The sequence below is a fragment of the Cryptomeria japonica genome, chromosome 6 (genome assembly GCF_030272615.1).
Source record: "Cryptomeria japonica chromosome 6, Sugi_1.0, whole genome shotgun sequence".
Lineage (NCBI taxonomy): Eukaryota > Viridiplantae > Streptophyta > Pinopsida > Cupressales > Cupressaceae > Cryptomeria > Cryptomeria japonica.
Genome location: NC_081410.1, coordinates 147,464,603 through 147,536,691, shown reverse-complemented (window position 1 = coordinate 147,536,691; position 72,089 = coordinate 147,464,603). Strand labels below are relative to the sequence as shown.

The 72,089-nt window shown below is 37.3% G+C and overlaps 1 protein-coding gene across 2 annotated transcripts; it reads left to right on the top strand.

Annotated features, from left to right (window-relative positions):
* Nucleotides 1-36,602: 36,602 nt before the first annotated feature.
* LOC131064989 (vacuolar-sorting receptor 1) lies at nucleotides 36,603-47,444 on the top strand. Of its 2 annotated transcripts, none has more exons than XM_057999341.2 (11): nucleotides 36,603-36,977; nucleotides 37,299-37,616; nucleotides 44,518-45,210; nucleotides 45,350-45,438; nucleotides 45,583-45,652; nucleotides 45,739-45,822; nucleotides 46,029-46,105; nucleotides 46,219-46,300; nucleotides 46,478-46,587; nucleotides 46,714-46,818; nucleotides 46,970-47,444. In XM_057999341.2, the coding sequence occupies exons 2-10, from the start codon at nucleotides 37,301-37,303 to the stop codon at nucleotides 46,810-46,812; spliced, it is 1,620 nt and encodes a 539-aa protein (XP_057855324.1). In that variant the 5' UTR covers nucleotides 36,603-36,977; nucleotides 37,299-37,300; the 3' UTR covers nucleotides 46,813-46,818; nucleotides 46,970-47,444. The 2 variants fall into 2 exon arrangements, with proteins under 2 accessions (XP_057855324.1, XP_057855325.1); XM_057999342.2 differs by having other exon boundaries at nucleotides 36,603-36,981.
* Nucleotides 47,445-72,089: the final 24,645 nt, after the last annotated feature.

The following is a 72,089-nucleotide window of genomic DNA, read 5'->3' as shown; positions in this document are numbered from 1 at the left end:
CATGCAAACTTTTGGAGCACATAAAGGGTGCAAGAAAATATCCTTTATTGCAACTTGAGAGAGGGAAATAAAAGACTTGAAAAGGTTCCATCCAAGAATGAGAAGATAAAACAACTATAAGATGCAATCAATAAGTTGCACCCAAGAAGGACGATTTAAGCATGTATTTGAAAATAAAGATAATCAAATATTGACTCCTTAGTTTTCTTGGAGAAAATAAAGTAGACAATTGAAGGTTGATTCCAAGGATGAGCATTAAGGGAGACTTTTATTCGATTCATGCTTGGAACATGCATAAATGAGAAAACAAATGACATATTGCATTCTTTCTTTATACTACATGTCAACAAGAGTAATGCATATAATATATAAATCAAACTGTGAGGATAATATAGCAATACTAGGACCATTCAATGTATGAATACATCTTTTAAACGTTCATGTAGATAAAAAATTCTATAATGACAATAATATGGCCAAGAGATCAGAGGTCATTTGGCTATCTCAAGGAAAAATTATGACTTGAGAATAAAACATTAAGCTAAGTGCATGTTGAGAAAAGATATTTGTGAAAACATAGATTTCTATTAAATGGGTAAACATTATTAGAGGGTAGATACCTGGTGTGAGGTAGCCTATTGAGTATTCTTCTCCCGCATTTGTTAGATCACCATCTTCATTTGAGCTTCCTCTTCTTTCTGATCAAGCTCCTCCTTTTTAATTTGTTTGAATTGTGTTTCTTTCCTTATTTTTTATTTGATTCTATGGTGAGAAGAATAAAGATATGGAATGTCCCCGTTCTACCTATTCCCCCCCTTAAATCTCTACTTCTTCCTTCTAATTTTGGGCAATAGTGAGGCTCCCCTTAGCATGAATAATAACGTAAGTTTTTAAGACAATAGAAAGTTAATGGTGGTGGCAACTCCTTTAATTTTTTAAATAACTACTACTCCCTACTTAATGGTTTTCACTACTTGCATCAATATTTAATAAGATTTGAACACCAAAATGTTCTTTTCTAAGTTTCGCCTACCTTCACCATTACTCTTGTTTATGTATGAGATAAATGAACTTGAATTCAAATGGTCTATTAATTAATAATAAAACTTTACTTAAACATGTTTATTTGCACAAAGGAAACGCAAATTTTGTCAATCATAAAAAAATTCAAAATACTTTGACTATTGCTTTTCTAATTGCCATTCATAAAAGATAATATACATTTTTTCTGCAATAAAATACTCCAAGGTTTTTATTTTAAATTAGTCAATTTTAAAAAGTAAAACAGTAAATCAATTTTCCCTATGTGGTGTGTGCATTATTCCATATCTATCGACCACTTTTAAACTACTAAGTTACCCCTGGCTCAACAATGTTCTCACCTTCTCAATCAAAATAACTTGTCTCACATACTCATTCAAACACCAAATTTCATTAGTACGTTATTACAAAGAAATAATATTAATAATTGAGGTTTCAAAATTCGATAATTTTGTAGTGTCGTAAACTGTACACCTTTAATTGGGTGGTACAATTCGACGCTTAGGTTAGCACCCGTCTTAGTGTGTTGCATTTTGAATTTTAAATTCCCTTTAAGCATTTAATTAATTAGTTAAATTAAATCTAAAGTCCTCTTTTATCACTCCACACATCATAAAATTGGGCCCTTAACCCTAAGTGTGCCCCTTTCTATGTTATCCTTTTTAATCAACCAAATCATCAAAACCTTGATTAACTCCTATTTCAACCTTTAAAGCTCGATTTCACATATTTAAACACCTCAAATTGTTGCATTGATCTGGAATGGACTTTGTACTCGCGATATCATGCATCTCTAAAAATTTGAAAAAAATTTGACTGTACCAGAGCGTGGCATTTTGGTCCCCTCTTTTTTTCCCCGAATTTTGGGACCATGTTTTAGTGGTATTATAATGTTTAGATCCAATTTCGTATGAAAATATATCAATTCTAGCTCAGCGTTTGATCAAAAACAAAGTTAGGGTTTCGTATATATAGCCTTTCCTCGTTGAAGGATCCAACAACTCTAGCAATTGAAAGAGCCTCTTGTGAAGTGAAAGTGCAGGTTATGTGAAGTATTGAATGAACAAATCAAGCATCTATCAAGTCTTTTTCATCAATTGAAGCTTTGAAGATATTAAAGAATAACAAGAGATCACTGATTGTTGATTGGCTTGTACCTATCCCTTATGGTTTGGTATGGTTTCATGTTATTTTCATATTTTTATATGAGTTTCACAATATTTGTTTTTAGATTTAAATTATTGCTTTAGATCCATTATTACATTTTTTATTTAAAGCATTCTCATTTATATTTAGGGTTTGTACCCAACATAGGGTAGAACTCTAAATTTTGAATTCTAGCTCGTTACAATCTTGTAGACACATGAGATTCTAGGACACACACACATTTCAACATTTCATTTTCTATTTATGGAGGTGGAAATCACCAAACCAAGGGGTTTGACCAAGGCAAACCCCTATATAGCCACCCAAACACCACTTTTCATGTTGTAGGTACAAGTATAGAGATCTAACAAAGTTGTGATCTTTGGGAAAGCTAAAGACTGCAAGTGCAGGTCTAAATCCAGAAGGAGGTCCCTGATCCCTAGGACCAGAGTGCCCAATGCTCTAGTGATTTTGTGGTAGTTCAGTATCTTAGGACTTCAGGTTACAGATTCCAGAAGATTGACTCAGTATAGTTTTAGAGACCAGAGCACCTAGCGCCCTTGTCCAACTCAATTCAACTCAATTTTTGGTGACAGGTGCACATCTGAATTTCATTCCCTATTCTGAAGCTTGTGTCTTAGTCTCAATTCTACATTTTTTGTTATTTTAGTTTATGTTATCAATATTGTTCATCTCCTTATAATAGTTTGTCATTTGATTGCATTTAGCTCATCTCCTCTTCACAAAAACAAAGGAATAAAAACCCTAAAGATATTCCTTGACTCTCTATCACATAAAGAATTCAAAGTGAATCATCTCCTTAGGAGCAGTTGTATTCTAATGTGTGAATGAGAGTGGGATTAGTTCCTCATTCACTTGATTCCATTTTAGTCCTACACAATTTGGTGAACCTGATGCGAATCCAACTGCATGTTTCTTTTGTTGGCAAGAGACACTGCATAGGGCGTTAGATTTTTTCATTTATGGCAACTCTAGTCAGAGATCCTATCTGCAGTGTGTGATTTGATCCTATCGGAAGTCATAATGAAGATTTGGTTAAGTCTAGTGAGTTAGAACGGTGCATCCGACAAAATACAATATTTTGGTTGGCATTTCATTTCGGTTGAATATTTTGTGTTGCAGAGTCAGAGGAAGATAGTTAGATGTCCAGAGTACATTATTTCAAAATCTTAACCTCCGATGATGATTTTTGTGTGAGTTAGAAGATCCGATGTACAAGTTTTTGGGTTGAATAGTGTGGTATGGTCATTTTGATTAGTTGATTGTTGTGCGGAATTGATGGAGTAATTTCAGTGGTTGTTTTTGTGATTGAGAATTTTTAAACAATATATTGGAAGTGTATGGACAATTATTTTTGGTCTACATATGCATTGGAGTTCAGATTGAGCCGACTATGTATGCACGTTTCATTATATGTTATGTGTTCTTGAAGCCGACATGTAGAAGACCTAATTTCATGTTGTGGATATATAAGATAGATGAATATGATCATTTTGGATATCGGTGGATGTGTGGAAAGTGTTTGTGGTCAATTGTGTGCACTTTCACGTGCGCAAGTGAAGAATTTATTCTTTGGAATATTGCATATCAGCATGACAAAGTAGTATAACAGAGCAGTGTGAGATTAAGTGTTTTGTGCTTAACCAGAACTATAATTTGGCATTTGTAGATGCTATTTTTCAGTTTAGAGATTCCAATTATCTTTTGTAAAATATATTGTAAGACAGCGAGTCTTCGTAGGGTTATAGCCCTTGATATTTTGAGCAGTGAGCTCTAGGCAGTGTGCCTGAATGTATGTGCATTTCCAATGAAATATTTTTATACTTCTACAAGGTATACTTATATTGTGGGTCTCATTCCCACCATGGTTTTTCCCTTAACTAGGTTTTCCATTTACAAAATCTTGGTGTTATGGTGTTGTTGTTGATTACTTTATGTTTTTGCATCTTTGTTTTGTTCATTTGCATTAAGTGGTTGAAAGAACAAGTTAATAAAGTTAAAAATTGCAGAACACTGATTCACCTGCCTCCCCCCCCCCCCCCCCCCTCTTAGTGTTCCTTGATTCCAACAACTGGTATAAGAGCCTAGTTCCTCGAAAGAAGCCTAACAACTTGAGAAGGATCCGGGAAGGTGATTAAATGGATTCTGGTAGTCTTCAACATCAGCTTATTATGGCACTTGAGGACCTTGATCAATCCCAAGCTGAGGTCCGACAGATGAAAGCAAATCTTAAGGATGTCAAGAACTTCATCCAGTCATTGAAAGTGTTGGAAAATGGTCAATGCTCCCCTTGGGATTAGTGACAAGGGACTAATCACCTCCTATGTGATCCATATCTCTATAGTTTGTATTGGGCATTGATAAATCAGTCTTTTGACGCAACGACAAACTAGGCCAACAAATGGTATTAGAGCGTTGGGCCATGGGTTCGAATCCACTTGGGTAATGCCGAGGGGGAGATTGTTGGAAAATGGTTAGCACTCCCCTCAGGATCAGTGAAAGGGGATTGATTGCCTCCCATGTGATCCATATCTCTATAGTTTGTATCGAGCGTTGATAAAGCGGTCTTTTGATGTAATGACAAACTGGGCCAACAAAAAGATTAGTTGAACAAGTCAAGAAAGAAGAGAAAGGAACTTTTTGATAAGCTAAAGGAGAAAGAAAGCCAAATCATTGATGACCAAGCCTTGAAAGAGAAGATAAAATAATGTGAGAAACTTGCTAGAGATATTGCAGTTCCGAAGAATGAGATAGAATCTATTGTGATGAAATTGACAAAGGGTATTGAGGAAATAAAGAAGAATGAGGAGAATCTTGCTTAGTTATTGAGAGATAAATATGATCTGAATGCTACAAACTTGATTGCGAGAATGGCCAACTGAATCTTGACCTACAAGAATCAAGACAACACGAGGAAGATCTTGGAAAGCAGATTCTTCTTCTTAGATATGAACTTGAAGCTGCAAACGAGTACACGAGGAAATTCGGGATTAGTTCATCCAAACTTAATGAGATGCTTGAAAGTCAAAAGAGTGAGGATGACAAGTGAGGACTTGGATTTGAGAAAGGTAAAAGCTCTGGATTTGGTCAAAGCAATCCTAAGTCTCAACATCAGAAGAACACAAGCTAAAAGGTCTCCAATAAGGCAACCTAATGCTCATGAGTTCAATGGTAACTATTTAATTTACAATAAATTTGGTCATATGGCTAGTCAATGCAGAAATAGAATGATTCAGAATGGTACATCTTTCTCCAGTCAATGTTTTAAATGCAACAAGTATGGACATAAGTCAAATGAATGTAGAAGTATGATGAATAACTTTCAAAATAGAAGGAAAACTAGATGTTATGCATGTGTTAGGTTGGACATGTTGCTAATAAGTACAAATCAAGAGGAAATCAAGGGAATTTCAGGCCTAGACAAGGAAGTGTTGTATGCTACAATTGCAACAAATCTGGTCACATTGCAAGATTCGGCAAAAACAAAAATATGAATAGAATGGTCCGACAGACAAAAATAAGAATGTGCAGGCAAATGTAAAAGGGAAAGCAAAAGTGGAGGAGATCTAAGATCAATTGAAGAAGACATGGGTTAAGAAGAGTGATTCAGATGGAAGGATTGGATCTGCACCCGAATCCGGTACTGTAAATTCCTTCGGGAGTTGATTTAAGGCCTCCAGCCTAGGGGGAGTTTTCATGAAAATCTTATGCACCCCTAAAGCAGATAATACTTGAATCTAACGGGCTAGAAGATGTTGTGACGGGGTATTACAGATGATGTGAGATGATCTCCGGAAGAATCTAAACAATAATGAAGATCCGTAGATGATTCCTTGTGATCTATTTATAAAAGTTGAGCATCTGAAAGGTTTAGGGCTAAACACATTTAATGCACCCTAAATGTTAGATAAGCAAACAATAAAAAGCCATTTTTCCTTTCATTTTTCACTTTGCATTCCAAAGAAGAAGAGGAGAGCGCTCTATGAGAAGATTATCCAAGAAGATCAAAGCGTGAAAGAGATTTCTCGAGTGAAAACCTAATCCGACGGTCAAGGTATTTTTTCGTGAAACCTTTCTTGAGTTTGAAGTTTGAAATTTTTGAAATGGATGCCTCTGGAACTACAACCCCACTAGTCATAGATATCACTGAGAGAGCTCAGCCATATTTTTAAAAAACACCCATTTATTTCCATGGAAGATGATTTGAAGAGTGCATTTTTATCGGTTTGACATGGTGTTTTACACATTGAGGATATTAGGGTTTACACTCACTACAACCTCGAGGAGTTGGGAAGCTCTCATCTGTTGAATCTTTACAATGATTAGTTGATTGATAGGAATTTCGAGCTAAAACTGGAATTCCATGTATTGGAGGATAAGGGTTTTGTGCAGCTTGTCAAATTTTCGATGTTCGTTGAAAACGAGTGGGTCTGATATGTGCTTAGCATAATGCATGATGAGTTCATGTGGTTAAACAAGCCTTTCAAGATCACCAAGAATGATATTTGGGCCATAACAAGTTTGTGTTCAATCGATGAGATGCCCTCATTGAAGTTGGTGAAGAACCAAATTGTCATAGACACAACCGGTTTGAAGTTCAACAAAATAGCCATGACAATTAATGACATTTTGGAGTATGATGTTAGATTTGCTTCAATGGTGAATGGATATAAGATATACTACTCCAGTTGAGATAACTCTATATTTGAAACAATAATATATGTTGCTTATAAGATGGTTCAGGAGAATAAGATGTATGATCTATGTGAGTTGCTATGAAGTGAGTTAATGAAGAAACTAGCTAAAATCAGGCAAGACAAGAAACATCCATTCAAGTATAGAACTCTAATCATGTTTCTATTCTTTTATTTCACGAATGAAGTTCCAGGAGTTGGACAAGTCCAATGGGCTTATGACAGACTTGTGGGAGTACAAGTTAGAGAACTATTATACAATGTTGGTGATACTAAGGTCTGGAAAGCTATTTTATGGGGTTATTTCAAGAACTCTCAGAGTAAAATGCATGAAAGGGAGAGAATCCCCAAGACCGTTGTTGAGAAGTATCAGGACACAATTTGCTTCATGGTGGATAATGACCAATGTCTGATGGAAGCAGTTGAGCCCAAAACTGTATGGATCATGCCCATGGGGTATGAGGTAGATGAGAACATATTGGAGCTACATGCTCAACATTTATTAAGCAAGTTGATAGATCCTTCTAAAGAGATATTTGGAACTTATTCCGAGACTTGAGCTTGAAACTGCATAGTTAGTTCAAGAACCTGGAAATCCAGAGGAAAGTGAGGAAGGAAGTGAAAGCATATGCAAAGAGCATGGGGATTACTAAGGAGGTTTTGTGGGAAGAAAGAAAGAGAAACATTCTATCTACAAAGGAGCTTGTCAAGGAGAAGAAGGCCAAAGCGGAAGTCTTTGCTCCCAAGCCAAAGAAAACAAGGAGCTCTACACCTTCCTCCAGTTTTCAAAAGGTAGCCAACACAATAAAATCTCCATCTAAGCCATCTGCCAAGGGTGAGAAGAGGAAGAAAGTAAGATTTGTGATGGTAAAGGATGACGAGGAGACCGAGTCAGATGAAGAAGTGAAGGAAATCAAGCAAAAGGGCACCAAGGCATCCAAAGTCACTAAGGACAAGCCCTCTGGTGATGAGAAGCCCAACAAGAATACAAAAACTAAATTTGAGCAATCTAGTATGTCAGTGAGAGATGTGGAGAAAGCAGTCAACGTAGATGGTAATCTCAAACCACTCTTTGAATTATACGATGAGCGCGATGATGATTTTTAGAGGACTCTAGAAGAAGCCACTATCAAGTATTTGAATAAATTCAATAGGGCTCTTGTAGAAATAATGTCAGAAATTCTTAAAAATTATATGTGTAGACGTATAAAAATGACCATATTCCTAAATGAATATTTTATGTTCATTTCTCTATTTAATTGAATCCAATTTAATTAAATTACCCGTATTCCTCTATTTAATTAAGTAAATTACTTAATTAAATTCACTATACCTCTTTTACCATTTAATAGAATAAATTCATTTTATTCAATTAAAGCCCCTATCCACTTTTTAATTAAATTCAAATTTAATTAAAATAGTTATCCTAAATTAAATAAATCTAATTTATTTAATTGCAACCAAATTGAATTAAATTCAATTAAAACCCATTATCCCTTCATCCACTTACAAAATCCTACACCTCCCACTTGCATCCTAACCCTCTTCCTAATTTCTTCTAGAATCCATCTAATCCTAATTAATTAACTCAAACCCATCCATTATCCCTTTTCCCTAAATTTGAGGAGGTCACTTCTCAAATTTGGAGTAAAGTCTTCTAAAGGCATTAAAGCCTTTATCCATTCAACAAGCTAACTTGTTGAATACCCCCAAATTTGGAAGGACTCTTACAAATTTGTCCCCAAAGTCTTCATAACCATTAATGGTTAACTCAACCCTCTAGCATGGTTAAAGAATTTTCCTAAATTCAACCTCCATGTAACCCAAGGGTCACATCAAACATTTTTTGCTTTGACCATGGTTATCCTTAATCATTTGCACAAGAATTTATCATTTGGATAAAAGCTTTATCCAATGGGTAATCTTAACTTAACCTTAACCCTTAACCCCTAGGGTAACCATGAGGTCTTCTCAAGCATTTAATGCTTCTTACATCTCCTCTCAACCAACCTTATGTTGACAATTGTCACCATTTCATTGGTGCCAATTGCAAACATGGATTCCCAACTTTCAAACTCAACCCTTGATTAACTCTTTCAATCCAGACCATCCATTGCCTTGTTTTTGCTATAAATAGAGCTCTCATTCCTCCATTTTAAAGAATCCAAGTCTTTAGCATCACTTATACTAAAATCCATTCAAGCTTTCATATATCATTTATGCTCATCGTTTACCCTCTCTTTTAAATAAGAATTAATCTAAATATGCATGTTTAGAGTATGTTCCTCATCATTTAGCTTAATCATAGACTAATATAGCATGCTAGGATTGTCTTGTTTACTAATCTTGTCATCTTATAACTAGTTTATTGCATTTATAGAATCATGCAAAGTTTGGGATGCATTTGATCTTAAAATCAACAAAAGCATCCCTCATTCTTGCATTTATCATCCCTAAACCATTTTGCTTAGTGATCTGAGAGCAAAAACATTGGTTTGAGGGACCTTGTGAGATAGAGAACCATGGAACCATCCTTGGGAAGCTGAGCCATACTTCATGACTCCATAGCTTGCACCAAGAAGTCTTGTGGATGTGTGAGCAAGGCTCCCTAGAGCTCTGTTTTTCACATTTTGAGTTCTATCGACCCGCTTTTCCCGCATACATTTCTAGTGCCCACCGTGGGGCATTACCCCATATATCAAATCGATTTTTGAATTTAACCATTTTCACAGGTCCGCGGGAAATAAGAATCAGCGCGTGGGAAACATTCCCTAGCGCATCTGGTTAATAGTCTAGCGCATCCTGCTTACTGTTCAGTGCGTTGGGTCCATCTTGTAGCGCGTGACATCTTTAACTTAGCGCATCATAATACTAATATTTTCCTGTAGGTCTTAGTGCAGGAGAAAAACGGAGCAGCGCCTCCAGAACATAGAGTAGCGCCTCCAGAACATAGAGTAGCGCATCCTGAAAATAGTATAGCACATCACTGTTGTTTTGTAGCGCATACAGTTTGTTCTATAGCGCATCGTAGACAGACAAAGATAAGAAAAATAAAATCTTTAACCGAGGATAAAATTAGACTTGTTGAAGTCCACCAGTTATCTAATGTTTTTCACTTGTTATTTTGCAGGATTCTGATGATTTTATTGTAGATAGGAGCTTAGTCTTAAGATTATTAAGATAGTTAGAGTTTTTACTAACTTAGTTAAGTTAGTTTAAAATTTAAACTTCTTTTTCTTAAAATTGAACTCACTTTATTTTTGGGCTATAAAAAGAACCACAATCAAAAAATTTCTTGCTTTCATAGGAGAAAAACTTTATTTTGGGCTCTAAAAAGAACAATACAAACTTTTTTTTTTTGCGAAAGTAGTTTTAAAAAGAACCTCACCATCCTTTGGTGTATAAAAGGATTCATTTTAAATTTTTGCAAAGGAAAGAACTACATTTAAATTTTTTTGTTACAATCAAAGAGGGACGTTATTCCCCTTGTTGCCGATTTTCTTTTGTTGACCAAATCAAAGTTTTTCTTTGTTGACTCGGTTCTTTTCCTAGATTAGATAATTACCGATTTGGGGAAATAAAATAAACACCATGCTTTTGTGGAGCAACACCTCCAAGTGGAAGTTAGCAAATCATTGTCTTTAAGGCTAAAAAGAACCTTATTTGCCTTGTCTCGAAAGTGGAAGGTATATGCTCTCCCCTTAACTGGGTGATCAAAAAGCCAAACCACTCTTAAACTTTCTGTACTTCAAGTATTATACAACCTTTAGCAAGCTTGCTTTCCTGAGGGGTTGAAATCAACTCTTAAAGCCATTTATGGCCGGTGTGAAGGGAACGACCTAAGTGGGAAATGACTTTGATGCCAAGTGTTCCAACCCACTATAATCAAAAGTGGAAAGTGATGAAAGTCCTTTTCAACAATTGCGCGCAACGATAGCCTTCCCCTAGTATCCTTGAGATACGTAAAACCTTTGTTCTAAAGGTTGGGAAGCCTCCCGAGGGAGTTTATCACTGACGGCCGAACAGGAAGCCTAATTACAAACCATATAAATAGAAACCTTGAGCCAAGTCAGTAACCAGACATTTGTAATATCATAGTGCAAGGGTGGGGAGAATCCGCTCCCAAGATCGCTCACCATATATCTCCCAAGATAACTACTCAATTGTGAAGCAATTCACTTTGAGTTAATTTCTGGCAAATGGCAAAAAAATGGGTGCCCTCTAGGGGGTGACACGGTTGTTTGAGCTGACGGAGTATCGAGACTAGTGGGCTATGATGTTACTTATGACCTTTGAACAAAGAGTCTTCTTGAAGTGTATTATTTGTATCCAAACCTGTTAAAACATTGGGGATTTAAACACATCCTCGCAGAACATACACTTTTTGTTAGATTAAGCAAAATGGTTGTCTCTTTGGTGCTATGCTTGCATTTAATACTTCAAAAAATCATCCATCAAAACTAAAAAACTCATAACAAAAATCCAAAAATTGTCAAAAACCAACCAAAGGAAAATATCAGGACAGTCTAGTGCATGAGAGCAACTTCTTAGCGCATGTGGTACATTTGTTAGCGCATCAAGGTATCCAGTTAGCGCTTTCGGTTAAAACAGTAACATTTTACGTAAAATTTCAAAACAACATTAAACAGTCAGCACGTCCGAAAAACAACCTAGCGCATTAGAGCATCAGCTTAGCGCGTAGGAGTCAAACAATAGCGCATAAAGTTTAAAAGTTAGCGCATAATAGACCCATATTAGCGCATAACTTTTCGAGCCAGACAGAAAATAAATTTTAGCAGTCCAAACATTTAGCGCGTAGTTGGGGGCAGCTTAATGCGTGTGGCCTTTTATTTAGCGCGTGAAGAAATTTTAGTAGCGCATCTTGTCTCTGTTTTAGGGTGTGACCAAACCCAGAAAAACAGGGGGCAAAACAGTGAAGAATTGTGAAAACTCAAAAAACATTTTTGAAAACCTCTTTTCATCAACATCGTTTTTCATCAAAACAGAGTAGCGAAAATAGAGCTTTAAAAACTATTTCTTAAGCAAAATTTGTGTCAAACAAAAGTTGTAAAAAAATCTAAAACTAGTTGCGTGATAAAACATATCTATCCTATCAAAATCAGGAAACATCGTCACAAGTGACAAAAGGGTCCTTTATCATCTCACAGATTTTATCTCAAAAACAGCTGTTTAAAACCTCAGGTTGTCAAATCAAGTTTCCATATCGGGAGACTTTATCCATATCATTTGACACGCTTTGTCGTGAAGGGGCATCTAAACCTTCACTTTGATAAAATAAAATTTGAGTTTTCAAAGCAAGATCAACTGAATCCAAAACCATTCAAAGGAAACCATTGATCACTTATGCATGACTAATCCCCATATTCTGAAAAGAAATAATATTTATCGTAACACCACGTTGAAGAAACAACAACCAAGTTTTTTCAAATTTATCAAGAGAAACAAATTTTTATACATCAATCGTCAACTCTTCAAATCTCATCGAACATTCCTTCATCATGTCAAACTTTATATCCAAAACAAATCCAACGAATTTGATAAAGAGCCTTTAAAGACTAGGGCATATTATCAAAAATCTGCATTTAATCAAATCATAAACCGTGGAGAAAAGATCAATCTGACATTCTTTCCTGACAAGTGCATCACTTACAATACACCTCGACTTGAACCACCAACTCCCGAGCAACATATCGAAGAGGATTTTGTCCCCTTCGTCACAGAAAGTTTCTACTAAAATGCCTGTTACTCGCTCTCAAAACAAACAAAGCGAGGCACAAGCAGAATCCAGTATGAACCGAAGGTTATCAAATCCTTTTGAAGGTCCACACCTAGAGGATACTGAAATTTTTGAAGAACTTCTTCAGGAATACCAAGAAAGTGCTTCATTCCAAAAACTTGTAGAAAGGCTCATGGAAAATGACAAGGAAAAATACTTGCTCATGCTCACAAGCAAAGGAGTCAAACTCCCTGAAGACTTTGATGCAAATATGTTTAGAACGAGGCCTCAACATTACAAATATCAAGAATGACAATGAGAAGGGGAAGCACGCGACCCTGAACAAGTATCCCCCAACAAAACATACCGGAACAACATACACCAAGATAAAACATCCCCGAGCAAAACATACCGTTCCATACATCGCTTCAACCCAGGATCAATGCAAGGGAAGAGCTCTTCCCTCGACAAAACAATACGTGTTTGGTTGCCCTTACTCAACAAATGCAAATGTTACAAAGACAAATGCAAGACATGCAACAAGGGACGACGGTGCGGTACTCATTAAACGAAATCTGTCCTTATCCCTTTGATAGAAGATTGTACATGATCCCTTTTCCTCCAAACTCAGACATACCTAAATTTGACAAGTATGATGAAAAAAGTGATCCCCATGATCATGTCAGAGAATTCTATATAATGAGTCTTGAATTTTCTTATGATGACACCTATCTGATGAGGTTATTCCCAAGAAGCTTGGGAGGACAAACAATGGAATGGTTATCCAAAATTACACCTCCTGTCAGATCATTTGATGAATTGGTCAACAAATTCATAACACAATATTCCTATAACATTCAACATGTTATAACCATGCTAGACGTCTGCAACAATAAAAAGAAAAATAATGAAACATTTATGATATTCCTTCAACGTTGGCGATGTATGGTTTCACGATATCCTCGAGACATTCCTGAAAAGGAGAAAATGGAAATTTTCATAGACAACTTGAATGGTGAGATGAGTTACAGGCTCAAAATCCAATGCATACCATCTTTTGCTAAATTGATTGAAAATGACATTCAAGTAGAAGAGGCACGTGTCAAAAAGGGAACGCTCAAATTCTTCAAAGAAGGAACAAATTCATCAAACTACAATAACCAAAACAACAACAACTTAGACAAGTCTCGATTCTGGACTCGAAACAAAAACGAAGGCAGCAATGAATCGCATGATCCAAAATCTAAGCAACCAGTGTTCACATTATCCAAAAATCCTCAAGCTACAAAAATTCCTAAAGGTGCTAACACAACGCAAACAACACCAACGATACTCAAAACAAAACCACAAATTAAGGACCTAATAACAATTCGCACGATGACACCAACAATTTCCAAAAACATGTATTCACACCACTGGGACAATCACTAGAGTCATCATTCAGAGAGCTCCTGGCAAACAAGATTATCTCTTTGCCTGCAATCAGCAACTATGAACCCCAAATCAAACCACCTTGGCGGAATGACTCACACTTTTGTGATTTTCATCACAACAAAGGTCATCGGACGAACGATTGCATGAGATTGAAAAACATTGTTTAGGACATGATTGATCGAGGTGATTTAACGGTGGATGGTCTCAAAACAAATGGTGACCACAGAGCCTTTAAAAATCCTCTTCCAAACTACAACAAAGATGGAGCTTCAACCTCAAACGATACACGTGGATCTCATATCAACCACATCTACAATAACACCATCAATCACATATTAGCTGAAGAGCATCATGTGAATGTCATCACAATCCGAGACCAGCATGATCATGAATCTGTTAATGTAACAACCAGAGCTCAGAAATATATCTTGAAGGGACATACATCGTCTGCAACCACTACACCAAAAATCCAATATGATTTAGTCAACAAACTATGCAAAACTCCTGCTCAAATATCTATACTAGAATTGTTGAAATTGTCGCCAAATCACAAAGACATATTGGAACAAGCGCTATTGGAAACTAATGTACCTCAAGATCTGGATACGAACAAATTCCAAGCCATGGTCGCTCATATGACAGGGCCTCATAATCCCACCTTCTCAGAGCATGATAATACTTCCTTAAGTCATCCGCATAACACTCCCCTCCATATTGAAGTCATCGTTTATAAACACCGAGTAAAAAGAGTATTGATAGATGGAGGAGCTAGACTTAATATATGTACTTTAAAACTTCTCCGTGCATTAGGCTTCTCAGAGGAGTCTATTGATCCACGTAAAAAGATTACCATAAAGGCATATGATGATGAGGAAAGGTCATCTAAAGGAACCGTGATGTTACCCATACAAGTTGGACCAGTGCAAAAGGAAACTATGTGTCAGGTCTTAGAAATAGACCTCACCTACAATATTTTATTAGGTCGACCTTGGATACATGAAATGCAAGCAGTGCCTTCTATATATCACTAGTGTGTCAAATTTCCCTATAACAGACAAGAGGTCTCTATATCTGCTAATCACAATCCATTTCAACATTGTAATGCAATGGGGGCAGCCCAGAACAGTTTGGTTCCCCATAATAGGGAAAAACATAAATCCCCAACATCAGATCTACAGAAGGCAACGCCCGAATCGTTACCTAGAGATTTCAAGCAGAAAATGCAAATCAGAGAACAAGGTATGGGCGAATACTCTTTGGAACCCATGTGTTTGGCCAGCTTACCAACATCACCCAGATCTCATGGATTACCCACAACATCAACTCATCAGGTAACTCAGTCTGTCACCAAATTTGATGGTACCTTCATCCAACTAGGCACTCTAGCACTTGAATCAGAAGAGAAGGACATTCTTAGCTGGTTATACAAAGATGAGGAAGAAGATAACAGAGCAGCTACTTTGGACATAGTTCTACCAACACGCTTATATGGAAAGGGCTACTTAATCATGCAAAAAATGGGATATGATGGTAAAGGACCTATTGGAAAACGCAAAGGAGTCACTGAACCCATAGACCTTCCTTCATAGCTCAGTAGAGACAAAACATGATTGGGTTGTAAGCTCACTTTCCTATTGAGAAAGATACCACGCATAACTCCAAAACCTCAATGGAAAGTAAAGAAGAAGTACAAAGAAGAATCCTGACAAGAAGCACTATTTGAGTTAGCAGAAACAATCCGCAAGGCACGTGAACATCAAGAACAAAAGCAACATTAGGGAAAGCTCCTCATTCATAAGAAGGCCATATCTGCGATAGTAGCTCATATTCAAACACCAATATCTCAAAACCAAACAGAATCATCTCCTAAAAGAGGCACAGTCTATGAACAAATACAAAAAGTAGAAGCAGGATCCGACACAAAATTAGCAAAAACTATCAAATTGGTATCCATCATCAAAGATCTATTTTCACCATATAACATACCTATTTACAGCACGGATAAAATTTGGGATGATAACTCAGAGACTGATTCCAATGAATATGAATGGGGTAGCTGCTCAAACGCTATTGGAGATATCACTGACAATACTGGCTCCATATCCCTTTCTCAAGAAGAGCATAACGCAGAAGATAGACTACCTGAATTTGGACCACAGAATATCTATGATGCCAAGGAAAGCGAACATAAAAATTATGAACAAGTCTATATGGAAGATGATACCATTGAAGACCTCGACGAAATCCTTGACGTCTTTGAAACCAAGTCCAATCACGATGAAACCTCTGTCTTGATGCTTACAGTAGCAAAACTTGATCCACCAAACGATTCCTTACCGCTTGTCTTTCCCGACCTTATTGACTGGGACGAACCCGAAATACATGATATACCAATTTTCCCAAACGATGAATCTATTATCCACTACCTATGTACCGTTAACCCGGAAACAGACTCTACTAGTGAACGAAGTAACAATGTCTGCAAACCAGGGAGTGCCAAGTCTCTCAGTCGCAAAGATGAACCAAATAAAAGATCTGATGTTGAAAAACAATCAATGGCAGCTCTAGATCACAAAAAAGTAAAAATAAAGGACGCATCTAAGGTTGAAAACCTTTTTAAGGCACCTAAAGATGGGAGACTTGAGACTCTTCTAGAACATTTTCATGAGCAATCACCCATATTGATTGAGCCCACTCAATCAATCAACATTGGTACCACAAAAGCAGCCAAAAACATACACCTGGCAGAATCTTTGACAGGGGAGGAAAGATCAACATTTCTCATCTTTTTTTAAAGAAAAGCAAATTAACTTTGCTTGGTCATATGCAGATATGCCCGGAATTGATCCACACTTGATCATGCATCACTTATCCATCTCTCCAAGAGTTAAGCCAGTCAAGCAAAAACCACGAAAGATGAATCCACGTGTGGCACTCATGGTCAAGGCTGAACTAAAGAAACTATTAGATGTAGGATTCATTCGACCCATCGACTATGCAGAATGGATTTCCAACATAGTACCAGTATCAAAACCAAACGGCAGTATCAAGATCTGCACTAATTTCAGAGATGTCAACAAAGTCTGTCCAAAGGATGACTTTCCTTTACCTAGTATCGACATAATTGTAGACCTCATAGCGGGCCATGCAATGCTCTCACTAATGGACGGTTTTTCAGGCTATAATCAAATAAAAATAGCTCCAGAGGATCAAGATAAAATAATGTTTAACTGTCCTTAGGGAACATACTGTTGGAATGTTATGCCTTTTGGCTTAAAGAATGCAGGGGCTACTTATCAACGAGCAATGACAACAATCTTCCATGACATGATGCATACCTTCATGGAAGACTATGTGGATGATTTACTAGCTAAATCCTTCATCAGAGCAGAACACCTCAGCGTCCTGACAAAGATCTTTGATCGATTAGAGAAATTCCAAATCAGGCTCAACCCTAAGAAGTGTGTCTTTGAGGTTACATCAGGGAAGTTACTGGGCTACATCGTCTCAGCTAAAGGTATTGAAGTGGATCCAGCAAAGGTACAAGCCATTATGGAGATGCCACCACCAAAGAATATCAGTCAGCTCAGATCTCTACAAGGATGACTCCAATCAATCAGGCGATTCATTGCTCAACTAGATGATAAAAGCCTACCATTCAATCATTTGCTCCATAAGAATGTACTTTTCAGATGGGAAGCCAAATGTGCAGAATCTTTTTATCAAATCAAATAGTATCTGATGAACCCACCAGTTCTAGTACCACCGGTAGCAGGAAAGCCCCTTATTCTATACATTTCAACAACAGATATATCACTGGGGGCACTGTTGGCACAAGAAGATCAATAAGGAAAGGAACAAGCCATGTACTACATCAGCAGGACATTGAATGGCTATGAACTCAACTATACATTCATTGAGAAGGCTTGTCTAACAGTAGTCTTCGCATCTCAAAAGTTTCAACATTATATGCTAGCACACATAATTAAGCTAGTGGCAAAAATTGATCCTCTCATATATCTACTTAGTAAGGCAGCTCTTACCGGCCGGTTGGCTAAATGGGTCATGATTCTCAGTGAATTTGACATCCACTACACAGAACGAAGAGCTATCAAAGGGCAAGCAATTGCAGATCAACTAGCTGAAGCACCGCTACCATGAAAACAAACTATGGAGATTGAATTTCCGGACAGGGACGTTCTTGCTATTTCTACCACACAAAGGACCCTATACTTTGACGGATTCTACACCCAACATGGTTCAGGTGCTGGCATTCTCTTCATCACTCCTGAAGGACACACTATACCAAGATCATATCGGCTTATGTTCCCATGCACAAATAATGTGGTTGAATATGAGGCATTGGTTATAGGCATCAAAATGGTTGTAGAATAGAAAATCACAGAGTTAATGGTCTATGGAGATTCACAACTAGTCATCAATCAAATCAACAACTATCAGACAAAGGATGACAAGCTACTACCCTACAAGAGAATGGTGGATGACTTCAAACAATATTTTGTACACAGCACCTTCGAGCAAATACCAAGGTTGAACAACAAAGCAACCAATGCCATGGCTACTATCGCTTCATTACTACAAATTCCAAAGTAGCAGAGTTGTTACGAGTTTCTGGTAGAGCAACTGTTCTCCCCAGCCTATGACCACTCTAAATCCCATGTTATCTATGCCTTGACCGGTTCAGATTCTCCTTTGTATGGACTGATATATGATTATCTAAAGAACAACATCCTACCCATTGACTTATCCCGTAACCAAAAACGTAATTTTATCCGACAAGCCGCCCATTATACCCTTACCGCTGATACTTTGTACCGTCGAGGTCTAGATGGTACTCTTCTTTGTTGCCTTGATCATAATGAATTTGATTCCGCTTTACACAAGCTTCACAAAGGTATTTGTGGCACACATTCAAGTGGAACTACTCTTGCTAAAAAGCTTCTAAGGATGGGATACTACTAGCCTACAATGGAAAAAGATTCTTACCACTTCACCAAGAAGTGTCCTAAGTGTCAGATCCATGGCAATCTGATACATGCACTAGCACAGGAACTACAACCATTTACAACATCCTGGCCCTTTTGTTAATGGGGACTAGACTTGGTCGGCAAAATTCATCCTTCATCTTCAAATGGACACAAGTTCATTATAACTGCAACAGAATACTTTACCAAGTGGATAGAAGCAGTCCCCATGACCACAGTAACTGGAAAACAAATTGCCTCTTTTATCCTGAACTATCTAATCTGCAGATATGGTATTCCAAGTTCCATCATCACCGATAATAGATGACCATTCAAAAACCAAGATGTCCGAGAACTATGTGAATAATTCAAAATACAACATTGGTTCTCTACGCCATACTACCCCCAGGGGAATGGTCAAGAAGAAGCATCCAACAAAACAATATTGAAAATCCTCAAGAAAACAGTAAATGATGCAGGCAAAAATTGGCATGTACAACTCAATCCAGCACTTTGGGCATACAAAACTAGCATCCGTACACCTACAGGAGCCACACCTTTCTCATTGGTCCATGGATCGGAAGCTATTTTACCACTGGAGGTAGAAATTCCATCTCTCAGAGTCTCTCTAAAAGGCTTAATTCTAGATGAAGAGTATCGAGTCAACCGATTGCAAGAACTAGAACTATCAGATGAAAGACGTCAGCATGCTTACACTCATCTTAAAGCATATCAGCAACGCATGTGCAGAAGCTACAATCACAAGGTCATCCCTCGCAACTTCAAAGTTGGCAACCTAGTCCTCCATGAAAATCCAAGAAATTAGCAAGATCGAGAAAAGAAAGGGAAATTTGAACCTAACTGGTTGGGTCCCTATGTCATCATATCAGTCTATGGATTAGGTGCTTATCAGCTTACAACTTTAGAAGGAGATGTGCTCGACGAACCAACTAATAGCATTCATCTGAAGAAACACTACACTTGAGTAGTCTAATGCATGAAAAAAAAAAAAGAAAAAGAAAAAGAAAAAAAAAAGGTACAATAAAAGCAACTGGTGAAAACCTGGTAACAGGCACTATTGTGAGAGGAAAAATCCTTTATCTATATCCATATCCCTACAGTAGAGCACTGTCGGCCATCGCCCGACACTTAGCAAATATCCAGTCAGGACATACTTAGCGTAGTCACTATCCTGGTATATCCATGTATCCTCTCACCACATCTCACCATGGCTTGGTAATCACTGTACATGTCCACATCAAGAGGCACACTTAGCTAGGGACAATATTCGCCAAAATTTGCAACATGTTCAAGACATCAAGACTATTTGCAAAACTTAGAAACACCACATCCAACAACCAAAAACTTACTCCATCACCAAACAAAACATTGAATTGCTAAAACAGGAATCACAAAAACACTACGATGAATGATTTTCTAAAGTACTAAATGTTGCATTATTGTATAAAGTCTAGACTACTTTTGCATTTGAACCTTTTTAATTATTGGATTCTCTACATTTTCTCAACAATGCTTCAAAGCTAGAGATCATGGGAAAACTCCAATATTTTCTTAGTCTTCTATCTGGGAGGCGATCATTTGTACTATGTAAATACTTGTCTCGAGATGTGATACAATGAATATCACTAAAGACATGATTCCACTTTACGCATACAAATGGTTTAATCTTGTCTGTTATACGCAAACCGCACTCAGGTTGTCCTGGTTCCATTATACCTTGACGCTGGTGCTATCTTGCAAAATCAAACATCATGTAAATTTTTCTCAGGTCATTATGGTTCAATTATACCATTATGCTCGTATAAATTTTTAACATATCCCCAAACAAATCAATGCTCAATGATGATACCTATATCGAAAGCAAAATAAATGGTTATATCGGGATGACAAATACATAATGAGGATGCTTCAAAAAAAATTAGTTGCATATCATTTTAGAAATTAGTTGCATATCATTTTACAAGTAATTGCACATCATTTTGCATATCAAATCACACATCTCATTTTCAAGATACATCTCACAGCATATCAAATCATACATCTCATTTTCAAGATACATCTCACATCACACATTCACATCATGCACCATATCATCTATCTAGAGCATTGCATCATCATAAAGTAAAGTAAAAACATATAGAACATGCATCCATAACACATCACATGATCAAAGAAAATGGTGTCATATATATATATCAAAAAATGATCAAAATCTACAAAATCTGTCATGTCTGTGCCCCGTACAAAACAATGATCCAAAATACAATAGAGACATCGTCTCTCAAGTATGACTATCTCCTGAGGGGGATGGTCTCGTCGCTGATGTCCCAACTCCTGGATCTCCAGGAGGATCTTGTCTCGAAGGCCCCGTCATGCCTCTGCTCTCTGATTGTGACCCAGTCTCTCGAGATTGACTCGATCTCGATTGCGTGAAGCTCTGCACTCTACGCTCCCTAGGCACTGCATCCTCATAATGGCATCGATAGTACTCTGCCTCCCTCACTCTCAAGGATAGCTCTCTCATGATGTCCCTCATGGGACCACCTGTTGTCGCTCCCTGCCAGCTCCTCCTCTCGACCTCGCCGCTTTATCTCCGTATCGCGCTCTAGGGTCAGCTGGGTAATTTGATGTTGTTGCGTCAATAGTTGTGCTTGCAGCTATTGTACTGTCAACTGTAGGGTCCTGATCTGGGCATCCTCCACATGTGTTGGGATTCGAACCCGTAGGGGCACCTGTGAAGGGGTACCCCTATCCCTCTGCCTGTCCTTGGTGCTGGTGGAGGTAACTCATCAGTCCTCCTCCTCTGCGTTGGTCGTCTCCACTCATCAGTCCCTCCCACCGCTGCTATCACCTCTCCCACTCTCCCCTCCTCCCCTGCTCCGATCACCGACCCTCCTCTCCCTCTGTCCATCACAGCTCGTCGAACTGCTCTCTCCACCCGCACTCCCCCATCTCTACCTCTGTCTCCTCTCCTCCCTCGATATCCTCTCCCTCATCGTCCTCCTCCACCTCCATCATCTCCCTCATCACCATCTCCCCCTACCTCATCCTCGTCATCATCAAAGGCAGACTACATCTCCTCGGGATCTGATATCCTGGCCACGGCACGAGCTGCAAACAAACCAGCGAACTCATGTGTCATCCCCGCATCTAGTATCTCGGGAGCATAGTCTCGTATCTGACCCGTTAAGCTGGAGAACTCCTCTACAGCCGCCCCACTATCAATAGTAGGGCCCTAATCCGGTATATCTTGTCTCCGGCACACATACAAGCAGGTCCCCTGTGGTATCCCCTACTGCCGACCATACTGCCGCAAAACCCTACCAACCTGGAATCTCTCAATCACAAAGGGTGTTCGCCCTATCAAAAACCAACTCATAAAAACATAAGGCATCTCCAGCCCATCCTCGGCCCAGACCTCACAATCTGTATATGGTTGCCAGATGATCGTATCGATATCATACAACACCCTCCTCCAGTGCGAAAGTTTGCCCAGGTTACGCTGGACAACTAGCCCCCTGTAACCATATGCATATGCCCACCCAGTAGGCCTGTGTCTATCCACCAGTGGCCTCGCTGCTGGAATGTGCTCCCAACACCATACCTGTAGGAGTGTCACGCCAGCTAACAAACTGTCGTAACCCAGATATACAACCTCATGTAAATCCCTATATAAGTGAGCTAACATGGCCGATCTCCATGCAAACCTGCGGCCCTGTGTCACCATCTCCTCAAGCACCAATCCCCAACCTACAGAAAATCCCTTCGACCTACGGTTGGGACATAAGAATCCACCTATGAAACCTGCTAGTACGGACGGAAGAGGCACATAGTCCATATCCAAGAACTCCTGCCAGGGGATCTCATACCCACACACTGTCTCATCATGAAATATGTGTCACAATGCCTCTGTCCCACCCTCCTCGGTCTGCTCATACGGCAATAATGCACCTGCTACGGGAATCCGCAATATCCTGTAACAGTCCTCAGTAGTAACTGTCATCTCACCAGTGGCAAAGTGGAAGGTGTTCGTATCACTATGCCATCTCTTAGCAAGCGTTGTAAGTAAACCCCGGTTCACAGTGAACCGAGGCATATCCAATAAAGACGACAAGCCACATCTCTCAATAACATCTATGTCAGCCTGTGCCAAGCGTGGTATCAATGCCCATGGTTTGGGGAAACGCTCACGCGACTGAACCACTCCCAATTGCTCCTATCAAAAGAAAAACAAGTCCAATATCAGTTTCCACATCAAAACAAAGATATCAAAATTAAAATCACATAAAAAACATGAAACAATTTGCAAATCTAATCAAGTTCCACATCATATCATTCCATATCAACTTGTAACACAACTTAAGTTTCCAAAAACCATATCAAAACTTGTAAAACAACTCAAGTCTCCACATCACATAAACTTGTAACACAATTCAAGTTTCCCACCCATATCAGCTTGTAAAACAACTCAAGTTTCCAACCCATATCAACTTGTAATACAACTCAAGTTCCATCTTCATATCAGCTTGTAACACAAATCAGGCTCCACATATATTAACTTGAAGCAATGCAAATCGAATCAAGTTTCGATCACAAAAACACATTAATATCTACTTCAATAGCTTGAAAAAATTGCAAATCAAACCAAGTTATATCAACTCTCATATTAGACAAACAATCAAAACCATGACAGCCGACACAGCAAATGGCAAAAACCCACCTCCCCAAGAAAAACTGATCTTATCCTATGTAATTTTCTACATTCAAAAATCATCCTATCTTGTAAAACCTACTGCATGCACTAACTAAATTTGGCTATGCACTAGACTAACTCTATGCGCTACCTTGTTTTCTCCACGCGCTATCCTATCTACTCTATGCGCTAGACTAACTCTACGCGCTACCCTTTTTTCTCCATGTGCCAACCAATTTACCCTAAGTGCTAAACCTGACCCATGCGCTAACCTATCCCATGCTTGCGCTACCTATTTAACTCTATGTGCTAGGTCTAACCTACACGCTACATCCCCCTGCCCATGCGACCCCTTGTGGACCCTATGCGCTAGGTTTACCCGATGCATTACCCTTTTGACCCTAAGCGCTACCCTATGTCCATCATGCGCTAACCTAAGGCCATGCGCTAACCTAAAAATTTCATGCGCTACCCTAAATTGCAACCCTATGCGCTACAAAAATTTTCGTATGCGCTAAACTAAGACTCCTATACGCTAAAACATGAAAACCGCATTTCAAAAATAAAAAACTGACTAAAAATGATCAAATTAAAAATCAAAAAGGGGTCAAAAGGGGGACTTACTGGTGGTCCATACGTGGCAGGCCTCTGATACCTCTGAACGCGCTCGAATCGATGCATAGAATAGGGAAAAGACATTTTGTCTTCTCTCCAAAAGTCTCTTTCTCCAAAGTCAACAAGCACAAATGAGACAAAACAATGCACTTTTTCCCTTTTATAGGGTAAAATAAGATTAGGGTTAGAGAAATGAGCATGACATTTGCTCGCGGTCTCCCTCATACCCTCGCACACATCAATTATCGGGAGATGAATCAAATTAAACATTCCACTTAGCCAAAATTTTGCACCGCAAACGCAATTATCAAATCAAATCAAAATTTCCAAAAATTTTGAGTCATCTCCCGAGGGGGCATTATCACCATCACACATCAAATCTGGGGCACAACATGAAAATCCATCAAAACAACATTGATCATAAAATTGCAATGACACATCATTTTCTTTGAAATAACATGTGCACACACGTCACTTCAAAGAGGGGCAAAATGTAGACGTATAAAAATGACCATATTCCTAAATGAATATTTTATGTTCATTTCTCTATTTAATTAAATCCAATTTAATTAAATTACTTGTATTCCTCTATTTAATTAAGTAAATTACTCAATTAAATTCACTATACCTCTTTTACCATTTAATAGAATAAATTCATTTTATTCAATTAAAGCCCCTATCCACTTTTTAATTAAATTCAAATTTAATTAAAGTAGTCATCCTAAATCAAATAAATCTAATTTATTTAATTGCAACCAAATTGAATTAAGTTCAATTAAAACCCATTATCCCTTCATCCGCTTGCAAAATCCTACACCTCCCACTTGCATCCTAACTCTCTTCCTAATTTCTTCTAGAATCCATCTAATCCTAATTAATTAACCCAAACCCATCCATTATCCCTTTTCCCTAAATTTGAGGAGGTCACTTCTCAAATTTGGAGTAAAGTCTTCTAAAGGCATTAAAGTCTTTATCCATTCAACAAGCTAACTTGTTGAATACCCCCAAATTTGGAAGGACTCTTCCAAATTTGTCCCCAAAGTCTTCATAACCATTAATGATTAACTCAACCCTCTAGCATGGTTAAAGAATTTCCCTAAACTCAACCTCCATGTAACCTAAGGGTCTCATCAAGCATTTATTGCTTTGACCATGGTTATCCTTAATCCTTTGCACAAGAATTTATCCTTTGGATAAAAGCTTTATCCAATGGATAATCTTAACTTAACCTTAACCCTTAACCCCTAGGGTAACCATGAGGTCTTCTCAAGCATTTAATGCTTCTTACATCTCCTCTCAACCAACCTTATGTTGACAATTGTCACCATTTCATTGGTGCCAATTGCAAACATGGATTCCCAACTTTCAAACTCAACCCTTGATTAAATATTTCAATCCTGACCATCCATTGCCCTATTTTTGCTATAAATAGAGCTCTCATTCCTCCATTTTAAAGAATCCAAGTCTTTAGCATCACACTTATACTAAAATCCATTCAAGCTTTCATATATCATTTATGCTCATCATTTAGCCTCTCTTTTAAATAGGAATTAATCTAAATATGCATGTTTAGAGTATGTTCCTCATCATTTAGCTTAATCATAGACTAATATAGCATGCTAGGATAGTCTTGTTTACTAATCTTGTCATCTTATAACTAGTTTAATGCATTTATAGAATCATGCAAAGCTTGGGATGCATTTCATCTTAAAATTAACAAAAGCATCCCTCGTTCTTGCATTTGTCATCCGTAAACCATTTTGCTCAGTGATCTGAGAGCAAAAACATTGGTTTGAGGGACCTTGTGAGATAGAGAACCATGGAACCATCCTTGGGAAGCTGAGCCATACTTCATGACTCCATAGATTTCACCAAGAAGTCTTGTGGGTGTGTGAGCAAGGCTCCCTAGAGCTCCGTTTTTCACATTTTGAGTTCTATCGACCCGCTTTTCCCGCACACAATATGATGTCTTGGGAATGAGGAGATTAGGTGCTCAAGCTAAGGATGAAAGACTAAGGGAGCTTATCCTGGTTAATATATGTTTGGTAATATTGAAGGAAGAAATTAATAAAATTCTCAAAGAAGCTAAAAACGAAATTTGAAGCAAAAAGAGGGTTAATAAGCTTATGATTGGGCAAACTGAGGAAGTCATGAAAGACATTGAGACAATCTTGAGGAAAGTCTTTCTCAAAAACCAATCCGAGGTTGTTCTTGAGAAAACTCATGATGATATTGCTAAGTCATCTATCCCGAAAACTCAGGGTATGCCATCTCAAGGTGAACAGGTTAAGGTAGATACTCCTTCTGTTTCGGTATTGCAAGCAGTGAATTCGCAAGGTGAACAAGTTGTTATAGATGCTTCCCCTATTTCAAAATAGGCTAAAAAGGAAGATGTTATGGATAAGGGTGAAGAAGGAGAGAAAAAGATAGATGACGAATTGATGCATGTGGATGCAGTGGAGGAATCTCATAATCCTCTGGTTGACATTACTGAGACAACATAGAAGGATGCAGTCCTAGTTAAGGATGATGCAGAAAAGATATAAGAAGAGAAGAAGGTTTAGGTTAAGGAAGAACCTACTTCCAAAGCAATAGACACTGTTGAGGATGTCAAGGAGTTTCTTTAGAAGGACAGACACATTTTTTATGATCCGACATTGTCCCAATGACCAATTAACTTGCTCTCTCTCTCTCTCTCTATATATATATATATATATATATATATCCCATTTAGAAGCTAAAGCTAGAATCACTTGCTCAAGCTAAGGCTAGAGAGAAAATCTTAAAGTCTCACATAGAAGACAGTGAGCTTGTTAGTCTTGCATCTGGTATCCTGTAGAAAATAAATCCTGCATTTCAAAATGATACATCTGATTCCCCTTCCGACCAATTGAAAAGTTTGATCAATTTGGTGAGTGCTCATTTTGAGTCACTGGAGAAGTCCGCTGAGGTGAAGGTCCACAGTGAATTTAATGTTAAGAGGCTCAGGGCATTGAAAAGAATGATTGTCGATGGTAGAGTTACATTAGATACTTGTATTAAGAGCATTCAAGATGCATTGTCCGAGGGTGGTAACATTTATAAATCATGTCTATCATTGTAAAAGTTCACTAAGGATATTGAGAAGCAGTCCAAGGAGCATGAAAAATAGTTACCCGGTATATCTCAGTCATTTGATCCTTTGCCAGTCTCTGTGGCCAGTCATAAAGATCAAGTGATCTCTACTTGAAAAAATCAAGTGGTTAAGCTATGACAAGGAGAAGATTTTTTGTAGAGTTGGTGAACTTCAAAGTCATGTCACTCCAAAGTTAGACAAATTGCTCAATGTCTCTCAGGATGCTCAGGATGCTCAGGCCGCCAGTGAACCCTCAGATCTTTTCACCCCCCTCCCCCCACCCTCTCAGTGTTCCTTGATTCCAACATCTATTCTATCAAAAACATAAAAATCTCAAATAATATCATTATATGCATTGTATGTTCATTTCTTAAACATATAGCTCATGCACTTTTATGTTTGCACTTAGTTAATCATATAACTGCTTCATTTCTTAGACATTTGGTTCACTTTCTTTTCTTGCACTGTTTCTTTCATTACATTTTGTTAAAAAAAAAGGATATTTTCAATTATTTTTATGCCATTTTTTTTTTTCGGGTGCTGTCCTGAATTCCATTCCATGTTGTCAATTCTAGGGTGATATGTCGGCCTTCGACCAACTTGTATTTGCATCAAGATAGTTTCTTAGACCTTCTTACGACTCTCCATCCCTCTCCTAAAGATCCTAGACTAAGTATATTTTGAAGAAAGAAGATGATTTCATTAACACATGTATTGATGCTCTCCCTTCTAAAGATGAAACAGTATTAGATAACGTTATTCTCTCTCCCAAAATTTTCTCTTCCCACGAGGACACCACAGTGCAAGGAGATATTTCTAACACTTCTCTTAATGATCTCCCTATATGGGATAAACCATTAGATGATGGTGTTGATTATTCTCTTGTTTTGTCTCTCCCCTATGAGAGTACCTTGGTCAAAGAAAATAATATTATGATATTAGAGGGTGATATGATTGACAATTTCCTTAATAACACCTCATCTTCTATTCATTTCATTCATTTTTCCTCTAAAGACGAAGCATCTCCGTCTCCCCAACTTGGTTCTACTCGTGAGGATACCCCAGTTCAAGAAGAGACTGTTAATATTTCTTTCAAAGATCTCCCTCCCAAGGATGAAGCTTTGAATATTGATGTTGATCCTTCTCTTAAAGAGTACCTCTCCAATGTAGATCCTTTGGTGATAGAGGATGATATGATGCCTATCTTTCCTACTAACACTACACCCTCTTTCAATACTCTCCCTTCTAGGGATGAAACATTAATGACTGGTGGTAATCCATCTCCTAACATCGATCCTATTCATTCAATCTAAATAAAATCATACTAATGAAGAAATGTTTAAGGTTGATAATCCTCTTTATGAACCACCTAATGTTTTCAACTCTACTAGACCTTCCTCACAAGTTCCCAAACTATATTCGATCAATATGATACATGTTAATGAAACACCTCATGAGCCCCTCTTTATGGTTCAAGATGCTAGTCCTTCTCCAAATTCTTAACCTCTTAGCAAGCCTCTATTTGTGGTTCAAGGTGGTTATAGTACTGATGCCTTTTGCACTCCTAACAAACCAATTATTACTATGCAAGGAGGATATCCCACTAAGAGTCCTTATGGGTATGCTGAACAAATTGTAACCCGAGAGAGTTACAATTCAATTGTCCATACATATAATAAACAAAATAATAGGCAATCTAATCCTCCTTAGTTTATCCCTTATTCACTTCCTGCTTCTCAACCTATTCTTCCACCAACACCTCATATCTCACAAACTCTTGGTAAGGAGTATGATCTCATCGAACAACTTAAAGCTACAGTTGTCAAGATATCTCTTTGAGATTTAATTCAAACTTTATCCACATATCATGGAATGTTACAATATACTTTAAAGAACTTAGATGTCCTGCCAGCAGTGACACCTAATAACATGGCTTCTTTGATTGATCATGTGAATGAATCTAAAGCTCAAATCACATTCACACAAGATGAGTTGTTGTCCCATGAGATTCAACATAAATATGACCCTCTTATGATTGTTTTCCTTATTGATGATAATGCTATAAGAAGAACCCTTGTTGACAATGGGTTTGACCTTAATGTTTGTAGCATTAGTCTATTACATAAGATCAAGTGGATACATCTCTTATTAAATCATATTTTTTTACTATTTGTGGATTTGATAATATTTCTAGGTCTTCTTTAGGTACTATAACCTTCCCTATTAAGGTGGGACCTATTATTTTACCTACACCTATTCATGTCATGCCCGATAAGCTTACCTACAATCTTCTATTAGGATGGCCTTGGCTTCATTGTATGCAAGTTATCCCTTCCACTTTGCATAGGCAACTTAAGTTCATCCACAACAATAAGATGTATAATTTGTTTGCTGATACCAATTTACAAGCTTCGTTGCAAACCTCATCTTCTTATTCAACTACTTCTAATTCTTTTGAAAATACTCCTACATCTTCAAGCACTCCTACTTCTTCGAGTACTCCTAATTCTTAGATTCCACTCACATTGAATCACCATCTCCTCTTAAAGATACTTTTTCACCTGAACAAGTGCTACCTTTATAGAAGAATATAAAATCCCCCCAAAAGATCCTAAGATTAAAAAGGAGAAAGACATGGATGAATTTTAAAAGCAACCCACTTTGTTTAAACAACCAAGTAACAATTTTGTGGCCGCTTCTAATTCAAACAATCCTTCAAAATCTTCTTCTAATTCATCTAATTATGGTATTGAGACCTATGAGGCCCCACCATCTCTCTCAAATTTGGCATCCCTTTATGGTCCAAGTTTTCACGTTTTAGCTAAGAGTGGATATAATGGCAATGGTTGTGGTGCAAATGAGCGGGGAATTAAAGTTCCTTTAGAAAATAACACACGTAAAACATAATTTGGACTTGGATATAATCCTTCAAATCCCACCAAAGCATCTAAAAGAATATCTCTCAATGTGAATACTATATTTAGTAGTGAGAATGACTTCACCTCAATTAGATCATCCTCTACATCTCTCAACACTCATCCCACTCACAAGGAAATTATGGTGATTGACAAGTCTCTTTATGAATCTCCCTGAGAGATTGACAATCCCACTTATGAGGCTTTATCTTCTATTAATTCAAATATCCTCTCTTATAACGAGGCCCTAATGGACTATAGTTGTCCCTCTCCTAAGGTTTCTTTTATGTATGAGAAAATTTGTGTGCATGAGAAACCCGACTTAGTGGCCTATTCTCCTACCAGAGACTACTTGCTTGATCAAGACATTTCAACACTCATCATATTATATGTGTTTTTGCTTTCATTGATTGTAAAGTATTTAACATGTCATACTCAAATTCTTTGTCCAATCTATCATACAATTCAATAACATTAATGGCTATTATGTTGCTCTTTACTATGTGACATTGGTAGCTTACCTATTTGGGGCTCATTGTAATTAATGATAGTACAATTTCATGTGCAATCATACTTTGGAAGCAACATAATAGCCTATTTTTTCCCATCCCTTGTCTCTATGTATGGGGGCAAGAATCATTTCAAACATATCCTCTTCTTAAGATTAAACTTTTCATTTTGTGAAGTGGCGTCTTCTATAAGGATCTCTTATTGATTTTAGAGGTATATATTCCTAATGGGAATTCCCTCTCTCATATTGGAACAAGTATCCCTAACGAGGATCTTCAATACATATCCTTAATTGGGACCTCTTCCTTGGTGTGGAAGTTTATAATCATTCATCAAATTATTTCCTTCATTGAGTGGCATCTTTTATAATGAATCCTCCTATGTTGTGGACTTGCATATCCCTGATGAGGATCTCTTCCCTTCTTTTAAAAGAGTGTTTCTTTTATAAATGATCTCTCTTTTGTGCCCTTGCCTCTATAATTGGGGGGCGAGAATGATATTTCAATCTTTCGTTCTTTTCTCCAATGATTCATCTTCCTTCATTGAGGTGTATTTTTCATTTAATGTCATTCCTTGCATAGAATACGTGTGTTCCTTTTTTAGGACATATTCTTTGTTTGAAATAATACATCTTTAATGAACAATATATCCTTAGTGAAAGTGTGTAATCCTTCTCGAAGAATCCACTCTTTTCTAAATATTGGAGAAGGTGTGTATTCTTCTTTTCTTTCTCTTTAAAGATGTTATTTTTATCAAAGATCCCCTTTATTCTCAAAGGTTGATGTCTTTGAATAATGATATCTTCCTCCTATTCACAATTTAAAAGGTAATTCTTTTCCAAACACTAAATTCTGCATTTTGCACTTAATCTTTTGCATCTTGTGTTAGAGAGCTTTGATTCTTGCACGCTTGATTGTGTTAGAATCGTGATTTAGATCTCTTTCTTATCAAATGATTCTCCATTAGTTCTGATCTTGTATCAAACCTTGTTGTGAGCATTTGTCAACGATTTTCCTTCACAATTCAATGCGGTAAACATGATACCCTATTTCAACTCACTAATTAACAAGTCAAAACATGGGCGGCGGGCGTGGGGGGGCGCGGGGGGGAGCATACAACTACTCACAAATTTCTTTGTTTCCTTAGTAAGCATTTAGGTGATTTTGTGATTTTATCTAACAATGTGGTTTTGTAGGATGCGGTTCCTAACAATGTACTGCAAATACCGCTAGGGGCTTCATTTGACACCTTATGGATTATATTTTTTCATGAATGTTTACATTTTTGTACTTTAGCTTGCATATGCATGTAGTGTCATATGACCGCTAAAGTGGGGGCTAAATGTAGCGTCACAATTATACACCCTTAATTAGTTGGTACAATTTCACGCTTAGGTTAGCACCCTCCTTAGTGTCTTGCATTTTGCATTTTAAATTCCCTTTAAGCATTTAATTAAATCTAAAGTCCTGTTTCATCACTCCACACATCATAAACTTGGGCCCTTAACCCTAAGTGTGCCACTTTTTATTTTATCCCTTTTAATCAATCAATTCATAAAAATCTTGATTAAGTCCTATTTCGACCTTTAAGGGTTGATTTTCAATATCTAAACAACTCAAATTGTCGCATTGGTCTGGAATTGACTTTGTAATCACGATATCATGCATCTCTAAAAATTTGAAAAAAAAGCCGATTGCACCAGAGCGCGACGTTTTGGTCCCAACTTTTTTTCCTCAAATTTTGGGATCATGTTTCGGCAGTATTATAATGTTTAAATCCAAGTTCATGTGAAAATATATCAATTCTAGGTCGGCCTTTGATAAAAAACAAAGCTAGTGTTTCATATATATAACCTTTCTTTTCCTCATTTGAAGGATCCAACAACTCTAGTAATTGAAGAAGCCTCTTGTGAAGTGAAAGTGCAGGTTATGCGAAGTCTTTAATCAATAGATCAGGCATCTATCAATTCTTCATCAACCATTTTCATCATCAATTGAAGCTTTGGAGGGAGATCACCTACTGTTGATTGACTTGTACCTCCCCCTTAGGGTTTTGTATGGTTTCATATTCTTTTCATATCTCTATATAAGTTTCACAACACTTGTTTTCATATTTACATTCTTTCTTTAGATCCATTATTGCATTTGTGATTTGAAACATCCTCATTTACATTTAGGGTTTGTACCCAACATAGGGCAAAACTCTAAATTTTGCATTCTAGCTCATTGGGATTTTGTAGACACATGATATTTTAGGAGACACACACATTTCAACATTTCATTAGCTACTCGTGGGGGTGGAAATCACCAAAACAAGGGGCTTGACTAAGGAAAAACACTATATAGCCACCCAAACACCATTTTTCAAGTTGCACGTGTAGGTACAGAGATCCGATGAAGTTGTGTTCTTCGAGAAAGCTAGAGATTGCAAGTGCAAGTCCAGATCAAGAAGGACCCAGTGCTCTGGTCTAGAACCAAAGTGCCTAGCACCTTGGTCCTCTACATTTTTGTGCTTTTGTGGCAGTTCAATGTCTCAGGACTTCAGGTTGCATATTCTAGAAGATCAACTCAGTACAGTTTCAGAGACCAGAGTGCCCAATGCCCTGGTCTAGCTCAATTCAGCTCAATTTCTACTGACATGTGCACATCTGAATTTTATTCCCTATTTTGTAGCTTGCGTCTCAGTCTCAATTCTGTATTTTTAGTTATTTTAGTTTATGTTATCAATATTTTTCATCTCCTTAACATTGTTTGTCATTTGCTTGCATTTAGCTCATCTCCTCTTCATAGCAACAAAGGAATATAAACCCTAAACATATTCCTTGACTCTCCGTCACAAGAAGTCAAAGTGAATCATCTCCTTGGGAGATTTCATATTCCAAAATGTGAATGAGAGTGGGATTAGGTCCTAATTCACATGATTCCATTTTCATCCTACACAAATTATACTCGACTTTCATTTTAAAATGAATAAACTCAACAATGATTAGTCAACAATGTTTACTTAACAATCAACAATCAGTTATTCAATTCCAAAACAATGATTACTCAATTATTAAAATTAAAAATCCATAAAAAAATTATTAAAATTTAATAATTTATTCAAGCCAAAAATCTGGGATGTGACAAGTGTCCTAGTTAGGCACCCTAGTCCACCTATAATGCTGATGTCCTCAATTCTTTGATGACAAGCTTTTCAGGACCCTAGACAAATAAAACTTGTTTACAAAAGTTTCTCATTTGGTATTAGAGAGTCCAGGGAACCTCTGAGGTGGTCCTTTTGTGTTGTAGTGAAAAGTCATGGTGTCAATTGCATTAGTTTTTGTGACTTTGTTTGTAGAAGGCTGATCATCGCACCTAGCACTAAGGAGATGGTTGAGATCATCATGCATCATCTTGCAAGGTCTCTTGAAGTCTTGTAGGGGTTAAATCCCCTTATTGATCATACTTAACATGTTCCAAGACTTCCTCTACGATTGGTTGGTATTTCAAGATTTAAGTCTTCTGCTTACATGCGTTGTTAAGTTGTGACAAGATGTCATAGGTCAATTGTGTGAGCTAGTAAGTTATTTGGAGTCATTGAGCTTGGATTGTTGTGGATTGTAGGGTGATGATCCTCTTATCCCATCCTTGTGCGTTGTTGTAAGAGAATGCAAACTTGTGTGTTGGTATCCTATCATTATTGAGGTGTCATCCTCTCTCTCTCAAATTGATCGCAGTGAGTCGTCCTGTGTTCACTCGGTCTTCCACTAGTGCCTCCTTGCCAATATAATGGAGAGATCATCTTTGCTGTCTTAATATGTGTGTCACAATGTCACTTGTGTGCATGTTGTCGTGCAAGTGCGATAAGTTATGTTGTATATTTGGTGTTGTAGTTGTTAATTTTTTTTTGGAATGTTTAAAAAAAAAACAATTCCATGTTTCTTGGCTTGTGTCCTCGGGGGTTCTTAAGCAAGGCACTACATTGCATGGCTAATAAATGTTGTAAAATAAGGTGAAGAAAGCTTGCAATATGAACTTTAAATGAATATTATTGCAAATCTGAAACTAGGATTAACCCTTATCAAATTGATTGTAGAATCAAAACAAGAACAAGAAAACCATTACACATGAAACACCAGATTTACGTGGAGAAACTCTTTCAAGAAAAAAATCCACCACAAAAAGAGAGGCAAGTATATTACTAATCAAATGAATATTACAACAACAATACACTTCTCTTGTAGACCTCTGTAAAATCTAGTAGCACTTCGTTATCCTAGAAACTGAACAAGATTGAATGAATAACTCTAGCTTAAGGACCCAATTTATAGAGATTTGTGAGGATGAATACCACCATGGCATCACCAAACAACAGGCTATAAAATCACCTAAAAAAACTCACGTGTATCTCCTTGATATGAGTCAAAAACACCCATAATAGCCTCTTACAGATGCACTTACAACTGTCATAAGACATCTCTTATGCATGGGCACCCACGTAAGGATTTCATCATAAATATTGTCATAGAATCAATAATGATTGCCATAACCATCATAGATCCTCTTAGAACCCTTGATAAGTGTCCACCCACCTCAAAATAGAGGATTATAAGAGGGGTAACCTAGCTAATTTGTCCTTTCCCCCGAAGACAAATGGTAAAAGTAACTTTGCCTTTACACGGTCTCTTTCACTATTGTTGATTAAACGATATAACCTCTTATGGGTCCATTACAAAAGATATTAGAAAATAATAAATTAAAGGATTTACAAGGTTGATGTCACCTAAATCCTAACAATAAACACATATATAAATGGTTTTGTTGGCGAAGCTCTATGAAATGACTATGACAAAAAAACATAAATATGAAATGCTTGACCAATAAGACCATTTATACATGTGTTTTTTGATCATCCCTTAACACCTTTAAGTGCTTTTACTTATTCTTAAAGAACTTAAAAATTTGTGACTTATATCCACTTACACATCAATAATTGAATTAACCACATTTATAAACTTCAACAAGAATTTGTAACTTATATCCACTTACACATCAATAATTGAATTAGCTACAATTATAAACTTAAACAAGACATTGTATTTTTTCTAACGGAGGAGAATCGATAGATGCAACTCATCATCCTAAGCTTAGCTCAAGATAAGGTAAGGCCCCTCCTCTAATCCCTTAGGGTGACAAATTAGGCTCAAACAAGTCTGTCACTAGAAAAATTCAATCGACAAGAGTTTAACCTTGGACCTACATAGAAAGAACCCAAAATCTTAGCACAACTTTACCAATCATTGACCAAACTTATGACCATTTACAAGAATTATGAAATGTCAATTGAAGAAACAGTCTAAATTCTTTAAATCTATAATAAATCTAGTAGATAATCCAACCCCTAAAATATATTAAGATAAAATTATTTGCTAGCTTTATATAAAAAAACAATATATCATCTTAGACAATGATGAAGGCGCAAGGGCAATCTGATGACAGTGATCCCAAGATTGGATAAATGGGCACGGGAAATAAAAGTTTTACCATCACGACAATGTTGCCGGTAATTTCGACTCTGTGCCCGTCGATTTCACGTCCTTTCGATCACGTTTCTTATCATGCGGTCTCTCCAAGGAATTGAAAGTAACCTGGCCTTATCTACCTAGGCAGTTTAGTTTAAAAGAAATAAAATTAATCAGGAGCATCTTTTATGGGGTTATGAATGACAATTTGCAATCCTCGGGAACATCGTTTATATCTTTCTAAGGACACCTGTGCATAATTATGTGCAATAAATTGGTCATCAAGCAATCTAAATCTTTTCTCGCCCTGTGTAATAATTCAAACCAGAAGTACAGACAAAGCTCCGGCAATGGCTACCTTACCTATTTGATAATGAATCTTAGTATATAATAAAGCAACGAATTGATGCCCTGTTCGTCTATTTTTGCTTTAATACTGGGAATCTCGAAACCCATCTGGAAATAATTTGTAGAAAGTCCGCCGACGTAGGAAAGCCAATCTTTTGGCTTGGATTGACGGCCCCCCCACTTCAGAATTGCCAAAGCCGTCAGTATAAATATTTCAATCCCGTTGAATTTTTTTTCTGCTGGTGAAGGGTTTTTAGTTGTTAAATTCCTCCTTGCCTTCTGTGCATACAGGGTTTAGCCAATCGGCGTTTAACCCTGCTGTTTCTTGTTTTAAAAATTTATATTTCTCATTTAAAATAGATTCTGATTTGATTAGGTCCAGGGCTTGAAATGCAAGACGGCCTAGCCAAGTTTAATGATCTTATATAGCCAAATTAGTTAGTGTGAATGATAGGCCTGAAAATTTCAAGTAGGAGAGAAAAATCTTAAGTTTTACACGGGTCTTTTCTGGTGAATACAGCAATGGCGAGAAAAAGGGGCGGCAGCGGCTATGGGCTGTTGGCAATGATGCTGTTGACGATGGCTTGGATTGCATCCCCGGCCATGGGGAAATTTGTGGTGGAGAAGAACAATTTAGGGGTTACCTCGCCGGAAAATATTAAGGGCACATATGACAGCGCTATAGGCAATTTTGGTATTCCTCAGTATGGCGGATCAATGATCGGGACTGCTGCTTATCATGATGAGAATCACATGGGTTGCCAGGAATTTGCTTCAGCGGTCGACTTTAGAACCAGCCCTGGTGGACTTCCTAATATTGTTCTTGTCGACCGTGGAGGCAAGTTTTCAGTCTTCTCGATACCTAGTTTCTCTGTGTTTTTAACTGTATAATTGAGAAGTTCTTGTACTGATTAATTTTGCATGGATTCTGCAGTTCTGCTATTGCTTTGCTTGTGAAGATTATTAGCCCTATTGTAATATGTTTTAACGAAGGTATTTTGTTTGTAGTTTTTACCTGTCTAAATGCTAGTTTGAAATGACCCTTATTATGTGTGCTGTCGGCAAATTTTTGTTGATTTCTGAGTATGACACCAACCGCAGACCTGGATTGTTTTTATTTTTCATATTGAACATTTAAAATTTTAATGGTTTTCTTCATTATAAACTTTCTTTTTATTGGTTTGGTGAATTGGGAATTTATCAGTCCCTCATTCCATGGAGCACAAGCAGGGGCCTCATCACCCAGGCAGGGAACGTGTGCTGTTTTCTTTTCTCGCTGATTGAACACACAGGAGCTTCCATGCGGTTCATTGAGGGAATTGAACCTGGTTCGTCATATTGGTTACATTCATATGTACCATACAGTGCTGTCCATTGGAATGGATTTTAATTTCTAAGCTCTCTGTGCATATACAATTTTGAACTTGCTGTATTTTTTGAGCAACAATACCCTTAAGTTAGACCGAGTGACTTTGAAACTTGGACTTCTTTCTGTCATTCATGGTGCTTGCATTTCCTAAGGGTTTGAACGTGGCTTGTTGGTATTGACCCTATTTAATCAACAAGCAATGATCTTATAAACAATTTCTTCTTAAACTTATGCTATGAAGTTGTTTTCTTCTTTTCTAATTTGGCACGATTAACACAACACAATACCATTGTGGGTTTGTCCAAATTCTTCTGGTTAAACTGATTATGTATTTTATTTCTCTAGGTATCTTGGAGAATTTATACCATTGTAGCATTCTATTCACACGACAGTCACATTGCAGTCAGAAAATGTAAAAGTAACTCAATCAGTCAGGTTTAGAATTAAAAAAACTTGGCAAATTAAAGAATTCTAAAATACTCATAGACATATAGGGGAAAACTGCAATTGTTATCTCATGCCAAATATAATGTGTAGAAAGAGAAACAAAGTTCAAACAAAAGATGTAAATAAAGATCCAATGTTGCCAATTACTCTTATATTTTTGATGATTATGAGATTGCCAATCAAGTTTGGTGTACTTGTTACAAATTAAGTCTTAAACTACAAAATAAAAGTTCAAAACACAATTAGCCTTTTAGTCTACTAGACCGCAGAATGTGAAGCAGAAGCTGATGCTGCTTATCCCTGTTCTCCTTACAACAGGGGTCATGGTCATTAAACCTTATTCAAGATGGCCAAATCATCTTCATCAAATGAGGGCATCTCCTCGGCTGTGATTCATTCCAATTTAGGATCAATCTTGTCAAGGGAATTAGGTCGATCATCTTCAATGCTGCTTGAGAGTAGAAACATTTAAGGTCTTGTCCTACTAGTGAATTCCAGAAACTTGAATTGATTGAACTTTAACTACATAAAATTATAATTAGGGAAGTTAAATTACTAATTATCATTAAACTTCATTAAGTTTAGCAGTATTTAAAGCTTTTAACCTCAAATTTTCTTAAGCTGTAGGTTAAGGTTGTGATGGATCAAGACAAATCATTCATCTGTTGTTGGCTCAAGTGGTTGCATTAAGGATATAGGATAGGTATGTACAGGTTTTAAATGGCTGAATCTGCAGATCTCTGGTGATATATATATATATAGAGAGAGAGAGAGACACACACACCACCCAATAGGTTGAGACATCCAACAAGGGGCCAAAATGCCAAATGGCATATGTAACGCACAGGGTTTTTTTATTAGAATTGTTTGGTAATATTATATGAATGAGATGAATGTGATCCAAATAAGACCATATGATATAATGTACAATTAGTATATATGATTCGTGGGGTGCATGAATATAAGCATTTAATCTTCAACCAGTTGGTTGAAAATTTGAAGTACAGCGTTGATATAATAATAAGATTCATCAAGTCTTTCCCTTGAGAAATTTAAGGAGAACATCTACATTATATCCTTTTATTTATATTTCTCGTAACTATTTATATTACATCTACAGAATAGTTGTCTTAGCCATGTCTGTAACTTGTTGAGTGATATCATGTTCTTTAACACAATAAAAAGAAAATTCTAAAAGCAAGTTGGAGTTTTAGCTCTAAATGTGTTGTAATTCATCTGAAGGTGATTTGCATTTTCTTGTAGGCATTGCCTAAATTCTTCTAGGAATTGAGTGACTTGTATAGGTCATCAAATCTAATTAGTGGGAATAATAAGAAAAAATTCAAGTACCCGTTAGTTCACCCAGCCAATCATGTTTGGTTTTCTCCTTTTGAGCATAGCACCATCTACATGCATTATTCATTGAATCCCTTAATAATCTCTTGGAATAAGCTATTCTATAGTGTCTGGAAAACATTCGACCTTGTTTAAAGTGTTAGGAAATTTTTGTTAGTTACCAAAAGTGTCTACATAGTGCTTTATGGTGAGAAACTTTATTGGTTTTATGGAGCATTTTAGAGCTTGTTAAGTTAGGATGTGGGAGTGTGCTAACCTCTCTGTACATCCCTGTCAAGTCCCAAAATCAAGTTAACTATAAGATTAAAGAGTTAAGAGTTGTTGAGGATGACCACCTATCATCCCTGTCAAGTACCAAAATCGAGTTAAATATAGGATTAAAGAGTTAAGAGCTGTAGAGCATGACCACCTATGTGTGGATAGTAGTAAATGTTCTTGAATTGTTTTTTTAAATTTTTTAATGATATAAGTCAATGAAGGCATGGTATTAGGTTAATCTCTGAAAGGTGTTGTACACAATGACAGTATGCATGACCTTTTGATCATTCTAAGAGTGTTTCTTTTAGAATGATGTTTTTTTCATAAAAAAAATAAAATTATTAGCTGTGTTCTCTTGCAAGTTTACTTTGTGGGCGTTACATCTGAATTTTTTTGGTGTTTTTGTATGCAAATTTTCAATTTTAAAATTATGGGCATTACAGTAAGTTGAAACACATTCCAAGATTGCTTGCAAACAGAAAAAGATCCATATCCGGCCTAGAATACACATTGCCATCCAGTGAAGCAATTTGGTTTCTCTGTTAAAGTAGTCCCACCTTTACATTGACATTAGATTAGTTGTAAAATAATTTTTGTAATAAATAATAATATCCATAATTTATTTCAATTTAAAATTTTTTCAATAAGCAAAAAGGCTATATATGAAGTCTGATAACAAATTATTAATTTAGAATATAGTAGGTAGTGTTGATCTTCCTCGAGTCTACTGTACATTTGTTGGAGAAGAATCCCATCCACTACTTGTACATTGGCATTTGCAAGGGCTGCTTGTCAATCTTCTGCACTATGAAAAAATGTTGCAGTGCATTTGAATAGGCTGTTTTCACCCTCTGCATTATCCTTGAATGAATTACTATAAAAGGAATGATGAGTTAAGTGATATCCGGTAGCTTGAAAGTCATAATAAACCCAGTTACCCACTTTTTGGACCATGTTACCGCCTTTTTACTCTGTTTATGTCATCATAAAAATTACCCACAAGTTTTTCACCATCAACCAATCTCAGTCAGCACTTAGATCAAAAGTTGTGAAATTTGCACAAGATTATTGTGCATCCATCCAAAACGACTTATCAAAAAACAAGGCATGCAATGGTGATACCATTCATGTGATTGGCAAAGCTACATTCAACACAATCTGATAAAAGTTACATGTATTTTAAGTTCATCTTTTGACACATGAATTCTACAATGCAAGAAAGTGAGCAGTAAGCCTTGTCACACCTGGTGAAGCATCTTATCAAGTTGAGCACCCTAGTGCGATTATATATGAATTGATTGATTGGTCTTCCCTCTATTGTAGATTTAATACATGGAAGTTTGTCAATGTCTTATAGGGTTGAATCAAGACAATGTATTGTGCATGGGCCTGAAAACAACACAAGTTACTTTTTTATTAGAAATTTTGTGTCTGCCTCACAATTTGCTGTATTATTTGTTATAAATTGCACTACACATTTTGACTCTAAACTCTATCACTACGTCATCAAACACAAAAAAATAAGTGGGCCAATTTCATTTTATTAAGATGCATACATGGCTTTGAGGAATATCACACGACTTTGAATATCACACGGAAGGTTAATATTGTGTGATTTTCTCTCCAAGTCCAGCTATCTGACATTAGAGTGCAACCTGGCTTTTCTTATTCCTTGTGATGTTCAATGAGTACCTCACTAATGTTCTGCACCACATCTTTTAGTTTTATCATATAAACTCCAAGGTTCTCATATGATGTGGCTTTGAAAAGTAGGATCTGCAATAACGATGGCATAAATCATTGCTTGCTAATAAGAGTTAATGCAAACATTGAATGGGATGATTAAGTAATGCCCAAATTGGCTATCAGTATTTTAACCTGAGCACACGCATTCTTTCTCCATCCCATGCTCTTCAAAGATAGTCTGGCTTCAGGAGGGTACATGTTTCAAAAAGACATACATTCGCCTACTAGTATTAGATTTTTTGGCAGAATATGGTGCATCAAAAGTGTTGGGATGAGTTTGTCATGAAAGTTCCTTCTCATCCAAAGGTCCCTTGCCAACTTCAGTGGCACTAGATGACCTTTTGGATGATTTTATTGTAGCATTGCCTTTTAGTTTTTTTTTACCTTGCTTTATGCAAAGCCTATAGAGATGATAGTGTTTGGTGGGTTACATTCTTAGGATAACTTCTGCAATCCTTCACATAATGCCCAGATAACTTTGTTGAATTTCATTTGAAAGGGTTAATTTCTCTACTTTTTTCAATCCTGCAAAAATAGCATTTTAGCCTATGTGAATTGGGCATGTAGTTGCAATAGGCTCACGTGGCATTATGAGCTTAAATAATAAATAAATGCATAGCCATTGGGGTTAATAAATATTAAAAAATGAAAAGCATAGCTGTCTTAATGTTTAGTAAAAATTTTAAAATAACTAACCCTAATTCTAAACTAAAAAAATATTTTAGGGCTAGAGTGAATTTCAGCATAGCAGTCTTTAGGTATAATAAAAGCAGAAAAAGTACCAAGCCCTAAATGTGTTTTTTTGTGGGATTAGGGTTGGGTTTAGTATATAGCAAGTGCACCTTTTAAATTTTTATTTAGGAATTACCAAAAAACCTAATGCTAACTGTACACTAAAGTAATAGTTTAAGCTTAAAGTTAGATTTAGCATAACAATGACAACATATTCGGTACCGTGTAGTAAAAAGATCATTAAATCAAACCCTAAAATAAAAAATGTTAGGGTTAGGGTTTCTGACATTAATCTTTGATGTCAGGGCTTAGGCTTAGAAGTAAACATTATATTTACTTAAACAACTAACTCTAACCCAGAAAATTTAAACTAAAACATGAAATACACTCATGGGCCTTACCTCTTTCACATGGCAGCTTGAGAATAACTGAAAGTAATGTGGAAAGGTTGAAAACCAGCAATGCCAGAAGCGTGACCTAATTTGTTGGTCATTAATTCACCTGTTTACTTGTTCACCTTTTTCTGAAAGTAAAATGTTTTGTTCTCCTAGTGTGGAGTTGGAAAATTGATAAAATAAAAAAAGTAGAATTCAATTTTATATTGAAGAGGGCAAGGGTGTTTTGTTGAAAAAACTGCAGTTTTAGCAGTGTTTTTTGAAAGCTGTGTTTTGTTGAAAAAACTGCAGTTTTAGCAGTGTTTTTTGAAAGCTGTGTTTTGTTGACTAAACTGTGGTCAATAATTGTACATTGCTGGACAATTTAGATCAGCATGATCCCAATGCCAAACTGCAGTTAACTGTGGGATTTTGTGGTTTATTGAATAAACTGTGTTATTTTGGCAGTTTTATCAATAAACTACATTTTTGCAACCGAGAACCCTGGTCAGCAGTTTTGTATGGCTGAACAGATCAAAATGGTACAGCTTAATGCTGGGCCTCAATTAACTGCAGTTTTTTTTTTTGGTTATTACTTCTCCGACTTATACAAGCAATAGGTTATCTGGAAGAATTTATTCAAACCATATGGGTAATGAAAATACACACTTGGTTGATTGATATTCTTAATAAATAATAAATATGTATGCACTGCAGGGTTCTTCTATTTTTAATTGCTGGTTTAATGGTATTTGGAAACCCGAAATTGATTAAGTCCTGTTTCAGTGCAGCTTATTTTGATAGGAACACAAAGCAAGGCCATGTAATGGGGAGATGCTGAGGAATAAATTTGGATGCCATTATTGCCCATGTTTTGGGCGCTATTAATTGTGTTAAAGTATTTGTTTATATTTCTTATATTGTGAAAAAAGTAACTTAAAAATACAATGAAGAAATGGTATAATATATGCTAATTTAGACTTTCTCACAGGGTTTTTACTTACAATGAGATTGCGAATTGGTGAATCTATCAATCACTTTCCATTATTTGAGTTGATCTAGAACCTCCTCCATTGTGCCAGTTGGTTTATTAAAATATTTATAGATTTAAAAAAAAATTCAAATGCGTTAAAAAAACTTGTGTAAATAGTAATATGGAATGGGCCAAAAAGTAGCTTCTGAATTGTGATTTGGTGATTTGATTTTATTGTTATATTTCTATAAACACCACACTTTTTCATCTTTGAAGATTTGTTTAACACATGAAAGTATTTTTAGCCTTACTTTGACCGCTTTTGACATGCTTGATCATGTGACACTGGATTTTATTCTCATCGTTTACTTTTAAATGATAAAGTACTAAATCTTTTGTTTATTAAGTTGGCTGAATTTTGATTGTCAAGACTTAATGTTCTATTTATTTTATCTGAATTGAGCCTTCTGCCCCTCCATTGCAGAGTGCTTTTTTGCTTTGAAAGTCTGGAATGCTCAGAAAGCTGGAGCGGCGGCTGTGCTTGTGTCTGATGACAAGGAAGAACCTTTGATAACTATGGATTCACCTGAAGAAGGTAGTTCAACTTATGAATATCTTGAGAATATCACTATTCCCTCTGCCCTCATTGAGAAAAAATTAGGTGACAAACTGAAAGAAGCTATTAAAAAGGGGGAAATGGTCAATATTAATTTGGACTGGAGAGAGTCTGTTCCACACACAGATGAACGTGTGGAGTATGAGTTGTGGACAAATAGCAACGATGAATGTGGGTTGAAGTGTAATATGCAGATGGAATTTTTAAAGAATTTCAAAGGAGCTGCTCAAATTCTTGAGAAAGAAGAACACACAAAATTTACTCCTCACTATATCACTTGGTACTGCCCTCCGGCCTTTACTGTGAGCAAGCAGTGCAAAGCTCAATGCATTAATAATGGAAGATACTGTGCACCTGATCCAGAACAGGACTTTAATCGGGGGTATGATGGGAAAGATGTGGTGACTGAAAATCTGAGACAACTGTGTGTCTTTAATGTTGCAAAAGATGATGGCAAACCCTGGGTTTGGTGGGATTATGTCACTGATTTCCATATCAGATGTCCAATGAAGGATCAAAAATATAACAAAGAATGTGCAGACGGTGTCATCAAATCTCTAGGTATTCTTTTTTTGTTTTCCTTAAGTTTCTATCGCCTTTAATGTGTCTGTTTTGAGTCTTGACTATTCAAATGAAATTAAGTATTAAGAGTATGATTAGATGATGTTCTAGTTCATTATCATCAAATGCTTTTTGGCAGGTCTGGATAGGAAGAAGATAGAAAAATGCATGGGGGATCCAAATGCAGATACTGAAAACTCTATTTTGAAAGCTGAGCAAGATGCACAGGTTAGTTTAGAAGTTAATCTATTTGTTATGACAAGTTCTATTCAGTTGCAAATGACAATTCTTCATAAAATATGTCAGAATTTGCTGATCAATTTTGTTTTAACTTTTTTTTTTTTTTCTGTGCTTCGGTTTTGGATTCCTCAGGTTGGACATGGATCTCGTGGTGATGTCACAATATTACCCACTCTTGTTATTAACAAAAGGCAATACAGAGGTTGAGAATATTACCTTTAAGTACGTTTTGTTGTTCTGTGATACACATGAGTCCAAGTGTGACATACTCACATGTTCTCATTGCAGGAAAACTGGACAAAGGAGCTGTCATGAAAGCAATTTGTTCTGGTTATAAGGAGACCACTGAACCTACAGTTTGCTTGAATGATGGTGAGATTCAGTTTTATCTGGCTATATTCATACATTTCAGGAGTGAAGTATTATGTATTTTTAAATGTCCAGTAACTGTTTGGGTTAACATGGACTACTGCAAAAGACAATTGTATATTCATTGCATAGCCTAGGACAATTTGTGAATGAGGCAGATTTACAAATTAGTGACTATCGAAATTAACTATAATATTTTCTGAATCTAGACATGGAGACAAATGAATGTTTGGTAAATAATGGCGGTTGCTGGCAAGATAAGAAGGGAAATATAACAGCTTGCAAGGTATAGAATATTTTATTTTGACAAGATGAGTTTCTAATTTTTCTTATAGTAAGTTTGCATTATTGCTGTTAAAATTGCATGCTAGGAATATCTATGACCTTTTATTTTTGCAGGATACTTTCCGTGGAAGGGTCTGTGAGTGTCCTTTGGTTGAAGGTGTTCAGTATAAGGGAGATGGTTATACCCACTGTGATGGTTCCAATCTGCCCTTTGCCAAATTTAATTTGTTATTTAATACATTTACAGTTCCATTTACATAAATTTAAAAAATTGGTATGAATATGCATACTTCTATTCTTATTTTCTATATGATCATTATCATTTTGTAATCATAGTAAAGTTATTATTCCATGTCATGGTTTTGTGATCCAGGTAAGAAGTCTCAACAAAAAACGACCGGTGGGGGTGCTATAATTTTTGTACTGTTTGTGGTGGCTGCTCTTGCTATTGGAGGTTACATATATTATAAATACAGATTCAGAGTAAGTCAATATTTGAGAATTTTATTGATTTCTTTGTTTTATGTTTAAGGACTCGGGATTTATGCTTGCTTTTTATGAATGAATTACAAGTGATATTCTTTTTCTTTTCTTCTCCTTGTTTTGCAGTCATATGTGGACTCTGAAATCAGGGCCATCATGGCGCAATACATGCCTCTTGACAGCCAGGAAGGGAATCCAAATCATATTCACAGCGAAACATTATAAACAATGGTACAGTACATATTGCTATATTTTTATGTTTGATTGTACCAAATTGGGTGATTTCATTGTAGTTATTGACATTTATTTTATAACGATTATAGGTGATTTCCCAACCTTAAACATGCTGAAAATGTTATTTTTTTTATCTTAAATTTTACAGGCATCATACAAACTTAAACTTGGGGCCAATTCTGCAGATGATTCTACAGATTTTATTTTAAAGTAGTGTTCTTGTACATTATAATTGTGGGATACTATGTTCAAGTTTTTTTCGATCATACAAGGTGACTAAAATGCATTTCTCTTTGGATGTTCTTTGTATAAGCTTTATACTTGTGAGCGGTGTGCTCACATTTGGATTCTGTAAGATTCCTAGGGTAGTATTAGATAACAAGCACTTAAGTTTCAGGATGTTGTATATGCTCATTGAGTCGGAGAAGGCACAACAGTATAATCTGCAATAATGGGGAATAAAGGTTACAAGTAGAATGATGTTCGCTTGAAGGCTGACCACTGCTAAAACTTCAAGAGCAGCATAGAATAATGCTTTTATAATAATTTGATAGAATTATAAAAATTGTTATCTTGATAATAGTTGAAAGGCTGCGTGTCTTCATTTGGTTTCTAGTTTTAAATCTTGTTTTATTGACTTTGTAGGTTACATAAGCAATTCGTATCTCCTTTTCTAATTGGACTCTGGATCACCTCCATTTTTCATATAAATTTTAGCATATTTGGGTTGACTTCGTTAATGTGCATAATTTTAAATGTTACTTATTTTTAAAGTTGAGAGCATTGATTTAACCGAGAACCCTATGATGGATGACATTACGGAAGGTAGTCGTTTTATAACAAAAAAACACCGTCGATATTTGTTATGTACTTTTCCTAAAACGTGGCAATATTTTCTTGGAAACTGCAGTGTCGTATTTTTTTTGAATTTGCTTCAACACTGTCCATTTTATTGACTTGTGGTTATATGACAATGAAAATGGTTTTTAATGTGTTTTGAAAAGCATCATGTGAAGTATATGAAGGTTGTATTTATCTTTAGAAACAACTGTAGTTGCATAATGTGTTCCATTTGAACACGATGTCTGCTCACCGATGTCTCTGAGGTCTGCTCTTACCAGCCAATGGGATTTGAACTTTTTGCCTGTTGCGCCTTCTGCTGGTTCAGTGGGTGCGGGTTTGTCTGCTTCTGTCGTGCTCTCATCCTCTCTTGCGAAGGTGGGTGCCCCGTCTATCTGCTGTGGGGGTCGATGATGCTTTGCGTTGTCCTCCATGGGGTGATGCTGGCATTGTGGCTGCCTTGCCTGGTGATGTTGCTGTTGCTCTTGCTGGTGATGGTGGCCTTGTTAGAGTTATTGTGGGTGCTAAGTTCCCTCTTGGACCTCCTATTGTTGGTGGACGAAGTTTTGCATGCGTGGTCAGATCTGTTGCTCATCCCAAAGGGAAATTTCAACTTCTTTCTTGTACCAAAATCTCCTTAGTTGTGGTTTGTGGCCAAGATGTGGTTGAAAATGTTGGCTTTTATGAATGTTGTGGGTTAATGTGCAGATTTGCTAGTTTTTGGCCTTCTCTCTCTGACCTCCATTGTTGGGTATGTGATTCCTGGAAGCCTTTTGTTGCTAGTAGCATTGAGCTTTACCCTTGTGCTAAAGGTTTTTTCATTGCTTCCTTTGCTGCTTCTCATTATTGTGATTTGGTGTTTGGCAAGTTGTGGGTTTGGGGAGTTAACTCTCTCTCTCTCTCTCTGGACAACTTCTTTTAACCTTCTTACCAAACCACTAAATGTGCATATGGTTTGGGGTTTGCTTTCCTTACCTCACCCTTCATTTCTGGGAGCATTCTTGTTATGAGGGCATTGGTAACTTTATTGGTTGTTTCATGAAAGTGGATGATGTCATGACTTCCATGGGTCATTCTGCTTTTGTCCGTATTTTAATCAACATTGACATCTCTATGCCTCTCCTTGGGAATGTGGTTCTAGTGGTTTGGGATAGGCCTTGGACTCAATTGTTGGATTATGAGGGCCTCTTCTTTTGCTGTCAAAGATATTTTTCTATGGGTCATTTAACTTCGGATTGTTCTCTCTTGCCACAAAGGTACTTGGTGGGAAGATGCTACAATTGATCACTTGATTGCCAAGGCTTTTTATTCTCACGATTTGGATGACTTTTCATACTTTGGGGTTACTCGCTGTTGAGGCCCTTGTTGGCCCTCTTGTGGCTCCTTCACCTATTGCTCTCATTCTACAATAGCTAATTGCTCTCGTTCTACGATAGCTAATTGCTCTTGATGATTGTACTCTTGTTGTGGTCTTGCAGTAGCGATCTGCTCCTGGTGAATTTACTCTTGCTGTGGTTCTGCAGTAGCAATATGCTCTTGGTGAATCTTCTCTTGTCGTGGCTCTGTAGCAGTTGGATAGTAATGCTGTGGGGACTCCCTCACCTGATCCTTCTCATGATGGTCCTAATAATAGTATTGCTTGGATTGTTGTTTGTCGTAGGTGAAAGGGTAAGCTCTCTCCTCCTCCCCCCTAAACTCATTTAGGTCAAGTTTTGGGTTTCTTTCGGGGTTCTGGGTTGTTGATTGCTTGATAGACTTTTAGTAATAGTCTTTTGACTTGTTAAAAACTGTTAGACCTTGGTTTGTTAAGGGTTTGCACCCTAGTTTTACTTCCTTTTTTTTTTTTTTGCTGCTTATGGGTTGTTTGTATAAAGGGCGAACACTCTTGTTTTGTTGCTTATTTTAATAAAAAACATCTTACGTCAAACTAGCCTTTGTACAGGTGGTCGTTGATATTGAGAGTTATTCTCAATTGTTGCCAAAGAGTCAAACTAATTACAATTGCATTATGTTTATTACATTTGAAACTAGTTTGAAGAAATACAGAAGTTTGGATGTTAAAATATTTTGGCAATAGTGACTGTTGAATATAAGAATTAGTGTGCTATGTGAGGGAGTTCTACAATAAGTAAAAATGACAAATCTATTTGATGCAAAGAGTTGCAGAGGTCTTAGTTTTCGTCTTCGATTGAGTATACAATCTTGACTTATTCAAATTTGTTAATGGAACTTTCATTAGGGGTTGAAGGCAATATTTCATGCTTGGTCTTTTTGGGGTTTGGTGCCAATATGTTGCTGCTTTGGAATTAAAGATTGGGAAAGGCTTCATTGGGTGTCAATTAGGTTTTATTGTGGATGTTGTAGATGGTTGCTCAAGATCTTGTTGTGGCTCTAGTGGTTTTGTTTATGTTTTGGATGTCGAGTTTTTATTGGGAAGGATGGTGCTCTAATAAATGGTTCTTTAGAGTGAAGAGCTCTTCTTTGGTAGGGTTGTTTTGGAGTTCAAAGATGTCTATTTTTTCAGTGTAAAAAGCCTTATTTGTTTCCTTCTAGCTACATTAGGGCTAAAGAGGAAATTTTGAAAGCATAGTTTGAGTGTTTAGAGAGGAGATTTTGATTTTAACCTTGGAGTGAACCCTATGTTTCTCTATAATCCTCCCCTTTTAGGGATTTGAGTGATGTTTGACATTCTTTCACTACAATTTTTGAAAGAAAAATTGTTTGGTAAAGATATTTCAAGAATGGTGGGTGAAGTTGTGTTGGTTGAACAATGATGAGTGGCTAAGCTAGACGTTTGCTTTTGCTACGCTGAAAATTTGTCTGGATTTCGATCTTCTCATCTTGAGATTGATCTTTTTCTCTTTTGTTGGGTTTAACTTCTCAAAATGTTGATTGTGCAAAGTATTACAATTGAAGGTAACAACTATATATGGAAATTAGGGTTTAATTGTAAAATTGCTCTTAAATAGTATATAATAAAATGGAAAGTACAGGAAACAAAATTAGTAGCAGAAGAAAAATATGGAATTAAAGAACAAACACATAATGTAATATTTATGTGATAAAACCTCTTCGAGGAAAAAAAACATTAAGAGGAGCCTTAAGTTTGTATCATCTCTACAAATAGAGATAACAAAGAATCCTTCCATTTTTCACCTTTTCAACACCCACAAATAGAGTTTTCATTTAACTTATATTCCGAACTCTTGTTTATATAGCATTTTAACCCTTTAATTGAGGTGCACAAGTTGTTTATCGTATCCCTTCCATGGTAAAATCCAAGTATATTATTAAACATTGGTAACTAACATGCCTTGTGGATGTATTATTTTTCATAGTTTATAAGGTAGCCTTGGTCTTCATGTGGAGGTGTTACAACCATAAAAAATATTGTTACAAGCGTCCAAAACAACCTATTGGGAGTTCGGTGCCCAAAACCAACTTAATCTTCAAGATTCTTTTCTTTCTTATAAATAATATTTCACCATCACTGAAAAATAGTTTATAGGGTAGTCCTCACAAGGTCACAAATGGAAGATGATTTCTAGGTAGTCTTTGTACCTAAGCAACTTCCTCACAAAAGATTGTTAGGAAAGTGCCTCCTCTAATGCTTCATTTGATTGTTCCTCAACAAATGGTCATCCTTTCTCTTATTCATAGTTTGTATCCCTCAAGTCAATAATTGGAATGAGCTTACCATTGTATAAAATGCCTTGCTAATGACCCTTGTGATGTCTTAATGGATAATGAGCATAGAAAAGTGAAAAATAAGGAAAACATGATTGCTGGTAAAGAGGGTTATTGTAAGTCTTAATTAGGATGATCATATGTAACACTTACAAAATAACTCTATGGATTGTTTTAAATAGATGGAAAGATTGAATGAGTGTACCAATGTTGTCCTAATGTGAAGGAATGACATAAAATAAAGAATCAAAGAGGGAAAAAAATAGAAAATTCAAATTTGAACCAAAGTTACAAAACATTATCAAAAGTGAAAAAGTTGTTATCAAATTGGTACATGTACAATAAATTTGCATGAGGCCATAGATCAAAGACATTTTTGGTTTAGAATTAAAGATAATACGATTTAAGATGAAATTGAAGAATTGTGAAGATTCAACTTAAAAACAAAAAGTTGCAAAAGTTTAAAATTGCATAAATTTGTGTTTTGTGGTTGAACCTACTATAGCAACACGTAAGGGTGGATAGGTGAATATCAATGGAGGAACCATTTCATTTCCCAACCCTTTTGATCCTTCTAGGTTACAAAGTTTTGACAAAGTTCCTTAATTAAGAGACTTGAGAGAAAAAATTATCAAAATTTGATGTAGTAGTTCTTAAAGTTTGTGTCCTAGGAATATTTCATTGGACCAAGTGGATGTGGGGTCCCCTCATAATAGCCTATTAATTTTGGTCAACTCAAAATTGTTTGATCGTGTAAATGAGGATGCATCGCAAAATGCCTCAATGGCATTCAATATATTGCTGCTAATAGCCATATATTTTTTTCTTTGCATCATGGGGCCAAACTAATTCCATCAACATGGAAAGTTGGGTGGGCGAATTCTAGGGGAGTACTTAGTTCATTCCTCAAGTATTTCAATTATTCTAGCTTACAAGGTTTTGACAAAGTCTCTTAAAATACACAAGAACAAAAAAATGTTAAGTTTGATAGAGCAATTCTCAAAGTTCATGGAACCTAGGAATGCTTTGTTTGGACATACACGTGGATGTGGGATCCATCCATAATAACCTCTCTAAAACTTTGTGGACACAAAATTGTTTGATCATGCAAACAAGAAATGTATACTTACAAAATGCCTCATTTGAGAACAGTAAAAATGTGCCAATAGCCATATTTTATGGTCTTTACATTATGGAGTTGAACTAATTGTGCCAACGTTGGTGTAAGAGGGTAAATGCTAGAGGAAGCCCCATTTCACTCCCTAGGTCTCTTGATCCTTTCGAGCTATAGAGTTCTAGTAAAGTCTCTCAAGGGACTTGAGAGAAAAATTGTCAAACTTTGATGAAGCAATTCTTAGAGTTTGTGGGGCCTAAGATTATTTTGTTTAGACCTTCAAGTGGATGTGGGGCCCATTCATAATAACATATCTCAATTTTTAACTTCATAAGACAAATTGATTGTGCCAATATATTGAGGTGCACCATTGAATGCTAGTGGAGGCCTCAACTCATTCCTGAGTCTTTTGATCCTTCCAAGCTACTTTGCACCAAGGTAGCCTTTTAAGAGCACTAAGAAAAAAAAAGTTGCTAAATTTTTACATGCATGTTCTCTCAATCAATGACACCTAGGAATGTCTAATTTACAACTACAAATGGAAGTTGGGTCCTTCTGTAATATCTTCTCTCAATTTTGGTCAACTCCAAACCATTTGATTGTCTTACTAGTGAATGAATTCTTGCAAAATGCCTCATTTAAAAGTGATGTAAAGGTGTTAATAGACATTTTTTTGCACCTCATGGATCGAATTGAATTCACTAACATATTGAGGTGGTTTAATGAATGCTAGTAGATGTCTTAGTTTGTTCTACAAGTCTTTGGATCCTTCCATGCTATGTTTTGGTGAGATAGTCTCTTAAAAGGAAGCACACAAATGTCAAACTTTTGTCTACTTGTTTTCTTAATTTACGCCACCTAGTAATTTCTCATTTGCATCTATAGATGGATGTAGGTCCCCTCTATAGCACCCTATCTCATTTTTTTTTCAACTCTAGACCATTTGAAGATGCCAACATTAAATTTATTGTTGCAAAATGCCTCATTTGAGAAATATATAGATGCCAATAGATATTTTTTCTTCTGCGCCATGTAGGACCAAATTGACTATATTGACATGTTAGGGTAGGCTAGCGAATGTTAGTGGAGGCCTTGGTTCATTCCGTGCATCTCCTAATTGCTCAAAGTTACATTCTATTGAGACAATCTCTTAAGAGCCTTCTGACAGTTAAGGGTATGAAATTTGAGAGGACAACAATTAACACTTGATGTTATCATGATGTAGGAATGCACTTATGAATTCTTGAGATGGCACATTAAGACCTTATAGAATTATTAGAAATTGATGAAATGAAATAAACTATGTACATATGAAGTCATAACCAAGATAGGGCTATCATAGATGGGCTAAATAGGACTATCGAGTTATCATTTAGCCATAACCACTTTGTGCAACCCTATTACCATCCTCCATAAGGTTATCAATGTACAAGATGGTTTTTAATGAGATCTTTGTGTTTCCTCAACCAATGGTGAATATTATTAGTTTCAAAGTGATTCAAGGGATATCGTTTACCACCAAAATCATAAAGAATGCTACCATAAGGACATGGTAATCATAAATATGGCCATAGGATAATATAAATCATAATATTAAATAGTTTGGCCATCCTACCTCCAAGACTACATGGGGTTTGTGAGAACATAAAAAAGTTCAATCACACTATGCCATACAAACCCTATCATATTGTAGTTAAAGGAATTAGACAATAGATGTAATATTCATGCTAAAATACTTAATAAAATCTTGTGATCAATAGTAAGAAAAGTTTCTATAAACATATAGAGGATTCTATCCTAGTATTGAGATCTATATACACAATATCAAAACATCTTAGATGTGGAAATCTCATTAGACATGGTCTTATTGAAACATATCATATCAATCAAGAGCTAAAACATATTATAAAAGATATTAGTATAATCAAAGCTATCAGACTCCAACATGAGTATCATGAAAGGAGAAGCATTGATTATAAGAGTTACATTGTGTTTGAGATCATTGTCATCTTACAAAGAGAGATCGTATTAACCATGTTTAAGATATCATTATGATGACTATCATATAAATCATTATAACTTGTGAAGTTTCAGATCAAAAGGAAAATTAAGCAATGATGAAGGACTATCATGATAGTGCTATTAATATCGTAGCTCAACCATGTGACTCTTTCCTTGTACACTTAATTGGTATAAGTTAAAAAAGGTGGTTGTTCTCAATCATTATGAAAAGTTGTCATCCCTTAACAAGATACTATCAACTAGAGTTAACTATTCCAATCTAAGGCCAATGGAATTCCAATGCAGAGTTATGATGTTTATGGGTAAAGCGTTACACCCTACCTTATGATACTGATAATGTCTTCATATTTGCATAGTTATCTTGTGGTGAATATGAGACTAGATGTGGAATTGCATCAGATAGTTGTTATAATTGAGTTTTCATGGAATGGATGTTAATCTTTTATGAATAGTGAACACGATTAATGTTTCAATGTTTATTACATTGGAAATGGTTATGTGTATGGTCTAATTATTGTCATCAATCTAAGTTGGTTTTAAGACACATCATAGCTCTTCGGGAGGAGAAGGCGATAATAATTGGAGAGAGGGTTACGGACATGAGAACATGCGAGGTTGCCATTAGAGCCCACATGCACATGAGCACAAAAAGATAAGTCATCCTTGGTTGACTTTTAGAGGGTTTCCCTTGTGCTTCATTTGGTTGTGTTAGTTGATTTATGTGGTGACCTTGGATGTCAAGCATTGATGTAAGCATGGGTAGTGTCATCATTGGTTGACTTTTAAAGGGTTTCCCTTGTGCTTTGTCTGGTTGTGTTAGTTGATTTTTGTGGTGACCTTAGACGCCAAGCATTGACCTAAGCATGTGTAAGGTAATTAGTATCAGGAGTCTAATCTCTTTAATCAATTTAATTACTTGTGTAATATCAATTATCAAATTATTTTGGTTTCAATCTTGTTTTCATTATCTTATTAGTACATATATATATATTGGGATGTGCAATTATGAAAAATATATACATACACATATGTATACGTAACTAAAGTATATATATATTAATAATAATGAAAACTAAACTATACTTATTCAAAGAAGAATTTAGGGTTAATATCCTATTGACTAATTAGCCAACCTTGAAGTTGAGATTTGTGTCATCATAAACAATCTATTAATGACTATATTGAAACAAGTGCCATGTAGTGGCGAGTACTTGCCTTTATAGTATTGTAATAAAAATATTTGTTGTAGTTCTTAATTATTATAATTATATTTTTGTAGTATTAGCTATAACTCCCACTTCAATAAAATAATATTAATAATTATAATATAATATAAACATTATAGTGAAAATATAAATTCTTGTTAAGAATATAATCCTAATTTAATTAATAATCAATATAGTTATAATTATAATAATAAAATTATGTAAATAACAAAAATACCAAATGTAATACAAAACTATTACATTGAGTGAATGGTGGCGTTTGAAGGCAACAGGAGCAGGGATGCCGATATGCGAGGTTTGGGCGTTCAGGCTGTGATTATTCCAAATCGAAGCAAAGTCACTCCAAAGATCGGTTCATGGAGCGATGAAGCAGATATTGCCTTTCCCATTGAAGCAGGTAGGATTCAACCGTCTCAGAAATCGGCTAATTCTGGGAGAAGAGACATTTTCCATGGAGATAGATATTCCAGACCATGGATGAATTATGGAAATCCGTATTCGAGTGGCAACTAGTGCTCTATTGACTCACTAAAATGGAAGGAAAACAATTTCATTTGGAATAACAAAGGTTGGTTTCACAAGGCCAAGTATCCTGCTTCCAAGTTTCCCTGAAATTGGTAACCATTGCCTAAATCTAGCATCCCTGGTGCAGCAATAGAGCGTGTCATTCCACATTCTGAACCCAATCTGGTCCCTCCAAAATCTCAAGGTAATTTCCGAAAGCAGAATGGGTGTTTCGGGCAAGACAACTCTAGGGCAGACTGTGCCAAGTTTTGGAGATCCAATTTTTATCCTAAAAATCAGAACCCTTGTTCAAATCGAGTGGGAAATACTGATTTTTGAGGAGAAACCTTTCCCCCTCATCATCCCCGTCGTCCTAAACCGGTAAGAAAAACTTCAAGACCTACTATCTTTTTGGATGAAAATAAAATTAACTTTGCTAGGTCGAATTTGCTTGAGTTTTGCTTTTTCATCAAGTGGGGAGGTGGAAAACAGGTTAAGGGTAACTTTGAATCCTAGTGTAGAGAACAATGGGGAAAGGATATTAACATCAATATTCTCCCAAATGACTTCTACATGATCAGATTTTTGAGTAATGAGGAGAAATGACAAGCACAAAATAAAGGTCCATATATCTTGGATGGTATTGAAGTTCACATCATTGAATGGCAGCCCAATTTCAATCCTCGGACTCATGTACTACCAGACAATAAGGTATGGATAAGACTCTATAATTGTCCCTCAGATTACTGGCATATTTATGTCATTAAGGAGATATGCAAAGATCTTAGCACATTTGTATCGGTTGATGACATTTTGGAGGACAAAATATGGGGAAGCTTCCTCAAAATATGCATTTGCACAGATCAAATCACCAAGATCCCCGAAGAAGTCAAAATTATTGGTGCAGGAAAGTTTTGGATCCAAAAGATTGATAGAGAAGATCAGTTGCATATTTGCCCTAAATGCTTCTCCTTGGCTAATACCGTCTTAGGTTTGAGAGCCAACAAGATCTACTCATGATTCTGGAAAAGACCAAAGCCTTACAGGCAGATATTGAAACTAAATTAGCGGATTCGCTACCTTTCTCTTCTCTTGAGATTGGGAGCCAGCTGGTAATTGAAGACTGCAAAATTCTCACTCAGGAAAAGGATGCTACTAGAAATCTGGGGGAGATGGAAGATAAGAATTGCTCTTCGCTGGGTATTGAATTGGAAGATGGAGAAATTGAGTCTTCCTCTTCGGAGTGGGAAGAAGACTTTGAGCCTGACTCTGATCTTATATTGGAGGATTCCACAAAAGGTTTTGGGAAGTTGGATTCAACCATTGACAAACCAAACTTCAAGCCAAAAGGAACGCGGGGGTGCAAGTAAAAAAAAATTATGCTAGCAATTGCTGGTGCAACTAGTGGTCGAACCAAACTTAATTTAGTCAAGAGAAACACCCTTCTCCAGGAGCAATGAAGCTCTTATCTTGGAATGTCAGGGGCATCAATGCCCTTGACAAATGGCGCTTGATTAAGTGCCAGATTGATGACACCAAAAGAGATATTTGGCTACTACAAGAGACTAAATGGAGTAAGTCTGAGATTGATGCAAAAATGAGAGTTTGGAAACAATGGAATGGTCTGTTTAGGCAATCGGATGGAGACTCTGGTGGATTGGGAATCATATGGAATCCCATGTATGTCAGGGTCTCTCTTGTTGGGGAAGACAAGTATTGGCAATATTGTTTGGTAACTATCCTAGGATGGAATGAGAATTTCAATCTTTTTAATGTCTACAGACCATCTTTTGTTGGTGATAAATGTGCTCTCTGGGATCTTTTAGCTATCAGACTTTGCAGTATTACCGAGGGCAGTTACGTTGTTGCTGGGGACTTCAATGTGATCCTTTTTGGCAATGAAAAAATTGGGGGCGTTCAGAGGACTGGTACGTCCTAGAAGGATTTTTTGAAATTTATTGAGAAGAATCACCTAATAGACATTGTTACTAAAAATGGAATTTTCACATGGACAAACAGGAGATCGGGTTTTACTAATATCGTTGAACAACTAGACTGGTTTCTTGTTTATTGGCGATTGGCTAGGACAAAATCCTATATTAGAGTCATTTATTCTCCCGCTTATTGGATCATATCACTACCCGATCTGTTTGGAGGTTGCCAAGGGACAATCAGAGGGAGGTATCCTTTTTGGTTCGAGAAAATGTGGCTCAGAGTAACTAAGCTATATGATCTTATATCTGTTTGGTATAATGAACCGGTTCTAGGGAATAATTCGAGATTATTCATACTCAATAAGAACCTCAAGTACATTAAGGTTAAGATCAAAGAATGGAATATGAGCCATTTCAAGAATATTCATATGGAGAAATTAAGAATTAAGGTTGAGTTGGAAGAAATAACCAATTCTATTATTACTTCAGGAATGAATGAGGATTTGTTTAACAAAGAAAAATCCTTCAAATCTGATCTAAATGAAATCCTTCAGTGTAAGGAAATCCATTGGCGGCAAAAATCAAGGGAGTTGTTATGGCTTAAGGAAGGTGACAAAAATACCAAATTCTTCCATATATCGGCCATTGCCATTCACAATAGGAACATAATATCAGAGATCAAGAGACCGGATGTAAACATTGTCAGAAACTATGAGGACATTGCGCAAGAAGCTGTAAGATACTTTGAATCTTTAATGAATGGTGGCGTCAGAATGATCATGAAGCAAGAGTCAGACTTCTTAACTCAATCCAATCCATAATATCTGATAGTCAAAGTGCAACTCTCTTTAATCCTATTACAATTGATGAAGTAAGGAAAATTACCTTTTAGCTGAATCCTGATAGTTTCCCTATGGCTTTCTTCCAACAATTCTGGGATATCATTGCTTGAGATCTACACCTAGCAGTAGAAGAATCAAGAAAGAAAACGACTGTAGAAGAATCAAGAAAGAAAACGACTATGTTGGGTGCTATTAATCACACCTTTTTGGCTTTAATCCCCAAAAAGCAAAACCCTCAACAGATGAGTGATTTTAGGCCCATTGCTTTATGCAACACGGTCTATAAGATTGTAACAAAGATCATTGCCAACAAATTGAAGCCCCTCCTTAAACACATCATATTGGATGAACAAAGTGGATTTGGCCTTGGAAGATCCATTGTGGAAGGCATTATCATTGCCCATGAAACACTTCACACAGCTAGGAAAACCAAGGATTCCTACATGCTTTTAAAACTGGACATTCTGAAAGCTTATGATATGATGGACAGGGGTTTTTTAATTGAAGTATTAAATAAATTTGGTTTTTGCAAGGAATGGATCACATGGGTCATGAGTTGTTTATCATCCCCCAAATTCTCCGTTTTGGTTAATGGCTCATCTCATGGCTTCTTTTCCATGTCAAGAGGAATATGACAAGGTGATCCAATGTCACCATTTTTGTTTATCATAATGGCTGAAGCCTTAGGTCAATCAATAAGAGCTCTTCAACAAGATGATCGATGGCTTGGAGTCAATGTGGCAACAGGGGTTGAAAGAACGACTCACTTGAAGTTTGCCAATGATACCATTTTGTTTGGATCGGCTTGTAGGAGAGAGGCAAGGACAATAAAATAATGCCTCGATGATTACTGTATGGCTTCGGGGAAGAAAATCAATTGGAAGAAATCTGAAGTGTTTTTTGTCAACACTCCGATTAACTTGCAAGGTGTCTTATCAAGGATTCTTAATCTCAAAGTTGCAAACTTCCCAGGGAAATTTCTTGGAACCCCCCTCTTCATTGGCAGTAACAAAGCTTGCTATTGGAAGCATCTTATTGATAAGTGCAAATCCAAGCTTGCAAATTGGAAAGGCAATTGGTTATCTTTTGTTGGGAAACTCACTATGATAAAATCGGTCCTTTTTGCGCTACCGGTTTTTTCCATGGCATGTCTGAGATTATCGATGGCAATTGAAGACGAATTGATCTCTATAATGAGAAATTTCCTATGGAATGACTCAGATGACAAAGGGAAATTTCCTCTAATAGCTTGGAAAAAGATCTGTCAACCAAAAAGGCAGGGGGTGCTTATATTCGACAAATTTTGATTATGAATTTAGCTACGGGTGCTAAATTGGTTTGGGAAATTTGCAGTGGTGGTAAACAAAAATGGGCAAGGATTCTAAAACATAAATATTTGGAATCCTTGGAGCCAAAAAGGATTCTCACTATAAACAACCCCCCCAGAGGTTCGGCCATTTGGAATTTTATTGTGGAAAGCAGGGAAATAATAAGTGATCAGGTTACCTAGGATGTCAGGAATGGAAGGGATGCCTCCTTTTGGATTGATTCTTGGGTTGGTGAAGCTACCTTATGTCTCAACCCTTCTCTGCAACCTGTTATAGTAGAAACTTGCTGCCTCTACGGTCACAATATCTATGATTATTGTTACCCTATTCAAGAAATTGGCATTGCTAAGTGGAAATGGAACTCCTTGGATCCCTTGGACTTGGATCACACCAGAAAGACTTGTTTGCCGACATTCTCAGCAAAAGGGTTATTTTCCATTCCCTTGATAAGGACATTATTAGGTGGTGCAGTTCCTCTGATGGTAAATATAAGGTATGTTTTGGTTACAAATTGAAAGAAGCGGCTATAGACAAAAAATATTGGCTTGTTAATCTTTTTTAGCATCGACATCTCCTACCCAAAGTAGGTTCATTTGCCTGGCTGGCTTGTCAAAGAAAGATTCTAATTAAAGAAAGACTCCATTCAATGGGAATCAATGGACCCAGTAGATGCACTTTATGTCAAGAGCAAGAAGAGAATGCAGATCATCTACTTCTCCACTACAAGTTCTCCAGTCACTATTGGTGGCATTTCATGGGAAAATTGAGAATCTTTGGCCCCTTCCCATCAGGACTGAATGAGTGGTTTCTACAATGGCCTAAACCAGAAGGAAAAGCTATATTTGCTGATTTACTTTTTATTTTACCATCTCTTTTGATTTGGGAAACTTGGAAAGAAAGGAATCACAGAATTTTCCAAGGTAAAGAGACGAGCTTAACGACTCTATGTGGGAAAATTGAGAACCATCTGTCTGAGCTCCTGAATGAGGCTGCTCAATCCAAATCATTAAAGAAAAATATATATACGGACTGGGATTGGAATATTAAGCTAACACTTCCAAATCTGCTCATTCCACCGCTTTTTGGCAAGGGATCCCCAGTGGATCAGGTTAATCCACGATTGGGTGTTAAATGGGAAGTGCCAGAGCCTGGGTGGTTCAAGGTAAACTTTGATGGTGCTTCTGCTGGTAACCCGGGTCAAAGTGGTATTGGGTGTATATTAAGGAATTTCAATGGTATTTGTATAAAAGAAATCTCTGAAAATATTGGAGTTGCTATTAACAACAAAGTTGAATTTAGAGTGGCTTTAAGAGGACTGCAGCTAGGGATGGAGCTTGGGGTGCAGAGAATTCATCTGGAGGGAGACTCACTAAATGTGGTTAATGCTGTCCGCTGTAACAACACCCCTACTTGGCACCTTAACCAGTGGCTTCAACCGGTTCTAGTGCTGCTAGCCACCTTTGATGAATTTCAGATTAGCCATATCTATAGGGAAGGCAATGGAGAGGTTGACAAACTCTCTAAAATGGCGATTGTCGATGGTGACCCCCACTAGGCACTCTGATTGGGTCTGACTGGTTTGTTATTCTAGATGAGCTTCCACCAGTTGATATGGTCCGATTATCTTGCCGGTGATAGTGTTTTCCGGTTGAAGTTTGTCAGTTGTGATCTCAACTGATTGTCTTCTCCTTCTGGCTGATATGTTTCTCCGATTGACCTACAGGTGATGGCGCTAACTGGTTGTATTGCCTCCACTGGTTGATATGGACTCCCGATTATCTTATTGGTGGTGGTACTTACTGGTTGAATTACTTGCTGGTTGTGTTCTCCATTTCTCCATCCGGTTGTCTGGTTGACCTACCGGTTGTGGAACGAACCGGTTGTATTGCCTCCTCGGTTGGGCTTCTACATTTTTTATTTAACTTGATGGTCGTGGTTCTCGGTGGATTGATTGACCAATTGATTTGGTTCACCAGTTAAGGTTTCTTCTTGCCACCGAGACGTGGCTCTCTGTCGTCAATATTGGTCTGTGCCGGTATGCGTCTCATGGCAATTGGACTTGTGTGAACTTTTAATTGATATCTAGTTATGACTAGATCCTATCGGGATATGCATATAATTACTTGATGGATAAAGACGGTCGATATTAAGTTGACGAACTTTATCTCAGAAGATGATTGGACACTATCACTTCACGTGTGTGTGTATTCAATAAGCATGAACTACTTGCTAGGTGCTCGTATCCCCTAGTTTGATGTCTTGCTACTTAACAAAGGAATGTCCTCATTTCCCCATCAAACATTTGCATTCTTCGCTTGGTGACTTGCAATGGAATCCCCAATTCTCCTTGAAGCTACTTGTCAACAGATGGCCTTCTTGGGCGAAATCACTGACAAACGTTTGTAGGAGGTCCTCTACTCTCGACACCCTCTTATACTTCACAACCTTAAAATGATACCGGGGAAGGAATTCCTTATGGATTATCATAGGTACAGAACCAATGCCGATATCCCGACCTTTTTCCTTGCAATGGTGATATACATGGGGACTAGCAAGCAAAGAACGAAGCTTTTAACTCAAATGGTGTTTAAACACCTTCTGCTGGGGGAAATTGATGCCGCGTTGGACAACATTGATGGCAACCCGAGAATTCCACTTCCTCAAAATTACTATATGTCCTTGGGCAACGGGGCAGAGGTGAGAAATTTTGTGATTGTGAATTCTCTGGACTATGATGCTCTCTAAGAAACTTGGCCTACCATGACTAGGAATATTGAATTTCTGTTTAAGGCGACATGCATTCAAAATGGCTTCATGTCGGAATGGTGGGAAAAATATCTTCGAGATGAAGGGTTAGTGGGTGTAGAAGGATTTGACATTCTGGAGAATGGAGATTTGGTTGATGGCAATGTTTGGGGGTTTGGGCTTGGCGAGGAGTGGTTCCCAAATGACTACCAACTCCCTAGGGAGAAGGTTGAATCGACGACTCACTCAACCTGTGGCACTGAATGCCCAATAATCCTGGATGCGGCTCATGCTCCTGTGGATGATGACTCTGAAGACTCCCAATGATTCCGGTTGTGTCACCTTTCTCATGATTCTCTGTTTTCTATTTATTATTTTTTGGTTGAAGGCCTCTGGTCGATTCTGTTATCTACTTCCAGCATTTGTCGACTGGTGTTTTGTACTTGTCTAGCCTCCATTGCTGGCTTCTTCTTGTATGTGGAATAGAGCTAGGGTAAGGGGTTTTCTTCCTGGTTCTTTCTCCCTACCGCTCTCATTGAACCAGGCCTTGTATTCTCCTATTTTTGATTAATACAAGGGTGCTACCCCTCTGCAACTATTTATTTATTAAATTTTTTTTTTATAATAATAAAATTAATCTTAAACATAATTATTAATTATTAGTTTAAGATTATATATTATTTTGATTATATTTATATAATATCAATTATAATTGATCTTAATAAAATAACTATTAGTAATAATAAAATTATATAATATAAAAAAAGGAGAAAATAGGTCTTTTTTAATGACGAAATGAAAAATATTTAAATTTATGATTAATGTTATAAAATTACATCAAGTATATATTAAAATGATTAAAAAGAAAATTATGATTTTTTTTTGTATTAAGTATCATAAAATATCATTACAAAATTCAACAGATTAGGCTGGAAAACACACTGCTAGCTGGCAGATAGATCTCATAGTGACAAAAAACCATGGCAGGAAGGCCAATGGGCCATATCATGTGACCATTATACATAGGTTGCGGCCGAATCACAAAATTATAGAGTTGGATGTCCCATATACAAAATATATCATAGAGGAAACATGTTGTCAACTAACTAAAGAGGAAGGAGGAGTTAGGATCAATATTATCTCCCCAGGGGGGGAACCATGCAGTCCATCCTAACTTTCCCTCGCACCACACCAGTACATTTCCTTCGGTGAACTGGTCTCTATAGGGTTGGGTAGGCAGTCCTTCCTGTTCCATTTCAATGAAATCCTCTCTTTGCTGTCTTGCCTCCATCTCCTGCATAAATCTCATTAGCGCCTACTCAAAGTGTGACCTGTTGCTTCCCAATTGGTCACAAGTGAACCCATGGGACAGTTCTTAGATGAAGACATGTGTTGTTCCATCATTCAACCATCTATCAAATTTATCCTCATCAAGTCGTAGAACTACAGTGACCTGCATAACAACAAGGTAACGAATGAGTCTCCTAAGAGACTCAGTGAGGTATCTACCCTTTCCAATAAACACATCATCATTCCTAGATTTCCAAATGATCCAAAGAATTTCCAAAGAGAGAACAAACCAAAAGAGATTAGCACATTTCTTGCCACCTTTAATATAACCAAGTACCACCTCATCAATAGAAAGACATTTATTATCAACCGAAAAACCAAACAATTTCCATACTTCTTTGGCGAAATGACATTCAAAAACAATATGTAGCACAGATTCAGGGAGACAACACAATTTACACAATAGGGGGTTGCCATTATTGTCCTTAAGAGGGAGCTTGTGAAGCAAAAGTTTCCAGGCAAAGAACTTCTTTTTTGGTTTAGTCGTAGCAGACCAGAATCTCAAGAGATTAGAGTGCCACATTTTAGAATCCCAGGTGAGGTGCTAGATATTGTTGAGATGGGTTAGGATATCTTCAATGTCAGCAAGGGCAGAGTAGATCAGTTTGGCCTTCATTAGAGGGAGAGGAGAGCCATCACCCCAATTAAGGGAGGAGATTGGGGAGAGTGAAAAAGGGGCATGTGAGGAGAGGATGGGTTCGAGTGCAGTCTTGAGGACATTGTAGGTTCTGGATTGAGAAACGGGGAGGTTGAATTCCAAGCTAAGGACATCCCAAGAGATCAGGGAACCATCTTTCAAGATGCATTCAAAAGTAACCAGTCCTAAGTTGTGCCACTTCAAGGTAGAGCATCCTTGAAGGCATGCCATCTGCTTTCCATTATGTAAAGTATTTCGACATATAGATATGCTCAAGTTGAGAGAACCCTTATTATCAACATTGCCCTTGTTACTGATGAATTGTATGACATGGTTCCAAGCCCTCCATATAGACTTGAAGACTTCTGATCCCGCAGGAGATATCTTGAAATTACCAGCAATCAGGTCCCACATGGGAAAGTTCTTCCAATTATTTGCCTTTTTAGGGGTGGAGCACTGTATATTATGTCTAATCAGAACTTTCCAAGGTTCATTGCCATCAAGGGCTTTAAAAATCCACTTGGCAGCCAGGGCAATGCCTTGAATTTTGAGGTCTTTGAGGCCCATACCCCCCTGCATCTTAGATCTAATACACCAATCCCATTTTACAACATGCTGCTTCCTATTCCCCTTCCCATCCGACCATAGAAATTTCTTGATTTGTTTTTGAAGATAATTGAACTGGTAATTACTAAATAGCCAGGCTGAGGAGCAATAGATGTTATATGACGACAAGATTTTTTGACAGGCCTGAAACCGACCTGCCAGGGAGAGGAAGTTCCTGTTCCATTTGGTGAGTTTTTTATCCACCTTATTCCTGAACCACTCCCACATTTCTTTTAGATTCGGGAAGATAGAGAAAGGGATAGCCATATATCTAGTGATCATGTCTAGTCCTCCCCATTTCAAGTCAAATTTAGTCATCCAGTTAGGAGGGGAATCAATCCATCCTAGCAAGGTAGATTTATGGAGAGCAATTTTGCTGCCTGAGGCCTTACAAAAGATTTCAATATTGTACAATAGAGAGGATAAGTTCTCCTCTTCCAAGGTTAATAGAATAGCTGTATCATCAAAAAATTAAACATTGATGATTTCCTCTTTATTAGGGAGAGAGATGCCTTTGACCCTGGGGGTTATATTGCAATCCTTAAGAACATAGTGCATAGCATCAACAACCAACACAAATAAGGCCGGGGCAAGTGGGAAGCCCTGTCTTATTGACTTGGAAAGAACAATATTACCAGATCTGTTTCCATTTACATCAAAAACAACATTGGCCTCACAGAGTAATGTTTGAACTATCCTACAGAATGTCTCCGGAAACCCCAAACTTACTAACATCTGAATTATGAAGCTCCACTCTATCCTAGCATATGCCTTTTCAAAATCAATCAACAACATGGCCCCATTCTGTCTTGAGTCCTTAGCCCACTCGAGAGATTCCCAACAGGTTACCAAATTTTCTAGGATATATCTGCCTTTAACAAATCCTATTTGGGTGGGGCTGATTATCTTTGGAAGGATTTTAATCAGCCTATTAGCCACCACTTTGGCCAATATCTTATAGGAGACATTTAATAGCGTGATAGGCCTCTAATTATTTAGCAATGTCTTGTCCCCCTCCTTAGGGATGAGCTTGATAACCCCTTGGTTGATTTCTTTTCCCAGGGTTCCTTTATTAATAGCTTCCAAATATAGGTTGTGGAGGTCACCAAAAATCTACCTAATGTTCTTCTTGTAAAATTCCACCGGAAAGCCCTCCGGTCCAAAGGATCTGTCATTGCCCATTCAGGAGATGACCTTTTCAATTTACTCTTTTGAGATGGGTTTCCCTACAAACTCATAATCCTCCACATTAAGCTTAGGTGGGACCAATTCCTTAATGAGCACTGTGACAGTCCTATGTTCATCATTTAACTCTTCTGGAGTGAATAAATTTTGGTAGAACTGGGTGAAGTACTTTAGGATCTCCTCTGAGTTTGTAATATGGGTATTGTTGTCCTAGATAGCATCGATGTTCTCTTTTGCCTCTTTGATTTTAAGCAATTGGAAGAAAATTTTTGAGCCCTTGTCTCCTGAGTCCAACCAATTTAATTTGGTCCTAGTTTTCAACCCTCTAATTTTCTCATTCTGGATCTTCCTAAGGTGGTTTTTGATTGACACCAGGGTGTTAGTAAGGCTTTCATTATTAGGTGAGTTATAAAGATTCATCTCTGCGTTACTAAGATCTTCCTGAAGCATCCTTTCAACCCGCCTGGCATCCTTGGCTTTCTTTTTCCCTACTATTTGGCAGAGGGTGGTCCAACTTTTAATGTTCAGATTCCATTTATCAATATTAGAGAGTTGTTTCTTCTCTTTCATATTAAAAAGTCTGATGAAGGCCAGGGCAGAGTAGATATCCTCATCCTCCAAGAGCCTAGTGTTTAAGGTGAAGGAAGGAGGTCTTGAAGAGGGGGGTGACCAGAGGGGGAGAGGTCTATTCCCATCAGTATGGGGTGGTGGTCTGACAATGTGTATGAGGAGACATACTAGTGATCTCCATTAGCTCCTTTACCAATACCAAAGTTTTTATTGAAGTAAAGTCTATCCAACCTACAATAGATTCTGTTATTCAACTGCTAGTAATTACACTAGGTGAACCATACAATTTTCAGTTGGCCTTTCCTTCCAACAGTAGGGTCAACAATATGTAGTTTATTGATCATTCCATCCCATTGCAACCGTTCCATACCCTTCCATTCAAACTTGTTGCCTCCTTTTTTGTCAGTGGTAAATTCAATCATATTGAAGTCACCCCCCACAATCCAAGGGATGTCTTCCAATCTTGCTAGCCAGTTCCACAGTTCCCCCCTCTCTCTATAGTCATTAGGGGCATACACAGAGCAAATTCCAAACTTTTAGTCATCCAGCTAAATAGAAACCTGGATAGCCTTGGCACAGGGGGATTGCCTCCAATTGATCACTTTGCTAGCCCATCTAGGACTAAGTAATATGGTTGTACCACCTTTACCCTTGGTATGATTAGTATGAAAGGATGTAGCCTACCTCCAAATACACTTAAGGTTGATTTGTAGGGTGAAGACAACAACTTTTAGCTCTTGAAGAAGGAGGCAATCCATGTCTTTATGTCCATTAAGGAATCTTTTAATGATATATTTCCTATCAGGAGCCTCAAGGCCCCTGATATTCCAAGAGATTGTTTTCAGCATGGCTCATTTTGTTGGGTAGGGTCCGTTTGGGATTTAAATACCTCAAAACATTTAGGCCACTCTTCTTTATTTGTGATATTGCTAGCATCAAATGCAATAGAGGAGTAGGGTCTACCTCTCTTTTTCATTGCCCCGGATATCTGTTCGGGGCCAAGGGATTCCTTCCTAGAGGCGCTATCGTTACTATTCTTGGGGGATCTCTTCCTTCTAGACTTTCTGTGTTTGACCAAAGTAAACCCTTCCTATGTATCTACCGAGCCTTGTTCAAAATTGGTGTATCCAGGAGTGAAGGGGTCCATGTTGATCCCCTTGTCTTGTGTAACAGTTTGCTCTGTATTCAAGGCATCAATAGGGGTGCTAGAATTACAATAGGTACTACTACCAGGGTCTTACCCAGAGGTCTCTGAGCCATTGGATGCACCTAGAGGATCGACTAAGATCTCATCCATAGTAGGGTTAAGTCCACCGACTTTCATATCTAGGGTAGAATGATAGATCTCATCAGTTTTAATTTCAGTAGGACCCCTACATGCAGACAATTCAAGGCCCTAATTAGAGGCACTGCTAATGGTATCTATTATAAGTGGATCACTCCTATCCATGTCCTCAAGGCCAGGCATCTTCCACGAGGAGGCTTCAATTTTGAACTTCTACTTCTGAAGGTCTTTCTCAAGAACCTTCCTAGCTTCAACAACTCTTCTCAATTTTCCAACACAAGTTGTTGAGCGGTCTGGGATCTTAGACTCGAGTGAAATTCAAGGTTATCAACAAATTCAGAGGGGTTGAAGGGCATGGGATGGGCGGCGGAAAGGGCATCTTTAATAGCATTATTGTAGTTCATGATAGAGATAGCCATCGAGGTGGCCGAGGAGGAAGGGGGGGACGAAAGGGTGAGGGGTAGTCGGTGGTGGGGGTAAGAAGTCAGATGGGGGGAGTGGGGGAAATATTTTGAGCAAGAACAATCAGAGGAGGCTCAGAGGGAGTAGCTTGGGGCTCAGATGGTGGGGGACCGGAAGAGGGGTTTTTAACCTTGCTAGATTTTTTATTCAATAAGGGGCATTTGCTTCTAAAGTGATCACTTAATTTACAATAATGGTAGGCATCTACACCACCCATGTACTCAATTGGACAACATAAGGTTTTATTATCAAGGCAGATAGAAATTTCGGCGGGTTATACAATACTCAGTTTTAGGGCTATGAGTAAACTAACATCAAGATGTGGAAGAACCGAGGGGGAGGAGTCAATTTTTATAATTTTTCCCAAGGGTTCTGCAATTCTATCTATACAAGACCAGAGGAAAGGGGGAATATTTTTAATGGTTATCCATTTTGGACAAGAAAGGGCAAGAATTTCATCATTACAAGGCCCAGGGTCCCAATGTATAGCCCTAAAAGATGAATTCCGCACCGACCAGAATTGTTTGTTGACAATCTTGCTTTGGCTTTCTTTATTATAAAAAAAAATTAAGAACAAACCCTTTTGAATCATTCTACAAAATGAAAAATGAAACCCTAGCTTATTGACCCACACATCTTGCAACCATTTGTTCATGTATTGATGAGATGGTACATTATTTACATCAAAAGCGGCAAAAAAAATAGCCGTCCTTAAGCCTCAAAATCTTAGAAGAAATAGCAGAAAGCATTGAACCATTGGGTTTAATGATGATGCACTTGGAGGGGGAAACCTCACCTCTTCTCGCACGAGATGGGCATCATCTTCCTGCTGCGGTGCAACCTCAAATTTTGCATCAATCGAGAATAGAATCTGCTTGCCCTCCACTGCCTGGCTGAAGGTCTTCCGTCTCATGTGCTTGTTCTCGGTGGTATGGAGAATGGGCGGTTTAACCTTGATTCAAACATCATTATCGGCCTCCATTAATTACGGTAGGCCAGCAGTTATTGCTCAAGGGCTGCCCAACAAAGCCAGGGAGCCCTCGCACCCGATGGCGGCCTGCAACCAGTGACACCCTCGAAAAATGTGCCCTAGTTGAAAGAGCGCCCTAAACCTCCAAAAAAGAGAATAGGAGTCAAAATTATAATTTTCAAAAAATATTAAAATAAATATAAAACTATAATCATTAAAGATACATACTTGGTTTTTTTCTTAATAGAAATATTTGTCATGTAATGCTTGTAATGAAATAGTTTAATTTTTTATTTAACTTTTTATTTAATTCAAATGGTGTGAATCAAAACCCTATACAATAAATCAATTTTATTGTCTATATATATATATATTTAATATATACTTATACACCAAGGCCTGCTAATGGGCTTCTGAGGGCTAATCCTCAAAGGAAGAGTGAATCAAGACAAGAGTGGGCCCCACTAGATAAAGGTTAGACTAAGGTTAATTTTGATGGTGCTTCGAGGGGTAATCGAGGGGTCTCTAAAGTTGGGTAATAGCCCGAGATGATTGTGGCAATATTCTAGCCATAGGAGCTAAAAGATTGGTGGATGGATCAAACAATGCTGCTAAGTGTCAAGCAGCGTTTGAAGCCATTCTCATGGCTAAGAACTTGGGAGTGAAGAAACTCCATTTGGAGGGAGATTCTCAGATTGTAGCGAATGGGATAGCTAGAGGTTGAATGGAGGCGCGACACTTAGACAAGCACGTTCGAAGAATGAAACTTCTTTTGTGTGGGTTTGAAGATTTTAAGGTGACCCATGTTCTCAGGGAAGCAAATGTGGAAGCTGACAAGATTTCAAATGTGGGAGCGAATGGCTCTTTGGAAAATAACTTTAGATTGTTCGAGGACTTTCAAAATGGTAGTTCTTATGATTTTGGTTGTATTGCTTAGTCTTAGGAAAGTGAACCCGAGATTGTTTTTGAAATGACTCTTTGTGTCCTTGGACTTGTGGGAAGTTATGGTCCTTGTGGATTGTGATCTACGATGATGTTGCAAGTGGTCTAGCGGTGATGGGTGATGATGGAGGCAATCAGTGTGAAGGCTTGGTGATGATGCATGGTTTTTTGCAATTCGTGTGGAGCAATCATGTCATGTGATGGTGGTGGCTTTTTAAGACCTTTGATTTTGGCTCCCTGGCATTTTGCAGTGGCTAGTTTTTGGTGTTGGTTGTGTGTGCAGGTTTTGGTGCAGAGGCGAGTTAGGATGGAGGCAAATTTTTCCTTGACGACGGACGGGCAAATGCCTACTTTTTCGTGGCCTGATCTCTAGCAACAGGTTGATGAATGTCTTCAGGGTGGATGGAGAGGAATTTTGGAGGGCAGTGAGGTTGATTTTTAGGGAGGAATTTCTAGTGTCTGACTATCAGCCTATAACTAACCTTGATATCTCATTGCTGTTCGTTGCCCTGGCCTTGCTAGTGGGAAAGTTGACGGAGGAAGTGCAGCGGGTCGCATCTTTGGTGTTGAGACCCAAATGGGCGGGTGGTTTGAAGGAAGTGGTGGCTCGAGCTGTTGTTGGCGAAGGGCTAAAGTCAATGGAAGGACCGTGGCGGAGGATTGGCATTGAAGTGGGGGAGCTGTAACCATTCATAATTTGGTCGGCTTCTCGACCAGTTGATTTGTAGGTGGAGAACGCAAGGAAGGGATGAAGAGAGATTGTGCAGTATGTGCATGAGTTGGGGCCGACTGAGTGAGTGAAGATTTGCAGAAAGGTGACCCCAATTTGTTCTAAGGCTCCTCTGGATGAGGATGGGAGGCCTATGGTTCACCATCGGATTCCACGAAAGCAGGCGAAGGTGGTGGAGCGCGGTTCGCTGTGTGGTGAGAGACCTGGAATAGTGCTAGGTGGAGGGAGTGAGATGCATGATGCAGGGCCCAGCTGGGGTATTCCTAACTTGTCAAGGGAGGAGGCCTTG

What these genes read in the sequence shown, in the direction of transcription:
- LOC131064989 (XM_057999341.2), top strand. Translation starts at nt 37,301, where the DNA reads ATGGCGAGAAAAAGGGGCGGCAGCGGCTATGGGCTGTTGGCAATGATG. An exon ending in AAGCTGAGCAAGATGCACAG is followed by an intron (nt 45,439 to 45,582) that starts GTTAGTTTAGAA and finishes TGGATTCCTCAG; the next exon opens with GTTGGACATGGATCTCGTGG. An exon ending in TAACAAAAGGCAATACAGAG is followed by an intron (nt 45,653 to 45,738) that starts GTTGAGAATATT and finishes TTCTCATTGCAG; the next exon opens with GAAAACTGGACAAAGGAGCT.